This window comes from Azolla caroliniana, unplaced genomic scaffold (assembly GCF_043228905.1).
Source record: "Azolla caroliniana isolate FFs.n. ecotype wild unplaced genomic scaffold, voAzoCaro1.0.p SCAF_2, whole genome shotgun sequence".
Lineage (NCBI taxonomy): Eukaryota > Viridiplantae > Streptophyta > Polypodiopsida > Salviniales > Salviniaceae > Azolla > Azolla caroliniana.
The window spans coordinates 7938021-8010109 of NW_028230437.1; the positions used below are offsets into that span (position 1 = coordinate 7938021).

General features: G+C 40.9%; 3 protein-coding genes across 3 annotated transcripts; 1 reads left to right on the forward strand and 2 right to left on the reverse strand.

Moving 5' to 3' along the window:
- Positions 1 to 1736: 1736 nt before the first annotated feature.
- Positions 1737 to 4085, reverse strand: LOC147867286 (uncharacterized). The gene is made up of 2 exons (XM_087315079.1): positions 3697 to 4085; positions 1737 to 2223 (listed from the first exon to the last, which is right to left on the reverse strand). The coding sequence occupies exons 1-2, from the start codon at positions 4054 to 4056 to the stop codon at positions 1786 to 1788; spliced, it is 798 nt and encodes a 265-aa protein (XP_087171205.1). The 5' UTR covers positions 4057 to 4085; the 3' UTR covers positions 1737 to 1785.
- A 26094-nt stretch (positions 4086 to 30179) lies between these two features.
- On the forward strand, positions 30180 to 33871 carry LOC147867287 (acetyl transferase 1-like). Its single transcript, XM_087315080.1, has 3 exons — positions 30180 to 30312; positions 31595 to 32023; positions 32708 to 33871. The coding sequence occupies exons 2-3, from the start codon at positions 31595 to 31597 to the stop codon at positions 33659 to 33661; spliced, it is 1383 nt and encodes a 460-aa protein (XP_087171206.1). The 5' UTR covers positions 30180 to 30312; the 3' UTR covers positions 33662 to 33871.
- A 5233-nt stretch (positions 33872 to 39104) lies between these two features.
- LOC147867288 (receptor-like cytoplasmic kinase 176) lies at positions 39105 to 43378 on the reverse strand. Its single transcript, XM_087315081.1, has 6 exons — positions 43114 to 43378; positions 41807 to 42105; positions 41035 to 41170; positions 40654 to 40790; positions 40321 to 40444; positions 39105 to 39902 (listed from the first exon to the last, which is right to left on the reverse strand). The coding sequence occupies exons 1-6, from the start codon at positions 43286 to 43288 to the stop codon at positions 39484 to 39486; spliced, it is 1290 nt and encodes a 429-aa protein (XP_087171207.1). The 5' UTR covers positions 43289 to 43378; the 3' UTR covers positions 39105 to 39483.
- Positions 43379 to 72089: the final 28711 nt, after the last annotated feature.

Below are 72089 nucleotides of genomic sequence, written 5' to 3' on the forward strand. Positions count from 1 at the left end.
GCAAGTCCATAATAAGTGTGGAACCATTCCAATCTTCCACCACATCTTGCACAATGTGGCGAGGCTATCGATCTCTTTTGAAGATTCGACCCAATCGAGACCACACCCAATAGGCATCTCCATAGAAATACTCGTTGTTTAAGTGGAAGACCAGAGCTCCATAAGCTTGTAATTCTGTTTTTCTACTAGGACTACGTTTTGTGTGGGTTTCATAATGCTTCGTATGTTCGTGAAACCACGGGATAGGTTGCAACAACATATACATTGAATGTGTTGTAATTTTATTCATTTGATTAACAATGTTCCCTTTTTGTAACATCTAGTCATGAATCTTGCGATCTCCATCTAGAGGTGGCACAAATACCAAGGAAAGTACCAACTATGTGACTTGATTCTCGATAACGCGGTGATGTGGCCCAAGATTATAATGACATTTCATGTCATTGAAATGCAATAAGTGACCTTGGTCATTTACCACATCTGCAATTGATTTTAGCCCCTTCTTTGCTAAAAAATAAGCTTTCCTAGGCTCTTCTTCAGCTAGTGATTGTGGGAATATAACACTCCGATGTGAGCTTTCAAGGCATAAAGAGTTCCCTAATTCTAAATTCCTACCTTTCCATTTTACATGGTGCAATACTTCCAACGCTTTAGAAGCTTTGAGCTAAACGGACAGCCTTTGATGTGCCCTTGAAGCTAGGTTGCATATGCTGCTTTCCCACTCGCCATCTTCTTTATTCCCTTATTGACATCATCACTATTGATACATGTAATGCTTGGTGTTTCAATTTTCTAAACCATAGGAGCCACACCTTCATGCATATATAGCCTTTGTACATAGTTTAACATCTCTTCATTTGTAAAGTGACCGTTCACATCTTCTTTCTTACCCTTGAGTTGTCCCCATGCTAATCTTGGATTGAATTTTATGGATTGTAAGGAACAATATAATCATGCCTAATCCCATACATTTGGTAAAATTTTGTCCATTCTTATTGTACTTATTTTGCTTTGAAATTGATTCTCCACATAGGATTTATAAATTATTAAGGCATTAAAGGCTCTAGATTTTGGCTTCAAAAAAGTATAGAATTGTAAATCTTGTCCAATCACACTCATCTCTATTTTATAGTATGTTACAAAATGTCAAATATATGTTGTTTTTCAATATCCCACACTTATCTCTATTCTATACAACGAATGTAAATGCCTACTTAGTTGTTGAACTACATCTATAAGTGACAAGAAATCTATAAAAGCAAGCAAGGAATCTTAGAACTCCCATTTGATCCTAAGGGGGTTTGATTCTATTGCTTTCCTACCATCCACTCAAAAGCCAACTTATTCACCAAGTTTTGGATGTATAGATTATTCTAGGCATTGACAACCTTCAACATCTTTTGAATCTTCGTTAACACCAAGTTCAACGCCCCTACAACGATCCCAAAAAGGGCATCCACATTTTGGCTTCTCTATGTTTGCATAGCTATTGTGATAAAAATTATCACAACTACCAACCATTTAAGACCATCGTTCCCACCAGCTAAACATACCTCTATATTTGTATTTCTTCAATGTTTTTTCCATGAATTAGTGGATGGTATGAAATCTAGCTTAATATTGTTTTTGTTGCAATATTACAAGTTCTATTCTAGTTATATGTCCTCATTCACAGTTTCCTATTCTAGTTATGTCCTCATTCACGTTGAAACTGTTACTATGTACAAAGATTACAAATAAGTTACCTTAACCTTAAAATTTTAATAATATCTTAATTATTATACATCATTTCCTCATATCTTTATTAGAGGAAATTATCATTTCAAATATGAATTGTATAGACAAAAACACAAGTACAATACATATCACAGTAACTCGTGACCATGAGAAATCAGGCAACGTAAACCCTTCCAAAAGGAATATGGTCAATACAAAAATCAAGAAGATATATAGACTCTTCCTAGATCTACTTTCCAACGAGGACTTGGTGATCCAAGCAATATTTTTTACCTCATTTAATATGGCCTTCTGCTCCTCTGGACTTCGATCTTTCCATCGTTTTGATGGTTTATACAATGCTTTGAAAAATAAGCCTTCACTTCGAGCAACTTCTAATCTCTTCTCAAATTCGTCAAGCTCATGTTCTCTTGCTTCAATATCTACACGAGAGGAGGCTAGTTGCTCCTCAAGTACTTGAATATTTTCATCGACATCCTTTATGGTCTGGAAAGAAAGGGTACATAAAATGAATATCCAAAATATCTTCTATACCCTCTTAAACCTAACATATATACAATGAATCGGATAAAAACTGATATCCTTTCCAAAAACAGGTCATAATATCATAATTTTGAAAAACAAATTATGCAAGAAAATCATATTAGGTTGGTGTTTCTATTTGGGATATAAATTTAAAATTTAAAATTCATGTGTTTCACAATCATATACATTTATGTCATTTATGGGAAAACTAGAAAAGAGAGTTTCCCATGCACTAATTGCATATCTAGATGAAAACTAGAAAAAATGAATCATGAAGAATGGCAAAGTATCCATCACTAGGGCTTTTTTCTAGGGTATTGATCCCATGTCACCATTTCCAGAATTAGAATTGGTACATAACATCTCCCCCTCATGGTGAGATATTAACACAAAGTTGATGATTTGAAAGCTAATTATTCAGCCATCTTACACCTTAACATGTGCTTACACGGAGGGACATGTCTTTCACAAAAACATAAACAAAGAATGTTTGGTTACAATTATTTTGCAAAGCCCCCTACCGTCTTTAATTATTTCTAATTAATCTTTTTCCTATGCAATTATGGCTTTCTTAACCTTGACTAATCATTGTTTGTAACCCATACATAGTCCTTAATGCACAAATTGCATTTCTCGATGCTTGGGGAGAGTTTGAAATGTACCAAAACATTGTAGTACATGTCGCCAAAGACTTGGTGGGAAAATTTGTTCTCACCACGAGTCTAAATTATAGCATTGTGCAAAACCTAAAGCAAAATGTTCTATTGTATTGTGTAACAAAATTATCACTGTTCTCTCTTCAGTTCAAATGTCTCATAAGGAGTTTCTAGCATAAATTTCACAAATAAGATCGCGATGCATTTGAGCTCTCTCCAAAGTAACGCTCATACATACAGATTAATTCTCTTATTTTTAGGCTTCAAAAGAAAAATCTTAATCAGCTTATTTGTTCTCTACACAAATTCGAACAAAAAAACAATTTGATATGTTCTAAAATTGTATATAAATAAACCCCAACCTAAAATTGTTCTTATTAAATATTTGGATAAGAAATTCAGTGGGAATGACCATAGGTTTTTGCTATTTCCAAAATGCCCCCAGTCAAGCATCCCAGAGAAAATTGGTATGAATTGATCATATTAATTGCTCAAATAACACATGTGCTCGAATTCCTGCCAAATAAAAACTGGGGCTGATGATGGAGTATTCCCATCAGATAACAGAAACATGGGGGCATTCGGGAAATAAAGAAAAGCTCAGGAGGTATTCTCAGCTTTTTCCAACACAGAAAATGCATTAGCTTAAAGAAAGAAGCTTTAAAACATTTCAAACAAACAAAGAAGCAAAGAATCACTGAGCAGAGAACCTTAGCAAGAAATTTAAAAAAAAAATTATTGAATTTGAAGGATCCATGGCTTTTTTGCTTGAGCATACCTTAGCACTAGCTTCGTCCAGACATCGGAGAGCATCAGAAGTAATACGATCGGATTCTTCCATAGCTTCATCAGCGATTCCTTGAAGAAACCTCGATCTTTCCTCCACGAAATCAGAGACCCTAATTTTCCCTGTCTCTAAGCGTATTATCTCGACAAGTTTCTTCTGCACATCGGGATCTCCCGAGGAGGAGGAGGAAGAAGAAGAAGACAGAGATCTTGCCAGAACAGAGGAATAGCTATGGCGCCTGGTAGACGAGAAATGATGAAGACGAGGTGTGAATGGTGGGCGAATTAGAGCGAGAGGATCCATCTCTCTGTTCTGATTATTATTATTATTATGAATTATATATAATAACATACTGTTCTTCTCCTTATCTCCTTCTTCATCTTCTTAGATTCATGACTCATGACTCATGAGACATTATTAAGAATCTAAGAAGAAGGAAGGATACACACACAATCACATATCTCAATAGGTGCCGGTATTTCTACGAATACTTTTCCATTCATCACTTTCCGGCGATCATTAATCTATCCCGTTCTACTATCACACAAATGTGGATACAACTTAGAAAGAGTAACCCTAAACCCTAAACCGGTTTGAAGTGTGAGCCCGACCCAAGATGTCAATGACAAGGTGAGCCTATCAGAGATTGGATGCCCATAATAGGAAACGTACACGGAAATTGTTTCGCTTACAAAGCTCGAACATGGCTTTGTGGTTGCAAAGTCTCCAATGTCTGCTTGAAAATCTTTGAAGCTAGAAAGAGCGAGAAATAATAATAAAAAATGGATATGATGATGTTAACATGTAATTCATTGTGATCAAGCCAGACAATATTATCCTTTGTAACCATTGCAATCTCACCCCCCATCCTAGCTTCCAGTTTTGGTTCTTGAACTTTTTCTAGTGCTCCTTACACAAAATGTTTTGAAGTGTGGATAGCATTGTATATGTTTTGTCATGCTTGACCTTCAATACCCTAAAACATCAACACATGCTAGAAGACTAGTTCAAACCAAATGTTTTGTGAAGATTGAACATATCTCATGTTGATTTTAGGATATAGGTCATGAAATTGGGGGATATTTTGGTAAATATCAAAATTGAGGCGTATTTAGATGTTTTCCTTAGATTTTAAATTGGTGTTCAATTCTAAAAAGGGATGGATTCCAATATTGTGGATAAAAGGATCCATTACATTTTTAATAATGTTCATATCTTATATTATTATTACAATTTATTTATTTATTTTATTCCCTCACATAGTATGACAAGTTTCTTTACATCTTCGCCTCAATTGGATTACGATGAGCTTCTTTCTTGCTTCAATGATTGAGTGTGTCTTGTTGTTAATGGTATTTGAGTAAACATTGTCAACCTCAAGTAGGCTAATACTAAACTGTTATATTGATTAGTATGTGGGCGTTAGAGAAGATTGAGCATCACTTTACTCGAGAGACATATGTAATTCAAGGATCAGTGGTAGTGTCTTTCGTCTACAATCAAATGTTTATATTCAAAGACGAGGAGATTTGTTGAGTAAATCCAAATGTATTGACATAATGATAATATTTACCATCCCTCACATTCCTTGGATCTTTAAACTAAATTATTCAGTACCTAGACCTCGGTTACCTCAATTCTTAGAGTTGCTCAAGGATAAGATCAAGATGAAAATCTTCGTGCTCTTCTAATGCACAATACTCCAACTGATGGTTCACCTTTCCAAGAAAGTTAGTTCTATATGATTCATTCAAGATACGAATTGATGGTCATAATATCACAGTAAAGAAAAATTTGATTCGGTTGGTTCAAATATGTTCTCTATCTAAAGGAATGAAAATTTCAATTCCCCATGTAATGAATGCAATGTTTTATGAGCAAAATGCTACATGAGTACATTCCAAATGTAACTATGCCATTTTTAGATAATATTCCTATTGAAGGATGCTTAGAAAGAGGGAAATATGAGATTATGGATTGAAATGGATGTCAAAGTTTTGTGATATATAACACTAATGATTGTGAATGCATTTTGAAGATGGGTACAATTGAAACTCTCAAGAAAAAATATCGATCTTTTAGCAAAATGAAGTTTTGATAATTAATCATATGTGTGGCTGGTAAAGGAGAAAGCCTTCACTGATCAAAATTAATCTAATTCAAAATATGGAAGAATTTTGTGAATTTGTGATAGAGATGAGCAAGTTTTGGGTGCATGTGTTTTTTATCATATTTGGTTGTCACAATTTACATGTCTGAGATCCACTCTACCAACTTTTAAGAAAAGGGACGAAGTATTGTTCGACAATTGAAAGGAGCATTAGTAAAAACGAAGGTTCTTCGCCAACCATTTACTGACGCAAAAGGCCCATTATAGTGATGACAAATGCTAGCCTAATTGGGATCAACTAGGCTATTAACCAAGAAGAAGACCAACATCAATAGGTTATCAAGTTTGGAGCAAAGATATTAAATTATAAGCAAAGAACTTATGCACAATTTAAGTGAGAAATGTGACATTTCCTTACTACATTTAAAATACATAGGGATTGCTTAATTGAACTGATATCTTGGTTGAACCAAATTGTTGTCATTCATTAGAATGATATCAAATTGCATGACACCAAATATTGAAATGCGTTGGTGGATTGTATACATCAAAACCATGATTCCATAATTGTAGGATATAAAAGGCCCAGAGAAACTAGTTGTATACATGTTATCAAGAGCAAGGTTTATGAATGAAGAGAGATGATGCAAATTGAAGATGAGAATTTGGAAATGTAAAGAATCAGGTATGATTCTGTGTAGTGGAAGAGGTGTGTGTGTGTTGGGGAGAGAGAGGGAGAGAAGACAAAGAGTACGCAGAAAAATAATAAATTGTATTAACAAGAGAATAAAACAACCAACAAATACAAAGAAGAGGAGAAGGTGCTTATGTAGTCACCTTCTCTCCATGTTCTCTTACTACAACCACCTCTTGGGAAAGAGGTGGAGACTTAACTACCTAGTAACTATGTGTCATAGGACTTAACTTCTATGACACCTTAGTTATGATACAAAGTAGTGGGGTGTTCACACAATTAGATATTCCTAAGATGAGTTCCCACACTAGGGAAGTTGAGTTTGATTCTCAACATGCCCCTTCAAACGCAACTTCCGGTCACCCGATAGCCAACTTGGGTCTGGACTGGTCTTTGGGTCGGCTTTGGTAGTCAGCTTCGGCTTCAATTTTGGATCTCCGACTCACTCTACTCCGTCCAGCTTCATGTCAGGCGACGACTTCTTACTCCCACTCAAGCTTGGCTAGTTGGCAGTCGAAAGTCCGAGGTCCGTCGTGAATTGTCGCAACTTGTTGGCTCCTTGGGCCTTCCTGAAGATGTTAGTCGTCTGCAGGTTGGTGTTGATGTGTTGTAGGTCAACGTCTCCAGCCAGGATACGTTCTCTGATGAAATGGCAGTGCACCTCGATGTGCTTACTCCTAGCATGGAAAATTGGGTTTCGAGCTAGGTGAATATTGCTCATGTTATCGCGGTAGAGGAGGATGAAATCTTTGATGGAGACGTCCAGATCCTTGAGAATCCTCTTATATGGCTTCTCAGGTTGTCACGATTGTGCCCTCGTATTCTACCTTTGTGCTCAACAGTGCGACTATCAGCTGCTTTTTGCTACTCCACGATACGGCTCCGTTGCCAGGGGAGAAGATGAATCCGGTGTCGTGCCTTTCGGCTCCGGATCGTTTGCGTGAGTCGGGTGGGAACCACCGAGGTTTTGGACTAGGAGGAGGAAGAATTTGAGGCTAATCTTGTGAATCCCACAAGTATTACATTAATCAATATTTATGTAAGAATATGAATTTAGATTGAAAGAGATAGATTATCTTAAACTTCGTGAATCCCACGAGTATATTTTATTAATTGGTGTTTTAGGAAATATATCCAATTTCCCAAATATTTCACACACCTATTACATTGTGCTCCCCATCCTTATATAGTGATGGGAGAGACTAAGCATAGCTACATGCTTTTTTCTAATATGTTCATGCACACTAAATGTGCATGTGATGCTTTTCTAATCCTTGCCTTTATTTGCTAAATATAGTGCTCATGCACGCTAGATGTGCATGAGTCACTTTTTAGTTGCTTGCGTTTTTCTATAAAATATTCACGCACTCTAAAAATGCATGATTTACCTTTTAATAAAGGTAGGCGCAAATAAAGCACTTATAGTTATTAAATCTATTTATAGAACACTAAAGATAAGGTAGCATAATGGTAAAGTTGAGGTTTGGCTACGTGGAGGTACAGGGTTCGAATCCTGCCCTATGCACGTGATAAATATCTTGATATATTATTTTATTTATTTATATGTAATTAAATCGGTTATATTATTTTTACTTTTTCACGTAGTGTACGAAATACACTACGACACTCGCCCCCTCCGAACCCGCACATCCTCCGGTATGTGCCGAAGTTGCCGATGCTCGTTGTCTCCCCTTCATCCTCCGTTTGTCCCGCTATGTCAACTTTGTCTCTCCATTTTGAGTAGACCCATTCTTTCCACCCGAACCATTGTCGCCATCCGATCCACCATATTCTTTGTTCTCTCTCGTCATATTCTTGGCCCTTGTCATTCGTGGTAGTGTCTTTTACTAGCCTCTTTCTTGTCTTCATCAACCTTGACTTTTTTCCGGATCGCTCTCGTCCGATCAACTTTCGGTTTGATCGGCTTCCGATCGGATTCGTATTCGGCCGAATCGGAATCGGTTGTTCGGTTTTGATTGAGTCGGTCTCCTTCCGGCCCGGTTTCGATCTATCGGTTTCGGTTTCGGTTGGCTTTCTTTTCCTCGTTTTCACCAGCCTCGACCGGTCCAACCTCCGGTTGAGTCGGATTAGCTTCTTTCCGGATCGGTCTCGTCCGATCGGCTTTCGGCTAGGTCGGCTTCCATCCATATTCGCGTTCGCCCAAGTCAGACTCAGTCGACCGGTTTTGACCGAGTCGACCCCTTTTCGGGTCGGCTTTCTTTTGGGTCGTCTTTCGGCCGAATCCTCATTCGCCCGGTTCGGCTTTCGTTTGTGTCGACTTTCGGTTGAATCCTCATTCGCCCGGTTCGGCTTTCTTTCGGGTCGTCTTTCAGTCGAATCCTCTTTCACCCGGTTCGGCTTTCTTTCGGTTCGTCTTTTGGCCGAATCGTCTTTTACCCGGTTCGGCTTTCTTTCGGATCGGAATCCCGTCCGGATCACCTTCCATCCGAACCGGCTTCCGACTTTACCTTTCTTGCCGCCACCTCCTGTCTCTCCGATCTCACGTTGGTTCTCGAATACAACCGCCGAAGTCTCTAGAATTAGTGGACAGGAATCCACGGTATTATCGTCCTCCGTTGTTTCACCCATAGCCATGTTCTCCTTGGCTATCTCTCCTTCGTATGCATCGGCTTCGACCTTCGTTTCGTTGCCGCCACTTTCCTTATCTTCGGTGTTATGTCGACACCCGGGCTCCAGTACCGAAGTCTCCGAAACAATGGTGAAGGAATCCCTTCGTTCGTGCTCATTTACTTTGTCTTCCTCGTTGCCCTTCCGGTCCTCCACTTTTCCACCGACACATTCCGTCTCTCCGGTCTCACGTTGGTGCACGGGCACAGCCGCCGAAGTCTCTGGAACCGGTGTGGGGATACCCTTTCGTCCTCGATCTTCCTCCTCCTCGTCCTTTGTTGGCCTCGACTTTGGTTCGGTTTTAAGCTCCCCTTCAATGTCGACTTGCGACTTTTCATGCATCTCCGAACCCTTCTGCATCAAGCTCTCCTTCGGTGGTAGTCGGTGGCCGCTTTTCACCCACTGTTGACCGCCGTTCGTGGACCATGTCCTCGTCCGCTTCGGTCTTAGATAGTCATATGCGTCTCGTATAGCTTCTTCAAAGGACTCCCACGTCGGGCTTTGTTGTTGTATCTCGTGGATTCTCTCTTGAAGCTCATCCGTAGCCACCCGGTTGAAAGATAACACTTGCAATCTTTCTGAGATACCATATCGCAACATCTCCGTTTTGTAGTCACGTAGATAGCGTGACACGTCCTTTCCATTGAATTGCCTGTTCTGTTGCACGAGCCGTTGTACTACTGTCGTGATCTCCGACATCTCGCGTTGTTCTTGTAGCATTCTCTCGAACATCATCATCATCATGTTCATCGCCTCTTGTTGATTCTCCATCTCCTTGCCACCCGCCTTCACGTCGGGTTCACCAACTGTGTCGAGCCCTTCGGCTCCGGATCGTTGCGTGAGTCGGGTGGGAACCGCCGAGGTTTTGGACTAGGAGGAAGAGGAATACAACTTAAGGCTAGTTATGAATAATAGGAAGAGAAGTAAGATAGTAATCTCGTGAATCCCACGAGTTTAGTGTATTTTAAAACAATATTTAGATTATAAGAGTAATTTTGATGGCAAAATTCGTGAATCCCACGAATATATTAGATTGATCAATTCTTCTATATTAATCAACAACCTTATACATATTTCTCTCATCCTTATATAAAGATGGAAGAGGCTAAGCATGGCTTCATGCTTTTTCACCTAAAGTGTCCATGCACACTAAATGTGCATGTGATGCTTTGTCATTTCCTAAATATAGGGCTCATGCACGCTAGATGTGCACGAGTCACTTTTAATGTCACGTGTAAATAAAATATTCACTCTAAAGAATACATGATTTTTACCTTTTAATAAAGGTATGTGTAAATAAAGGTCTTATATGTATTAAATCTATATTTATAACACTAAAGATAAGGTATTATAATGGTAAAGTTGGGGTTTATTTATGTGGAGGTGCATGGTTTGAATCTTGCCCTATGCACGTGATAAATTCTTTTGATATATTATTTATTTATTTATATGTATCTAAAATCGGATATATTATTTTATGGTTTTCACGTAGTGTGTGAAATACACTACGACACCGGAAGTCAATCGTTTTTCAGCTTTATAGTCAACCCAGTTGGCATCGGTGTACCCTTTGAGTCGAATTGGTGCCAGAATCTACATCTAGCTTTAGGTTTAAATCGAGAGGGGTAGCGATGGGCTTCCACTCTATCATCCCAAATTTGAAGAGTAGATGGAAGTCATTGGGAGATCATGATGTTGTCTAGATTCCGAATTACTTCTATACCTAGGAAGTAATGGAGCTCCTCCATGTCCTTCATTTTGAATTGGCCGGAGAGGAGCTTCTTGATATGGTCAATATTTGCTATGTGCTCTCCTCCAATGACCAAACTCTACGCCCATCGACTACTGCGATATGTGACTGGCACTAAGGATCGGGGACTATTGTACCGACACGGTATAATTGAACAGTTAGTCAGCTATATAGATGTCGACTAGGCAGGTGATGTGTTGGATCGTCGGTCAACATTCAGCTTTATGGTCTCTCTTGGTAGCGTGGTTGTTGCATGGAGTAGCAAGAAGCAGCCGACAATGGCTCTGTTGAGCATTGAAGCTAAGTATCAAGGAGCTATTGTCGCGAACTGTGAAGCCATATGGCTTCGGCAGCTACTGCAAGACCTCCGGATTGAAGTATCGAGTCTGATCCGATCTACTGTGACAACGTCAACGGCATGCAGTTGGCCAAGAACCCCGTGTTCCATGCTCACACAAAGCACATCGAGTTGCTTTATCAGTTTGTGCGCAAGCGGGTCCTGAGCGGTGATGTTGAACTACGGTATGTTCGAATGGATTGGCAAGATGCCAACATCTTCACCAAGCCACTCGGGATCGGACAAGTTGCAACACTTCTCGGAGATTCTTCGGCTATGGCATCTCGATGTGCCGCACTTGAGGGGAGAACCGGAACAAGAACCGAGAAAACAGGTAAAGGCACCGGAGAAGCAGTCGGAGACAAGGAGAAAAAGATTGAAATAGGGGGAGACAAGAAGAAAAAGGGAGCCGAGTCGACGTCAGCACATCTGATAAAGTCAGAACGAGCGGCTACGACGGCAGAGTCAAGAAGGGAAGAGCCAACCGGAAGATGAAGGCCAAGACCGGGACATGGTTTGATGTGGTGAAGGGCCTGAAGATTGAAGACAAATTGGAGACGACCAATTAAGACAAGTGTTGGAATGAATCAAAGGCAGCCGATTCAGATGAGGTGTTCGATTCGGAGGAGCCGAATTAACTGTAGGACAAATAGACAAAAAGGCAGCGGAAGTCGACACCGACATGGAGGAATCGACAGGTTGAGAAGCGCTGAAGTCACATTAGTGAAGGAATTGAGATGAGCCTTATGAGCAGACATGCCGATCGAGAAGGTCGAGGTGCGCGGAACCGAACAGGTCAAGGAGCACGAGCGAGGCGTGAAGACGCCAGGAGAAACCGGAAGCAAGGACCGACAACAACAGACACCACGATTCGACCTCAAGTTGATCTTGAGGGGGAGTGTTGAGCTCGCTTGCTCAACATGATCCGAATCAGCTGAATAAGCCAAGAGCCGGATCAGTGTCCGGAACAAAGAGCCAGATCGGTGTCCGGATTAGTGACCGGAACAGAGAGCCGGATCAGTGTCTGAATCGGAGGGAACCGGATCTGAGTGTAATCAATAGGCCATTAGAGGCCTACGGTCCTAGCCTAGTACATGGGCATATTTTTGGGAGTTGGTGTTTTTCGCTCAGTACGAGCATTGAAGTAGTTCTCAGTACTTCTGTTAGTCCTTTAAGGACTTGTATAAAAAGTGCTATGGTGCACATTTGTATGTACAGAGTTCATAGAGTATTTTTTAATAGAGATTTATTGTCTTCCTCTCTCTCTCTCTCTCTCTCTCTCTCTCTCTCTCTCTCTCTCTCTCTCTCTCTCTCTCTCTCTCTCTCTCTCTCTCTCTCTCTCTCTCTCTCTCTCTCACCTACTCTGTGTATTCCATTCTCTATGGTTTCTATTACTATCCGGCTAAGCCGGTTGTGATCAGTTTAGCTTCCATACATTTATCTTTACAGTTCTCTTGCAGATACATGCCAGAGTAGAACGGTGTGGCCAAGCAGAAGAATCGGACGACATAGGAAGTGGCATGGGGAGTGCTTGAGGAGAAGCATATGCTGAAGTTCTACTGGGCCAAAGTGGTCAAAACAACCGTATACCTTCATAACTAGACATCTACAGTTGGAGGAAAAGTGTCGCCACACAAGGTGTACCTCAGAAAGAAACCAAACGTAGCACACTTGAGGGTGTTTGGCAGCATAACATATGTGCATGTGCCAAAGGAGAAGTAGAGGGAGTTAGACGCCAAAGGCGAAAAGTGTATCTTGGTTGACTACTCGGATCAGCAAAAGGGTTATAAGTGTCATAACCCCTGAACCAAACAAGTTTGAGTCAGTTGCGATGTCGTGTTCGACAAATCGGCTTCATGGTACTTGCCTCCATCTCCAGCCCCCATCAACTCTATTCCACATTCTGGGGATGAGGCTAGTGAGGCAAACTCTCTAAACAAGGAAGACATCGGAACTCTAGAAGAGACTCTGATCTCATTCCGGCTAAGTGGGCCGAATGAGGGACTGAGTCGGAACGGCCAGCCGGATGATGAGTTGGTGAGTAGTGAAGACTCAATTGTACAGTCCCCATGCCAGAAGTCGAGGAGACGGTTTACGCACAAAGAGAAGGGGAAGATGAAGATGCTGGAGTACGGCACAAAGCCAGGTGCATCGGATCGGAGTGAATTCGACACGGCCAGGAGCGAAGATGGACCTCCGGAGAAGAGGTCGGAGTCCGCCAAGAGGGCCATAAAATTGGCAAACTAGAAGTTGCGTTGATCCACCTGCCAAAAAAACCCCGTAATCCGGTATGGATACAATGACTATATGGCGCATCATTGTGCGTACATGGCGAAGGTGGCGGATGTGTGTGAGCTGGAGAGCTACGCAGAAGCGGTGAAGGATGCGAATTGGCATGTCGCAATGGAGGAAGAGATGTGTGCCCTGAAAGGAAACAAGACATGGGACCTGGTTGACGCCCCTAGTTGTGTGAACCCGATCGGGTGCATTAAGTACAATGTTGACGGCTCCATCAACTGATACAAGGCCCGATTGGTGGCCAAGGGTTACACGCAGCAACACGACATCAATTACGATGAGATGTTTACGTCGGTCGCAAAGATGACGACCGTTTGTGTCTTGTTAGTGGTCGTTGCGGCAAAGGGGTGGCATCTACATCAGATGGATATAAAGAATGTGTTCCTGGAAGGAAAACTTCAGGAATAGGTGTACATGGTACAACCCCACGGATTTCTATCTAAATTGCACACATCGGTAGTTTTCCGACTAAACAAGTCCCTCTACAGACTTAAGCAAGCCCTGCATGCCTGGAACACGAAGATCACGCAAAGGTTACATAGGATGGGATTTGCTCCGTCGAAATCAAACTGTTCATTGTTCATTCAACAGAGTTGGACCAAACCGATAAGCATTTTGCTATATGTTGATGATTTAGTCATCGTCAGTGCCGACCTAGAAGAAATCGGTCATGTCAAGTCTCAACTAACAGCATCATTTGAGATGAAGGACCTAGGGGACCTTCATTACTTCCTCGGGATCGAAGTGATCTATACCCCTAAAGGCATACTAATCAGCCAATGCCATTATGTGTTGAGTATGCTCTTCAAGTTCAGAATGACAGACTGCAAATTCGTCTTAACTCCTCTCAATAGAAACGTGAAGCTTTGCCAAGGTTCGGGAATAGTGTGTGACCTGACACGATTCCGACAGATTGTCAAAAGCCTTATCTACTTAACCATCAGTCGTCCGGACCTCAACTATCTGGTCGGTTTGATCAGTCAGTTTATGTCACAACCAAAGACAGAACACCATCAGTGCGCGTAAAGGATCTTATGGTATGTGAGAGGCACGAAGGACAGGGTGTTGTTGTATGGGACTGGTGTAGCCGAACAGCTTGTCGGCTACACAGATGCCGATTGGGTCGAAAATGCAAGCGATCACAGGTCAACATCTAGTTTTGCATTCTCGTTGGGAAGCGTCATGATTGCATGAAGCAGCAAGAAACAATCGATAGTAGCAATGTCGAGTACTGAAGCCGAGTACCAAGGAGCGGTTTTCGCTATATGCGAAGCCATATGGCTCAAGAGGCTCTTGAAGGATCTGCATGTGGAGGTGTCTGAGCCGACAATCATATACTGTGATAACCTCAGCAACATCCAACTAGCAAAGAACCCTATTTTCCACGACCAGATGAAGCACATTGAGGTGCTTGGTGCACTATCATTTTTTCTGCGAGTTAGTCCTCTCCCGTGAAGTGGAACTTGTCTACATTCCAACGAATCGGCAGGTTGTTGATATCTTCACCAAACCTCTCGGCTTGGACAAATTACAACATTTTTCGAGTAAAGCTTGGCTTGCAGCATCTCGACATGCTGAACTTCAGGGGGAGAAGCGAGAGCGAGAAGGAGAGAGATGAAGTCCAGAAAATTGAATCGGATGTGGAATTCGATTTTGGGACAGTTAAAGAAGCTGAGGACAAATGTTGGGGGAGCAACCGAAAGAGTGAGTCTAAGTCGGAGCCAACCGAACAAGGGGGAGGTAGTGTTGAGAAAGGCAAGGTAGGCGGAAAATCCAACAAAGGCAAAGCCAACCTGAAGATAAAGGATAGGACCAAGACATGGTAGGATGTGGTCCAGGTCCTGAAGGAGAACGAATTGGAGATAGTCATTTCGGTTGAGGAGGGTGATTCAGACGAACCAAATCGCATGAAGGCCAAGCAGACAAGGAGGCGGGTGAAGCTAACTCCAACACGGAGGAACCGATGGATCGAGGGGCGCCAATGTCACAGTAGCGAGGATGTTGAGAAGGGCTTGAAGCGCAAACATACTGACTGTGAGGGTTGAGGAGCGTAGAACCGGAGGGGTCGAGGAGCGTAGAACCGGAGGGGTCAAGGAGCATAGAACCGGAGGGGTCAAGGAGCATTGGACCAGAGGGGTTGTAGAATGCAAGACCAGACCAACTGAGGAACGCGAGCTAGGTGCAAGGACGCCAGGAGGAGTTGGAGGCAAGAACCGGCGAATGCTGACATGACGGACCGACCTCAAATTGAGCTTGAGGGGGAGTGTTGAGCAAGCAAGCTCAACATGGGCCGGACCGCTGAACAACCTGGTAGGTCAAATCGGAACCGATCCGGTTGACTAGGCCGAGATTCCGAACCAGATGCCGGATCGGACGAAGAAGTCGGATACCAGATCAAGATGACGGAACGAATATTGAATCCAGATGACGGATCCAGACCGGATGATGGAGCGGCTGGGGAAGCCAATCTGGAACATCACACATGCTAATTAGATCTATTCTAGTAAATGGGTCTAATATTGGTAGTTAGTGTTAGAGGCTCTTCCTAAGCATTGAAGTATTGGTCGGTACTTCTGTCAATCCTGTTTAGGACTTGTATAAATAGTGCTCACTAAGCACATTGTATGTACTGAGAATTGAGTCTTTTGATAATAGAATTTTTGTTTGTCTGCTCACTTAGTCTCTCTCTCATTGTGTATCCATTCTCTATGTTTACCTAGCTGTCGTGTTTCCGGATAACCGACTGCACTCTGTGTCTTACGCATATGCTTTCGCACGTATCTTTTTACACATCTAGTGAAATCAGAGACATCTATGGAGTAATAGAGAGGTGAGAAAGAGAAAATTGGGTTTCAAACCCAATATGTAGTATTAGTAGTGTAAACAACTTACCATTAGTGTAAGCTAATTATGATAGTAATAATAAAAAGAAAGAAAGAGAGTGACAGAAACTGAAAAGTTATATTATATTAAAATGCCCTATTACAACATTAGGCCTAGATGCCTATTTATAAACTACTTGAAGGTAGTTAGAGCCTTTCTTGGTGAATGTCACTAAGAAAGGTGGTTATAATATTTAATATTAGTATTATTATTTAACTTATATTCTAACACACATCCCTAAGTAAGATAATATTAACTAAGTAGCTTTTAATCCTAGTTTATTACAACTTTCATAGTGTTTGGACTTTTGAGTAGACTTCATTAAGAAGTCTGCCCATTGTTGCTCAGTGCAACAAGGAGTTATCTTAATATTGCCTTCATGTAGTAGTTCCCTAGTAAATTGTAGCTTCATGGCAATGTGCTTTGTTAGCTATGAATGTTTGAGGTTCTTTGCAAGCATAATGGCTGCCATGTTATCACATCAAAGGAGAAGAGGATGATCCGGGAAGAGAGTTGTTTCCTTCAAGAATTCCTTTAGCTAAATTCTTTCTTTTAGTGCCAAAGTCATCGCTACATATTCTGCTTCAATTGATGAGAGTGTAACTCTTTGTTGCCTTTTGCTTTTCCATGAAATGGCACCATTCGATAGGAGGTCGTCGTATCCTGATGTCGATTGTAATGTGTCTTCATCACCCCCTGAATCGGCATCGAAGGAGCAAGCTAAGTATGTTGCGGTTAATGGTTGACATGCTGAATAGGTGATGATGAAGTCCTTAGTTTCTTGAAGGTAACTTAATAGGCACTTCAAGTGTTGGGTGTGGACTGGACTTGGTGCCTGCATGTTGTGAGATAAGAAATTAGTTGCAAAGCATATGTCAGGTCTTGTGCATGTAATGAGGTATCTAATTCCACCAAGGATGTTGGCATATGGAAGTGCCACCATATTCGATCTTTAAGTCATTGTTGAGAATGAGGTTGGTTTTTTAAGTGAGTTCAGTAGGGGAGTTTACACACCTTTACATGTGGACATGTTGTACTTTTTAAGGAGTGACTCAATGTAGGATTTTGGTTTATCTGATTAAGGCCTTGGGAGGGATCTTGTATAACTTGGATACGTAGACAATCGTGGAATGCTCCAATATCTTGCATCAAGAATGATGCATGGAGTTCACTCTTGGATTTGGATAGTATGTTTTCAGAGTTTGTTAGAATTAGGATGTCATAGACATAAATGGCTAGGAGGAGTATTATATTGGGGCCATTTCGGCTATATACATCGAATTGAAAGCAGATATATCCTAGGTTTGACATACACGTGTTAAACCATTCGTACCATTGACGTGGGGATTATTTTAGACCATATAGGGATTTGATTAATTTATAGACATAGTTGGGGTAATCTTTAGAAATGTAACCGGGTAGTTGCTCCATATATATCTCTTCATGTAAGTTTCTATGTAGAAAGGCAGTCCAAACATCCACTTGATGGACGAGGAGGTGAAGTTGCGTGGCAATGGCAAGTAATGCTCGGAACGAGGTCATCCAAAGGACGGGAGAGAAGGTCTCGTTGTAGTCCATGCCGGGTACTTGTGAAAATCCTTGTGCCACAAGTGGAGCTTTGTAACGCGAGATCATGCCATCATCATGAAACTTCTTCCGGAGTAGCCAATTGCAAGATACCAATTTTCGGTCTGTCAGTTGTGGTACTAGTTGCCATGTACCATTCTCCATGAGAGATTGGTACTCCGGGTTCATGGCTTCACACCATGAAGTGGATTCGATTCTCGAGAGTGGTTCTTATATATTAAAATCATCAAAAGATTCAAGGTTTAACAATTGAAGGTCATGATCGGAGGACGTATTTTGAATCATTTGTTGGTAGAATATATCTAAGGGATCAAATGTAGTGGAGTCTCATGATAGATGGATAGGGTTTTCTAGTATACTAGAGGCGATGTTCGTTTTTTCATAGATCTCCTTCAAAGATCAGACTTTGGAAGCTTTGGGAGGATGAGATTTAGGGATTGGTACTAGTAGAGATGGTTGATGGATAGATTCTACCGGTATAATGGCAGGTAGTGGTCTACTAGAGGTACGTTGTTTGGTTGTAGTGGTATTTTTAGATGAGTTACAGTATCTTTAAACTGTGGTGGGGTGGGATTCATTAGGAGATGGTGAATTTGTAGAATTAGGGAATAGGAGCGATTTGGTTTTCTATCCAAGGGACCATGGAGGGGCTTTAGGTGGTGTAGAGGTGGGGTTATGTGACGGTGGTGGTGTTGTGGTTATTGTCGGGACAATTGGAGTGGAAGTATGTGGTAAGGGTGGGGTGAATTGTGAGGATTCTTCCCATTCAACTTGATGGTGTATTTTTGGAGTAGAGAATGGAATAGTTGGTGTGGTGGATGATGGGGTTAATAATGTTATGGGGTTGCGTCTTTCTTCTTTGGAACTAATGAGAGAGATTTCATCGAAGTAGACCGAGTGTGCGAGGTGAAATCTTCGTTGCACCAGATCGAACAATCTATACGCTTTGGTGCCAAACCGATCATCATAGCCAACAAAGATCATCCACATGCTTGTTGGGTCCAACTTCTTTCTCAGATCCAACGCTTTTACCGGGTACACTACACATCGAAAGATTCGAAGATGTTGAACATTAGGTGGCTTACCAACCCAATGAAAATATGGTATGGTTTTGGGGTCGGCGGCATGCGGAACTCGATTTTGAATATAACATGTTGTCGCGACCACCTGCCAAGATTCGAACTCTTGACATAACCATGTTATAATCGAGTGTTATGTGTTAACCACACATCTAGCATATAATCATGTATATGCTTCCTCATTGTAGGTTTTAGCTAGCATCATGTGCATAATTTCTCCCTTGTATTATTAATACTTGGCACATGCATGCGTACCTACTGCCTACATACTCTATTGTATCACATGTGTGCAACAAGTATGCATGCCACTTAGTATAAATAGTTGAGTTCACCTTGAAGGAATTCAAGGTGAACAACGCCAGTCATGGACTTCCTATTCCACATTCATAGCCTTATTGATCATAGCCTCATCATCCATGCTTTGTCTTAGTCCGCGCTTGGTGTGTTCATGACACCACCTCTTCCCAATAGCTTTTTGGTAGTCCCGTCGTAAGAAGCATGGCTCTAGTGGCACCAATGACAGTATGGTTCTTCCATTCAGACACCCCGTTTTGTTGAGGTGTGTATGGAACTGTGAATCGTTGTCGGATGCCTTCGTTTTTACAAAAGACCTCAAATGCACGTGAGCCATAATTCTCTACCATTGTCGGACCGAAGTGCTAGAATTGGGAGCTCATGTTGTCGGATCACGAAGTTGCAATACTCTTTGAAGTATGTGAGTACTTTAGACTTTTTCTTGAGGAAGTACACAGTTGTATACCTGCTAAAATCATCAATGAAGGTGAGAAAGTAATAGGAGTGCGTGAGTGAGATCATTTTCATGGGTCCACAAAGGTCACTATGTACTAGTTGGTTCAATTGTGTGGATTTGTTGAGTAATGTTTGGTGACTTTTGTGGCTAGCTTTTCCTAGAATGCAACCTTCATACAATTCTATTGGGTTTAGATAGGATGGTTGGGTTTAGATAGGATGGTCAACCGGCACAAAGCTTATCTTTTACCATGCGATGTAGTGTGACACTATTTATATGACCGAACTTGTAGTGCCAAATAAGGATGGACATGGCCTTCGCCATGTGAGGAGAATGGATGGAGGTGTGACCAATTACAAAGTGAGGATTAGACATAAATATAGCCATCGGATACAAACGGTCATTTTGAGGTAGTTTTATAATTTCAAATTCTCCATTAGGGGGTTTGAAGTGAATAATACACGAGTCATGGAAGAACTCAATGGAAGATGCAATCGAGGTAGCTAATGTAACCAAAAGTATATTCCGGCTAAGACTCGGGATGTGATGCACATTGTAGATGTTGACATTTTCTCCACTTGGTAGGGTGACCTGGAGATTCCCGACACCGATGGCTGTGAGGAATTGGTTGTTCCCGGTAGACACGCATGGTACTTGAGAGGTGTTTGTAGTCGCGGAGCCAATGCTTTTGTGGAATCATGTGGTGAGTTGCACCAGTCTCAAGTAGCCATTCGAATATATCTGTGGTGTGGGAAAGGCAGTTGGAACTATTTAGTAATATTGTAAATAGTTGTAATGTTTCCATACCATATTGGCCAACTTTGGGCACAGTTAGTTGTTGGAGGTGTGCTCTAAGAAGTTGTCCATGTAGTTGTTGACGTTGTTGTTGTGGCTAGTTCAGTTGCTCGCGGCGCTTGGTGTGGCACTCACATTCAAGACGTTCATGGTGTCCGCAATATGTACAAACTTTTGTCAAAGTGATGACATATCGCATGTTGTTGTTGTTCCTCCAGTAGGGTGGTCCCCTTTTAAAGTTAGGTTTTCATTGCATATATTGTGTCGACAATGTTGAAAATGTTGCACTTGAGTGATGAGTGTCATTTCGCATGTTCTCTTATTGGCGGATGAATGCCATAAGAGATTCAACCATGAGGCCTATCGTTGATGCTTGAGTGGTTATAAATGGTCGCCAGGAGAAGGGCAATGCCGCTAAGAGTAACATTGCTTGGAGATTTGAATCCAATTGCAGTTCCAAGAGGAGGGCATTGTAAAATAGGGTACACCATTCATCAAGAAATTTGGTGATTTCATGGTTTCCTGTGACAGAAGTAATGAAAAGCTTTTTTAGCGATGCGACTTGAGTGATCAAATCTTCATGATGATAAGTGCTTCAGAGTAAGTTCCAAATTTCTGCCGAGGTATTGCAACGTCGAACCATTTGCAGTTGTGGGTCTCCAAGGTGGAACATGAGTTTTGCTTGGGCTTGGAGATCTTTTGCCATCCACTCAATGTTATTGGTTGTGGTAGGTTGGATTGTGCCACTTACCACGTTCCACAAGTCTGCTCATTTGAGCATCAGGTCATCCGTGTGGCTCATGTAAGGTAGTTGGGGCCTATGAGTTTGTCAAGATTGTAACTTCTCGTAGTGGTTGGGGAGAGCGGAGTAGTGCCTTGCACGGAGATTGAAGAAACGAGTACCGGGATTGATGGATTGAGTGTCGATGTGAACGAACTGAGTGTCAGGGTAGATGGACCGGGTGTAGAAGTAGGTGTGTCGTGTGTGTGTTGTGCCATAGTTGTCCAAATCTAACTAGTGGCAAGAGCACCAACTATGAAGGAGGAGGAAAGGAAACATGAAGGTGGTGGGAGAGAGCCTAACGCTCTAATACCGTGTGAAGAAGAGAAGAGAGTGAGAGTGAGAGTGAGGGAAACTGAAAAGTTATATTATATTAAAACGCCCTGTTACAACATTAGGCCTAGAGGTCTATTTATAACTTTACTTGAAGGTAGTTAGAACTTAGAGTCCTTCTTGGTGAATGTCACCAAGAAAGGTGGTTATAATATTTAATATTAGTATTATTATTTAACTTATATTCTAACAAAAAAGATGTTTGGTGAGGACATAAAATCAAATGGTGGAAATCAAACAAATGGCACAAAATGAGAGAGAACATTGTTGTATTCAATGGAAGTGAAAAGATAAACAATAATTACTAACTAATGACCCTAATCCTTCCCCACCAGGAACACCCCTTGAGAGTCACAACTACTTCTTTAAATAGAGTTTCATTGGGAGCTCAAACGTTCGTTAGATGAAACGTTTGTGCTTCCGAGATTTATTTTAATATTCTATTATTTTATTTTATGTAATTGTAACAGTTGTAACACTCTCCCGTTAGTCAAGAAAGTTTCAACCTTGAAACTATTGCATAAAAGTTCCTAAGTCTAGGGCTCTGGTTGTTGTAGAGGCTCAAGTAGCCATTCAAACCTTGGTTGTAGCAACGCTTCTTCAATTACCCACGACGGTTCGGATAAGGGTTTCCCTCGCCACTTGATGAAGTAGCGTCTTCTCCATCTACAAACTTGTGTCTTCAAAAGTGCTTCAAGTTCACATCTAATAGTTGCCTCGCGACCCCATGTTTCATATGGGCGAAAACGTTTGAGCAGGCTAACATGAAAAACATTGCGTATCTTGGAAGCCTTCGGGAGTTGTAATTTGTAGGATACATTGTTGAGTTGTTTGACCATCTTGTACGGTCCGTAGAACCAATGATTAAACTTGGGCGTGAGGCCCTAAGGTAATGGCCAACTAGCCAAATTGACTAGTACTAAATCCCTTGGGTAAAACTCCATATGTTCTCGTTTCTTATTGACACGATTGATCATCCGCGACTTTGTTTTTATGAGATGCTCTTGTGTTGCTTGCATCCGGTCCTTCCATTCCACCAAAAAACGAGATACATCCAATTTTTCAACTTGTGTCTTCTTAATCGTATGCAATAAAGCAATTGGCGTGAGGACTTCTTTACTTGTGGCAAGCTCGAATGGAGAGAATCTCGTTGCTGAATGGATTGCAGCATTGTAACAAAATTCGAGCATGTCGATGTGTTCCACCCAGTCCACTGATCCACTTTGACATAACATCAAATGTGGTCTTCGATGCCTTGATTGAGTCGCTCGGTTTGTCCGTCTGTTTGCGGGTGTGCGAATGATGACATACGGAACTGCGTGCCTAGAATCCGAAACAATTCTTGCCAAAATCCACGGGTGAACCTTGGATCCCTATCAGACACTATGATTTCTGGTAGCCCGTGATACTTGAAAACATGTTTAAAAAACAAGTGTGCTACATGTTGCGCTGTTAGAGGTGGTTTTGCTGGCACGAAGTGGGGCTTGTTTAGAAAAGAAATCCACAATTACCATAAGGATGCAAACCCCTTGGATGAGGGTAGATCAATTATAAAATCCATGGTTATTGCATCCCATGGACGGGATGGCACCGGCATCTGTTGTAGTAGCCTGAGCACTTTTCCTCGCGCATTCAGGTGTTATGAAGTTGTGTGTTGCTCCATTGTCTACCATTTGCCTCACAAGCTATGCCCAATGCATTAATTTTTTATGTTAAGAGAAAAAGATTGCTTGGGTTGTTGAATTATTGTGGCAGTTCTCGGCATTACCTACTTCCAGCCTCTAAACGTGTCGGTCCTCCTTCCGCGTGCCTTCTCCCTTGCGGGCCTCCTGTTGGCACGCCCAATTCCTCTTCTTCTCTCTCCCATCTTTGATCTTCCATATTGAACCCTTCCACTCTCTAATTCCGTGGCCTCTTGGTCTCCTCGGTCTAGTGCGATCTCCCCTAGTGTCGTCTGCCACTTCTTCAATCTCTTCTTGTTAGAATGGCTCGCCAATCCTAACCTGGCTCCGATACCAAGTATTACACCAATGGCACAAAATGAGAGGGAACACTGTTGTATTCAATGGAAGTGAAAAGATCAACAGTAATTACTAACTAATGACCCTAATCCTTCCCCACCTAGAACACCCCTTGAGAATCACAACTACTTCTTTAAATAGAGTTTCATTGGGAGCTCAAACGTTCATTAGATGAAACGTTTGTGCTTCCAAGATTTATTTTAATATTCTATTCTTTTATTTTATGTAATTGTAACGGTTGTAACAATTTAACTTATATTCTAACAAAAAAGTTGTTTGGTGAAGACATAAAAGGCAAATGGTGGAAAACTAACAAAGAGCAAGATGCAATTTGTATGAGAGTGATACACATGTTATTAATTTCCTGAAGACATCCCTAATTGGTGTGGCCTCCTATGGTTTCTAATCTTGATTGCTTAAATAATTTGTTTGTTGAAGATTTTATTTGCTGAGCAATTTGTATGGCTGCTTGTAGAGATGTAGTGCCCTTGTCAGATATACATCATGTCTAAAGAAGAGCCCCATAAGAAAAACAAATTGATTTCTTCAGACATAATTGGGTCTACTTGAAGGATTAATTGATTAAATTTTTCAATAACGAATTGGGGCGATCGGTTTCAAACCCTTTATGCTTTAGCAAGAGAAATAATATTAGGGAGCTAATTTAACATTAAACTAACAAGTTCTGCCTTCCTTTCATCCTAATATTTCATGTGTTTTGTCATGTCTAAATCTACCCGAAGCTCCAAATCTAAACCCTAAATCCAAAAACATAACTCTGACATGAAGTTTCACATGACGACTTCCAACCAAATTGGTCTTCCTTATGACATCATATCGATGAAATTGTGACTTGATGGTACTTTATTCGTCAAGTTCTTCTATATATCTCCATTCTTAAATTATGTTCACTTAAAATTTCATGTAACAAGAAAAACAAACAACCAATCTACCACATGATCGTAATATATGTTTGATGCTTCTAATTATTACATGTATTTTTATATTGTTGTTAAGTTTACAATGTTTATTAATTCCTCTCTTTTTTTGCATTCATAGTTGTGCCTTTTCTAGTTAAAATTTTGTTATTCACTCTAAGATTGTACTTAAATGTTTTATAATTAACCTTTTTTTTTGTCTAATACACTTGTAGTATCTTTTCTTAATGTAATGAGAACTATTTAGGTGTAAATTTAGTACTAGTGATTTTAAGTAAACAAACACAATAATGTTCCCTTATCTTTTTCGCTCTTACATAATACGGCGAAGGTGTTTTTAAATGCATGGATGAATATAAAACATAGTAGAATCAACAATATCCAATCAATCTGCTGATTCGATCAAGCCCTTTGCATGTACATATATATATATATTGGTATGATGCTTCATTTTTGTATAGACTTTATATTTGTTACCTTTCCTAAGTGAAGGATTTTTCTAACATAAGAAGTTGAAAATGTATGCACAAAGTGGGACTTGACTTCGAAATATCATCATAAAAAAAAAGTGAATGGCAATGTGGCCATTAATGTAGTAGAGCCTTCTCCTCAATTGAGCGTGTAAGTAATAAATCACATGCGCACCATTAATACGAGTAGATGGCTCAACAACTAGCCATTAATACTTCAACAATTATAGAGTTCCCCAACGAACATATTCTCATTATTTATTAATGCTAACAAGGTGAATCTAGTTTACCGTTTAGACCCACCGAATAGCATGCATGAAATAGAGTATGAAATGGCATTGACAAAGTAGAAAAAAACCAAAGAAACGGTTTCCATGTAAATCCAATTTATATCCCATTGTCCAAGGGTAGGTTTTCTTGGCCATTCACTTGTGACCCATCCAAGGCATTTGAAAACATGTCAATATGTTTTGAAAGAGTCATCATAGCCTACAGGATTGAAAGAGAAAAGTGTAAACGAGTAACTTCGTAAATTGCTCATTCAAAACATAAAATAACATATGCCATAATTGATAAGGTATAGTTGTATGTGTATAATTAATTATATGGTGATTAGGTTGTACAATGTATGTTATAAGCTAGTAATTATTCATAATTATGATCGATTCCTAACAATTTAAGTAAATAAGTGCATGCACCAACCAAACTTTTTTATGCTTTCATGAGGCATGACTCCTACGCCCTCATCAATTATTTGTGGGTGCATAATCAAATTTTTAATTAATATTTGAAACTTATTATTTATGTCATAAGTAATAAAAATCTTTTGCATTAATATTGACTCATTAGCGGGTGCAACTCATTACAGACCTTAACGTGTTAAATAGTAAATTGAGATGCATCCAAATATTGCTAGACCCTAGCATCAAGAATTTTCTCAAATCAATTAGCGAACCATTTGTTACTTTTGTTGCACATGCATTTCCTTCTAAATCTTTCGTGAGAATTGTACTTAATGAAAATGGAGCCACAACTTATCATTTTGGGAAAGGATTCATGCGCATCGATTAATATAAAAGGGTTTAAAGGAGAAAATTGTTATGTTACTATGACCATAGAATTGTTTTAAAGATAAAAACGTGCACGAGACTTGAAAAGACTGTTGTGATCACAATGAGTGAAAGCAATCTTTTTCGTGGATAAGGAAACTTTAGAGCACAATCATAAACAAATCTCAAACTCAACGCTCTTAAATTTTAAATTAATTGGTGTTTGCAACCATCAATATACCAAACAAGACCAATTTTGAAGGCTTTATGTGGAGAGAATGATTTCGAGATAGGGTGGTATAAAGAATATTAAATTTGAATTGTTCATAACAACATAATGTTGATCAATGATAGCTCATGACATATGTGTAAAACATCATTATTCTATAGTTATTTGGGGTTATGTCGTTGAATATTGTTTTTACAAACTATATTAGGGTTTAAACCTAGTAACTTAGTTTCATGGGCATCACTTTTGCAAAATCAACTATTATCTACGTTGTTTTCCTGTTGACTTTTGGTAGTAGCACTTGAATTCTACATGTACAAACCCATTGCCCATATTTGGGGTTTACTCTAGATTGATCAAGCCTTTTGCTTCTTCTTTTTTATTTTGGTGTAACTCTTGGAGGCCATAATCGATCTCTTCTCCATAATCCATAACACCAATGTCAAGGGAAGAGCACATTAATCAATGGGCCTCATAACTAGTGAGCCATCCTCTATGTAGTGTCATATGAAATCTTGTGCCTAGGTGTTGCAACCATGTGTACAAAGTCTCATCCACAAAGAGAGCATCTCACACTCTAAGAATCTCTAATTTCTTTACCTTACTCTTGTCCCATTCTAAGAATACGTTGATTATTAATCCCAATTTGTAATGAAGTAGACAATTGTCTTACATGCCCATAATTAGGGTTCTTCTAAATTCCACTGTGATAGTCCCTCTAATAATGCCCTTCCTAGAGGTAGTTGCAGCACGTTGCCTCTCTCAAACAATATTTAACTTCTTCCTTACTCATCATTAGCTTTTGCTCTGTTTCCACCTTACGAACTTTACCCATGAGTGTCATATGTTTTATTCTTCCCCACTTAGTCCATTAGCCATCAACCTTTAGTGGATCTCTTCTTCGAGAAGCACTTTGCATACCTCCATGTATGAGAGTGTGACATAATGCTAAAGTTATCATATGAACCAAGAAATGTGCACGCGAGCATCAAATGTTGCAACTCGGGGTTCATTTTCATCTTGAACCATTTCAACTACTAAATTATGTAATTGAGCCCATTAATGTGGGTGGTGATTGGATTAGAGTCCTTCATCTGACTCTCATATAACCTCTCAACACTTTCATAATCCAATATTGAGAAATATGTATTGTATGCAAGACGGTATCAGATGGTTCATATTGCTATGAAGTGGAGTTCCTTCCAATATTTCATTCTCCATGTTAGGACATCTCTTCTTATAAAGTAATCTCCACTACCACCTCTAAATCATAACATCATACATTGGATCCTTCCACAAAGACATTTAGGTTCCATTGAACTTCTACTTCATTGAGGTGAGAAGTCCCCTTAGGAGCTTGTCTTGTGTGAGAGGCCACTCACGGACTCTAGTGAAGCAGATAATGTTCTTTGTTCTATTAGCCTCCTTTCTTAGTTAAACACTTGTCTTCTCTTAATGGCTAAATATTCTTCAAATTCTCTCATTCTTCTCTTGCCCATGTGTGTGCTCCACCTCATCAAGAGCATCACCAAACCTTCCAAGACTATTCCTCTAAGTTGAACACTTGTCTCCTCTCACCGGCTAAATATTCTTTGAATTCTCTCATTTTCTTTGTGCATGTATGCGCCACCTCATTGAGAGCATCACTAAACCTTCCATTTAACTATTCCTCTAGCCATTGTACATGAGCCTCCCACTTTAGTAACGTTTGATGGGATTAGATGACCCAAACACTTGTTGTAAGTCCTACAAAGATGATCCTACAAGATGACTAAAGGAAAGAATGATGGAAATATCATGACAACACTTAAAGAAAATAGTAGAAAACAAATGGTTACTAAAGAACTATTGGAGAATGTGGCTTCACTATTCACATATATATGTACCCCAGTATCCAAGTGTGTGTGTGTGTGTGTGTCTTTCACACACACACACACACACACACACACACACACAAACTCTCTCTACACGTAGACCAAGTCACAAGTCTAACCTAGACCAACCACCTCAAATCCCTAAGTCTCTCCTTTTTATATTGGAGGATTCACGTTAGTTCGAGCTACCTGGTATTTCCATCTAGTATCCTATTTACAACACTCATGGTCTCTACACATTTTACGTAGTAAGTGCAATATGGGTTTTACATAGTAACTTTGATCAAACTAACTCAACTATAATCATACTAGCTACCATAGATTTGATTGATTATTCAAACTAATGATTTAAGGGCCTCATAGAATATGAATGAAGTGAACAAGAGATTAATTGGACACAATTAACCCAAATGTGGTATAACCAAGATTGTATAGATGTAACAAACAATAGTTTCGGTTGTGTTCATGAGCTCGATTCAATTATCTCAATAATGGTTAAAATAAACCAATATATTGTAGCAAAGCAAAACATCTTGTTCATCATGATCTTGACACTACCAACTCAACTACAATTTGATCACGATCTTGAATATTTGTGGTAAACTCATAACTTCTGCATTCAATCACGGTTCGATTACATTCTTTGGATCTCATGATCACCATCGCCAAGACACCAATATAATGTAGCAAAGTAAAACATCTTGTTCATCATGATATTGACATTATGAGCTCGACTATAGTTTGATCACATTCTTGAATATTTGTGGCAAACTCATAACCTTTGGATTCACTTGTGCTTCGATTACATTCTTTGGATCTCATGCTCACCATGACCCCAACACAACAAACTAAATTCTGGTTTGAAAGTTTAACACAATGATGGTATGGGAACATTATGTGGATTAAAATACAACAATACAGGTTCTTAATGAGCGCAACTATGTTTTAGCAACACTTTGTAGAGCATCAAATGTGAACTTGTAATAATGCTTGGACATGAGAGCTCCATGCATGGTGTATACACAACAAACAAATGCCATCCCTATATTACATAAAGTGAGCAAGGAATAGAAGAGTCCTACCAAACTCCTACGCGAATTGAATCAAATAGCCTCCTTGGACGCTATGAGGTGGGCACAGGTAGCTCAAGCTCAAACATGGGTGCAATTGTCACGGACACACTAACCGTGGATTCGGACGAAGCATGGATGACGGGGCTAAGAGTGTGGAACTTAAGAAGCTGGGAACGACACAAGAGCACGAAGACAGGGATAAAGATCAAGGAGACAAGATGGAATGAAACGAGAATACTAGATTGACGTGTCAATGACTGGCGTTGAATCCCTTGAAAGGGACCAAGGAGGGTTGAGCATAACATCTTGTTGACGTGAGGTTGTAGGTTCAATCCTCACCAACTATGTATTTTTATGTCACTGTGTCGTCGCAACGATCACACGCACTCACTCACGACGTAATGATGTCACATGCAGCTCAAACATGGGGCGCATTCGACAAGCTAAAAGTCAACTCAAAAGGAACAAAGGGCGAGGGAACATCAAGTGAAGTCAGTCAACGTGTGGTGGATTGATGACGGAGATATGTGTCATGAACCACGCGAAGAAACCCTCGGGTTCTCATCAGGAGACTCGAAGGGATCTATCCATGGATGGTGTATAAAAGGAAGGAAGAAAAAGTGTATGTTTCACGTACTATGTACATACTTACTACTTATGTACTACCTACCACCTTCCGCCCCCCCCCCCCCCCTTCATTAACGCAGCTCTTAACTCCTCTCTGAACTGTCTGCCCCAAAGTGGGCCTATTTTCATAAATATCAAGAACTTGCCCCCCCTCTCTCTCTCTCTCTCTCTCTGAACCTCCCCTGTCTCTCCCGTCTCTCTCTGTCTCTCTCTGCACCTGTCTCTGCACCCGCTCTAACGCACCCACACAGAGAACAGACGATCTTCAATACTCATACTCCTCCTCCTACTCCTCCAAAGGTAAGCTTTCTCTTTCGTTTCCTTACATTTCCATGTCCTGTTCAGCTTCACGTCTGGACCAAAGGTACTCTCCTTATTGAAGAGTTTTCTTTCTCTCTCCCTCTCTCTCCACTCTTAGCTTGATTTTTTTTTTTCAAGTGATAATCGTATTTTTGTTTTCTCCTTCTTAAGCTTCTGAAGGAAAAGTATTCGTCTTGGCTTAGATTCCACCTATTTTATATGTACCAGCATTTTTCATCCTGTATTTCTATTGTTATCAGGCTTTTGCTAGCATTCCTCTCTCTCTCTCTCCTGTATTTTTTTAGGCTCTATTAAAAGTACTCTCCAAAATTTGCATCTTTTTAAGCGAATATAGATAGTGGGATCAAACCTAGTATTTTAATGTCAGTATGAGATGAGGCTCAGATTAAGTATCTGCTCCATATATATCTAGATCTGTACAGAGTTGTCTAAATATATGTGTGTTTGCATATATTTGTGTGTATTTATGGTTGCAATTTGTGTATGTGTATATGGATGTTTTTAAGTATTTGTGTGGATGTATGCTTGTATGGCTAATATATAATGGATGCTTGTATATGTGTGTGTGTGTGTGTGTGTGTGTGTGTGTGTATCCACCCAGTGAAATTGAGTTCTATACATGTATGTGTGCGCACGTATCTTTATGTATGTATGTATGAATGTTCATATATACACAGTATACTCAGATGGTGTATACAAACAAGAAATTGAGTTGTATATCTACACAATATGGCGAACAAAATGGCATACACGAAACTTTGTCCACATTTCTGGGATCTGTTATCCTGTATATTTGAAATCTTTCATTTTATAAACAAGACAAATACACATAAATATACATCTACATATATTTATATATGCATATGATTGTAATGGGTAAAAGTTTGACATACCCCTGAACTTTTCTTGTTTCCCAAAAATGCCCCTAGTTAACCTCCAATATATAGAAAAAAGCGGATGAATTGACGGTATTATTGCTCAAGAAGAAACTATAATTGTTCAAGTGGCGCATATAATTTCTCATGTTAGAATGACCAAAAATCTAGGGGCATTTGCTGAAATAAAGAGAACGTTCATGGGTGTTTGTGAGTTATGTTATTCCCCTATTTATATGTATAAAACCACACAATGTGATAAAAATGGCATATATACACACATTTATCTCACACACTGAGAATCTATGGCTATAAGTTGGAAGAAAATTTGTTTCTAAAAACACACACATCAGAGATCTTATGGTGATTCTTTTAATGTGTTGCAGATGGGACTTACACAAGAAATAAATATCCATTCAAGGTTAACTGTGGTGCCAAATAAGCCAACTGCAGCGAAAAAGATACACCCATTATCATATTTAGACCACATCATGAAACTTCATACAGTAAAGGCGATATATTACTATGACACATCGAGTGTTAAAGATCGATCAAGTCTCTTGGATGGATTGAAAAACTCTCTTTGTAAGTCTCTTTCGACTTACCCTTTGTTTGCAGGGAGACTTCAAAAGAAGGAAGATGAGACATGGGAAGTGAAGTGTAATGATGCTGGAGTCAGAATCTATGAGGCTAAGTGTGACCTCACATTGGCAGAATTCTTCAGCAAGTGTAAGAAAGATCACCAACTTGAGTTTGAACTCAATAGAATGGAAATCAATGCCGATCATACTATCACACCAGTTTCCGTCATTCAGGTACTTGTGATCGATCAATTTCTTCATAGATCAATTGTTTATTGAATCTATACTCATAGAATCTTGGATACAAACTAAAGATAAGACTTTTATATTGGTTGTGATTCAAATATGCATGTTTTAATCATTTTTTTGGATACAACCCCTAAGTATATATTGGTTGTCATTCATATGTTCAAATTGTTCACGGCCATTTTTGTTACATTGCATGAAGTTCATGTGAATACTTTGTTATTTGCACACACATAACCTTAATTAGGAGTCAGTATGAAGGCTAGAGATAAGCCATTCAGATGCAAATCGACCAATGTATAGCCTTCATATTGACGCCTAATCAAGGTTATGTGTGCACAATTATCATATTAGATTGACAAACTATGCTTTTGGGTGGAGTTTGGAGAATCAGTATAAAGTCTAGAGAGAAACTATCCTCATGCAAATGAAGTTATTCCTTGCCTTAATATTAAGACTCCTAATAAAGTTTGAACCTGTGCAATTACGATATTGTTGTATTGCTGAATTAGGATTTATAATTAAGTCTTATGATAACCCACCTGCATGCAAATGGACCTATCGTACCCTGAATCACGGTTAAGTGTATGCATGATACGATATTATATTGGCAATATATGGTATTATTTGTAATGTATTTTAAGGTGTAGCAGTTTTTTTTCCCTTTTCCAGTTCACAGAGTTTGGGTGTGGCAACATTGCAATTGGAACTAGTTGGATGCATACCATAGGTGATCCAATGTGTGGGACACTCTTTATGAAGGCGTGGTCGGAAACATTCCGAGTGGCACAAATCTTGCACCCTCCTTTCTTCCATCCCCCGAGCTTAAAGCCCCGTGACAAGGTTAACCTTGAAGTGAAATCAAGAGATTATTATACTACCAGTTTCTTCAATGCTCGAGATGAAGATCAAAATGACGAAAAGCCTCAACGTGAAGGTCATAATGGTCTTGCCAAGGAGTTTGGAACCATCACGTTGAGTTTCAGTGAAGAGACTGTAGAAAAGATGATAAGTGAGGTGCAAGAAGGGAGCATAAAGTACGGTCCCCCGACTCCTTCTGATGTTGTATCAGCTCTACTATGGAAGGCCATATTGAGAGCTCAAGGTAAGTCAAAAACCGATGAAGCAAAAGTTTCTTTATGTCTGGAGTTTCGGAAAATCCATTTGCCCCCATTACCATACGGTTATGTGGGCACTGCTATCCATTTCACTGGCATATCAACGAATGCTGGTGAAGTTCTAAACCAGGACTTGTCTTATGCGTCGAGCCTTATCAATGAGAGTAGTGGATTGGTCGATACCGAGGAAGTCCGATCTGTTGTGGATTTGGTTAATGAGATGGAAGCACAAGGAAAAGAAGTTTTGAAGAAACCTCCTTTCTTATATTCGGATGGTCTCACTATTGCAATTTTCGATTACTTTTTGTGTTATGATGTGGTTTTTGATTTTGGTAAGCCGATAAGAGTTGGGTATAGGATCGAGCCATTTAAAGGAGAGGGTCAGCTTGTTGTTTTACCGGGTCCGGAGGGAAAATCATCCAGAGTTGTTGTGGTTTCCTTGCCAGAGGAAGTGATCAACAACTTGCTTAAAGATGATGAATTATTGAGGGTTTTGCCAGAGTTGTAATGATACAAGAAAAGCAAAATCTGGTGGAAATTGACTTAACGTATGAAAGCTTGAAGTGAAAACTTTTAAGATAATTCTTTTATTAATGATGGATGGATGCATAATGATGGAAATGCTCATTAACAAGGTTAGCTTGGCTTGGCTTTTGTCATGAAGAATTATTTGTACTTTGGTAAACAGAATTATTAATAAATTTATTATTATGGTACATTACATTATATTTCTACACATTAAGTTAATTTTTTTATTTTATTCTTCACCAAAAAATAGCTGAGCTCACAATTTGTTTCCAAATGCTTGCTCTTGACTAACATTTGTTCATGAATACCATTACTTCAGAATTTTCTTATATATGCTGGTTCATTGCTGAGAAAGTCCATTTAGTGTGATTACCCAGAGATGTGTTTTTTTATCTTGCCCAGTTTTTGTGGTGAGATGTTTTGCCTTTGTGCTGATTTCAAGGTAAATGAAGTTTAAAACGTGTACAATTATTAGTCTTGCCAAATGGTTCTATGTTGTGGATGTTATGCCTTACTGAAGCAAACCCAAAATATTATCTTTTTCCATTTATCTGCATGTTGTCATTACACTTTTTTTCTAGCTTATCAAAGAAATGTAATTTGGACAGATTACTTCAGAGCTACCTATGCTCGTGACAGGCAATGGAATCCATTTGCAACTAAATGAAGCCAGTATTCTAGGAACAGAAAATTGCAATACAAAAGTTGAGTGGTAATGACTGTTACTCTCCCCATTCCTGCAAAAGGTGAGAGGTGTGACGATCGAACATGAGTTCTTTCAATTTTATGGTTTGGATGTTATGGTATATTAGTCGAGCCAACATTGAAAAAGATAGAAGAAAGAGAGAAAAAGAGATAGATGACATCTTGAGAAGTCTAATCCATTCTGTCTTCAAAGGAAAGAATAAGGCCTCTTTGATTTCCCATCCATTGCATATGTTTTGCAAGGCATAGTAAGCCCTATTTCATGCCTCCAAGTAATGACACCCTTTCTCCGATCTAAACATATATGAACATACACATGAGATCTTGGTGTATCTCTCCAAGCTTAAGTGGATACATGTACACACTGATGGTCAAGCAATGCGAGATTTGGTTCTGAACACTTGTGCGATTTCTTAACATTTTCTTTGTAAATTAAGGTATATGTTACCAAACCTCTAGGCTAAGTCTATGAGAGTATTATCTTATCAAGTGTCAATGTTAAGGTTAAGTTTAAGAGTTATTAATAGAGTTCGTTAATGGACGTTAAGTAATTAGGTAATACACTCAAAGGTGGATTGAAACCCACTCTTCCCCTATAACCATCTAATGTGGAAGGAAACCATTAGTTTGTCACAAAAGAATGTGACATAGACTTAGGTTCAAGGTTGGTTTGGTGAAACTAGCTAGACTGACATGAGGTAAGAGCTAGAGTAGCTCCCCAAAGTGGATTGGGAATTGCGGGACGGACTAATTGGGATTGTTGGCATACCAGGTAGATTCTTGCCCAAACTCTTTTTAGATTTAGATATGTTTGCATTAGCAATGTTAAGGTGTTGAGTAGAATGTGGGGAAATGTTTCTAGTGTCACTCGATTTGGTGCTAGAGCATGTCGATGGTTCGTGGTAGGAGCACCACCAGAAGAGAGTCCACACTCGCCTTGATTTCCGGATCACTCTGACGGGCTATCGCATACACATCCTCCTACCTCTTAGACCCCACTAGGTGGACAATATCTTGATCATGACTTTTCTTTTGGCCAAGTGTTGGTCACCTAGTGACCACTAGTCAACACAAGACTCAATAACCCTATAGCCAACCTTATAGAAGACATGGATTCCAACTCCTCTCATTTACATCTATTGGAGATTCTGTATAAATATTTTAGTGAAGGAGGGAGCTCTCGAGCTAGTAACCTCCTCTTATGTAAAATCCCCCTACAATGATAACAATGAGACCCAAGGGTGTTCATATCTAGTGATACATGCTAAGCTATGTGAAGTTTTTAATCATTATATTCTTTAGAATCAAAAGCATCTAAATTGTGGACCATTAGCTAACAAATATATGATCTCAAGTTTCAACAATAAAACTCAACAATAAAAACAAGATTCAACATTGTGTTTGACCGTTATGGAAGGAGTTGATCCCTCCATCTAGAACAATAGCTCAAACCATGGGGGTGAACCCACAACATTGACCATTTTGACTAATTTGTTCATATGCGCCCATTCCATAATGGGGTCAATTGCATGTCTTCCCAAATTCAGGCCCATGCATCGTAATTCTCGAACTAGCAGTCAAAAAGATTCTTTACTAAAACCAATGGATACTATTAGTGATAGAACCAACAAGGACAATAATAGTGTTTGGAGACATGCAATTTTGTGATTCACCACTTAATTTCTCATTGGGTAAGTTAGCACTTGAAATTGTATCTCCTCGCATCATAGCACTTGATCATTTGTTATACTAAAACAACTTAAGAGTGAAAATTCGTTGAAATATAACACAATTAAGTTCCTATTTGATAAATACAAATTTGCATATTCAATCTTCGGGCTCAATTTTATGGAACACTTCAAAGTGTTTGGCTATCCTTTTTTATTACATCGTGAAAAGATCACTTACATGACAAGTTATGTTGTCGTGTAAAAGATCACCTCTACAATGTGATCTATATGATATAAATGTATTGATAGTTAAATAGGTGGGCACTTGAGGTCGCCCATGCTATTTTCATGAGACCTTATCCATCAATGTACTTTATTTCATTATCAAACACGAGAGTATCCATGGTCTACATATCTTCAATCAGTAGAGCAAGTGTCACATTTTATGCGTGGCACGAGAAAAGTACATAATGTTAGAACTATTAATAAAACATGTATAATTATATCCTGAGAATTAGTGCCATCCATTGCCAAGGATGTTATTATAAATATTTGTAAATACTATATTATGTGTTTCACAACTTTTCATTCTTGAACATCAAGAGTCACTACTCATTTTCAGATGTGTTCCTTGAAAATAAAGGAGCTAAATGAATAGAGTTTTTCACGTTTTCTTTTCATAAAAAGAGATTTTCACGTTTGGTTCTAAATTAGAGATTTCATAATAATACATTGGCATTGACTACTAATAAGAAGGCACCGAGACCCACTAGTATTAGATGGATGCCTAGAATCGTGGTCATCTTGTTTTTGTCTTTCATATTTTTGGTCTCATAGGCCATATTTGACCTCCGAAGACGATAATAAAATCTCCCTCTCTCCCTCTCTCCAATGAAGACACGAGTATATTAATAAATGTGTGAAAAACTCTACAATGATACCATAACTAATTGGTGCCACCACTACATGGGTTGTGGGACATATTGAATCGCCAATAGGCAAGACGAACATTCCATGGAGGAAAACTTTTTGACTTAACTCCAATAAACAAAATTGCCACATCAATACTCCTGTCAACTTTCATAAACATGCTCTAACTCTATGCCTACCATGAAATACAAAAACATTGTGCATATCCCAATAATGATGCAATATGCGACCTTCGCAAATATGCTCTAAGTCTATGCCTATCATCAAATACAAAAGCATTGTGCATATCCCAATTATGATGCAATGTGTAACTCTCTCTCTCTCTCTCTCTCTCAACAAGCAACAAAGAAGAGTTTTACCCCTATTTGTTTTATACTTTAGAGACAAGCCACGAGTCATGATCCCTCACGAGCTAGCATCAATTCTTGGATCCAACTTTAACATAACTTAATAATTGTAGGGGACTCTCGTTGCTTGTAAACTATGTGAGACAAAATGGATAACACATCCATTATTACTCTCATCCTTTTTACCAATAAAGTATGACACTTTCATTATTAAATCTGTAAAAGAACACATTCGTCCTTCGAAACCTACGACAATGGAAGAAAGATCACAATATCTCGAGCCCACATGCTCCGACAAACACAAAGAAAGAATATTTAAATGGCTAGATTTTATGCCTACAGTAGATTGTAACGAATACTCAGTGGCTTACAATGAACACTTCAATTGGTGATGAGAAAAAAACGTGTAAGTAAATATAATATATGATTATACTAGATGTGATAATTGTAGTGCAAAGGCACGTGAATGGGTTCCATCTCGAAGAACAATATATATTAAAGACCACATATTCAAGGTGTAGCATTATCAACCCGTGAATTAGAAGAATTATCACAATTTGTGGATTATTTCTTCACACTTGAAAGGATCACAATCATTAAGATCATGTGGATGATTACGAAAAATGTGTCATAATTATGTTTTGGGTTTATTGGTTTGGAATAGCTAGATAATAATGGGGAAAAGTGTTGGGCACGTGCATTTACTATGCTTGTGAGCTTTAAAGCTTGAGAACTTCTCATAAAACTTTATATTAACATGTTACATGAATCTTGTTTTGTTTGTGCACATTCTCTTCACCAATACATGCATACATCAATTATGTTATCATTACAATTACTTCTGCAATGATGTACCCTATGATTGTTGAAAATAGATGCCATAGCACAACATGCCCAAATAATATTATGAAATAATCTTAACTATACTTTGTGGATAATTCTTTTATAATGAGTATGTATGTCCCACACTTGAATTGAGAGTTGGTTTCAATAAACATCTATGGATAACAAATAAGGAATGTGGAAGAGCCCAATGGATTGTTAACAAGTTTTAATTGGCATACAAATTTTCTTTTATATCCCAATCTTCATTAGTGTAGGATTCTGACTCAATAGGCCTTTCAACTTTGTATAACATTACCTAGCATACTGATTGGAAAGATATCCTTTAGAATATAATGGATCTTTTATGTCTAATTAGTATGGTAAGATTTGCAATTATGGGCATTTACTAACTTGTAATTTACCTTGCAACTTAGTCATGGTGAATTACTTCCTCTATTGGGACTCCCATGACATATACTTGGGGCTTATTTTACAAGGAAAAACACAATAATCCCCCAATAGTTCAAGACTAAAGTCATGGAATTGTGGTGAAGGTTAGAATACATGAATTTTCCTTTCAACACAATGAGATGGATTGCGATGTGAATAAAAATTTCCATTTCCTCTAAAACTTGACATAGCATACAGATGTATGTCATAAGCAAGTTGTGGGTGACATTTTTGTCAACAAAGCAGGAGTTTGCAAAATGGAACATTCAACATCGACACATTTCATATTAAGAAGAGACTTCCCCACCTATGCATTGAGCAAATACTCCAATATTTTTCTTTCACCCCATAAAGAAAAGCTTAGTAATTGTGCAAACACTTTTAGAACACTTCAGATGATACAAAGTGTTTTTCAAGCCTTCGGATAGGGCTTTATTAGATTGACAATTTAGAACTCCCTTGATGCAGGGGCCATTCAAGTATGAATACATAACAGTAAGAAAGATAACAAATGTTTTTAATATTTACAACAATTCTCGAAGGGTACAAGCGCCATGCAAATGCATGTATATGTGTATATTTATAATCGCATACATTCGAGAGAAATCTTTCCTCAAAATCATTTGCAACAACAAACCACCTACACCATGCCAAATTCAGTTTCTTCTTCGTATCAAGCCGTAACAATCAACCTTTGATTTCCACGCTGTTACACTGTTATATGGGGGGCAATGTGTTTCCAACGATGACTAAATCACCCATCATATTACTCTTTTGAGGATAAAATAATCTACCACTACCTTTTTCAGTGATAGACATATGAACATCCCCAGCTTTTCTGTTTGTTGATGACAATAACTATTATTTGTCATATGCTAGTTTCGTATCCGTCCACGAGCACACATTTGAGCATTTGTCAGTGGTGACCCTCGGCTTTTTGCATCTCTGGGCGGGGCTGAAAACATAAATCCTGAGCTAGGTCCATCTTTATGGTTTTGCAGAGGACCTAGAACCTCCACTACTTCTTGCATCATTGGCCTTGCTTTCGGATCTCTAGAAAGACACCGTGCCGCCAGACTCGCGGCTTTCTGAACACCTTTCAACGAGTATACATCATTTAGACGAGGATCGACTAACCAAATCACCTTCTTCTTATCGCCCAAAAAGGGCCGTGCCCATTCTACTAAGTTGTGTTGTCCGCTTGGCCTCGTTTTATCCATTGATTTACGACCCGTTATTATCTCTAGTAGTACTACACCAAAGCTATATACATCACTTCGCGCTGTTAGATGTCCTGTTTCACATGAATCACCACACCAGTCATTTATGTTGCTCAAAGAAGTGTTATATATATATATATATATATATATATATATATATATATATATATATATATATATAATTTAACAAAATGTCTAAATTAACAAATATATATGAGTCGATCATGATATACAGATTAATTTCTGGATGATTCTCCAAGTTTAAATGTTTGGCACAAATTTATCTCTTATGATCCATGAAACCTCAGGCCTCCTAACTTTCAGAAACATTGTTTAACTTAGTTTTAGTAAATCTTGCAAAAATGCTTAAATATCTTTTGTAATTATTTGGCAAATCTTTCAAAAAACCCTTGATAAAAAAATAATAGCCAAAATAATCATCCTCAGTGTAGAGAGAAGAGAAAAAAGGTCAATACAAGGTAAGATGCATACCAGTCATAACATACTCAGGGGCTGCATACCCATAAGTACCCATTACTCGGGTTGATACATGGCTTTTATCGCCTTGCGGCCCATCTCTAGCAAGCCCAAAATCTGAGAGTTTGGCATTATATTCCTGATAAAAATTAGCTAACATCAGAAGCATTTTTTTCTTTTGTTTTTCAAAGGGTGGCAAATCTTTTTCATATCTAGGAAACTTTGCAGCATTGGCAATCTAGAGAAAAATCCCTTTGGGTTATGTGTACAAAGTTCCAAACTGACAACATAAGAATGATTGTGTAACATTCAATCAGGAAACTTCACAAGAATGAGAAAACAACATACCGAGTCCAGAAGGATATTGGAAGTTTTGAAGTCACGAAAGATAATGGGTCGCTTCCGCCCATGGAGATATGCTAGCCCCATAGCAGCTCCCCAAGCAATCTTCATCCGAAACAACCATGGTAATGGTGTCGCTCCCCCTATCGTCAAAAAAACCGTAGAGGAAACATTATATAGTAATACTTTTTAAAACATCTATAATGGAAAGTTCAAGCCCATTTTAATTTCAGATATGGGTATCTTATATGAAGCTGAAACACACACATATATACTTCATTTAATAGATGAAACTACATTCGATTGAAAGAATGTCTTTAATATGATAAAAATCTACACTTTTCAATTGACAGAATGAAAAGTTTATGCATATGATGAAAAGCTTACTACGAAACAAATGGTTCTCCAAGCTTCCTTTTTGCATGAACTCGTATACAAGCAACCTTTGTTCACCTTCGATGCAATATCCAACCAACTTCACTAAGTGCTGATGATAAACCTCACCAAGATAGTCAACTTCGGCCTGAATATAACAATAGAAAAAAGGCTGCTTTAGGCAAATGACATTTTCATTAAGACACATACGTGTTCATGCCTAAGATGAGAGCATTGCCTTTTATATGGATGTCTCCACAAAATTATTGTTTCTATATTCATAAGCTCACGTATTCAAAATTCTAACACTTACATATAAATGCAAGAGGGTGTGGTAGCTAGTGGCAATAAAACTTCCGCTTTGCAGCACTGAGGTTATGGGTTCAAGTCTTTCTGACCAAATCAATGGTTTTTCAAGTGGTGATTCAACAACGAGATTTTAGGCTAAATTTGCAACTTAACAAAGAGATTTAATGTAAATTAGCAAATTTTACCAAAGACATTTGGCTATATTTACAATATAACCAAGATATTTTCGCTGTATTTAGGCTAAGTTTGAGATAGAGAAAAGAATTTTTAGGCTAAATTTGTATATTACACAATGAGAATTTTGTGATTTTTCAATAAAAAGAATTTGAGCTAAATACAGCTAAATTTGCGACTTAACAAAGAATATTAAAGTTAAATTACAAATTTCATCAAAATGGATTTAGACTAAGAAATGTATTGGTGACTCTAACAAAGAAGGTTGAAGGTGAATAATAAAAATTAAAATTAAAATTACCAGCCATTCCTTGTGACCTTGGAGGCCATTTGGATTCAGAATCTTCACTGCTACTACAAGGCCTGTGCCTGGTTTAGCAGGCGCCGTACCATTCTCTTCTATCCATCCTTTGAATACGTGTCCAAAACCACCCTCCCCCAGAAGACTATCGGGACGGAAATTTCGGGTTGCACTTCGCAAATCATGAAAAGAAAATTTCCTTAGTGGAGAAGACGATAATACCTCTTCTTCAGTTCTTGGATTAGATGGAACCTCAAATTTGGATATTATATCACCCTTGCAATCATCAGAAGATGAACCTGCCACAATTCACATGAAAACTGTTAAAGAAACAAAATAAAAGAGTTTGAGGTATGTGTCTATGTATGATTCATTAAAGGGAACAACAAAAAACTAATGTTAGGTATGTCTACAGCTTTGTATGCATCGATTATTAGTAAACAAAAAGGAACTAGTTTTAGGATATGTATACAAAGTTTAGGACTGTGTATAGTTCATGGAATGTTAGGCTTGTGTAAAACAATGTATGGTTCAATTATAAGAAAACAAAGAAAAACTAAATTTAGATTGATATACAACTATCTATGCATCAGTTATATGCAAATTAGAAAAGACTATGCATACATCAATGAAGGAAACAGAAAAAATAATAACAATAATAATTTTACATATATATATAATCAACAGTGTAGTGTATGCATTAATTTAGGGAAACAAAGGTAATGTATTCATACAAGTGCATATGATTCAATTATAGTAGAGGGGGGAGACTAATTTTTCAGGATTTATACTACTTTGTTTCCTTGATATATAAGACGAATATCGAAAGCTCCCTTTCAAGGGGTTAATAATTACTACACATACAACTTCGAATGCAAGAAGTGGAATTTACAATCCATATACATACATCCACACATATACAAACAGAAATAAATACACAAGCACACGTGCATATATACATGTAGAAGCACCAAAACTCTAGATTTAACATACATAGCGAAAGGGAGTTCTCAATATTCTTCATAAATAGAGAAACAACTAGAATTAAGAATTCACACAAATATGTATACAAACACAAACAGACAGACACAATGAAACCCGAGATTTAACATACATATAGACAGACAAACATGCATGTCCCACTTACACAACCAAACCAGAAAATTCAAATATATGAATACTTCATACATGTATAAATACATACATGTAAACATAAACGCACATCTGAACCTAGAATCCACAGGCATACATATGCATCAAACGAAGCAATGATAACACAAAGAAAAAGCGTGAATTGATTACAAAACCTGGTGAGAAGAGATTTCCCACTTTGGCAGAGGAATTGGAATACCGGACACCAAAGAAGACACAAGAGAAAGTAGGAAAACATGAATTAGGTCCTGCTTTCTCGTCGCCTTCTTCTTTTTCTTTTACGGATTCGTCTTTTTTATCATGCCGAACTCGTGGTTGCTGAGCTCCCATTGCTATTGCGATTGCTATTGCTGCTGCTGCTTTCTTCTTCTTGAAGCTCAAACGGTTATCATATAATCAGAAGAACTACAGAGGAATTTGTATGGAGCACTCTGCAAATGGTGTGTGTGTGAGGAAGCCACGAATTTTAGGGTGTGGGAGGGGAGGAGATCTGATCGCCCTTCGTCTTTTAGCTATGGCGGTGAGACAGAGGAAGAGCTCTGTTTCTTTTTTAGCTCTCTGAAAGAGAGAGAGAGAGAGAGAGAGAGAGAGAGAATTGTTGTGACTCTGTCAACGAAATGTTTGGGCTATTAAATAAAACTTAAAATTTAATAAAAATTTATTTTCCTTCTTTATTTTGTTCTGTGTATTTTATATTCCCATCCAAAGCCTCAGATCACAGACACACACACATATGAGAGTAGAGTGGGCGAGTCAGGTGAGGGCCACGAGCCCCAGACCCATACATGATGGGCCACACACCAGCCTTCCACCAGGGCGAAGAATCATCGGCATCTGGGTTTTTACGCTGATACACCCCCTCCTCTCCTTGCTTTCCGCCTTTTGTCGCTTCTCTCCTTTCTCCTTATGCTCCTTCGATCGTTAATCCTATACATCGTGTGTTGTCGATCATATTCTTAACCGCACGCATCATTGCATGCTTTTGTGCGCCCTTTGCCATCGGTTTGTGTTGTCCCTCCCTCGGAATACCACCTAGGCCTACCTACTCTTCATCGACTTCTCGCATATTCTTCTAGTGTAGTATTGTACCTTTCATCCCGTCTCCAACTGTCCATGCGTCTTTCGTGACGTTTTGTCCTTTCTTGGAGACGTGCGCATCTCGCATTCTAAAGATACTTGTAATTCGTATAGATCATGCAAGATGGAGAACTCGATCTTACAGAATCGAAATATCTCGATCATCGGTGTCGAGGGATTTCTTCGCATTGCCTTTTACGATGTTGAGAAGCAGTCGTCTCCTTTTACTTAGGCTTCTTGCATAGTTGTATCATCAACTTAAAAAGTGCAACTATATAGTCTTATTCATACGAAACAAGTGGTCAGCTTGTTCATGTGTCTTTTGGTGGTGTTTGTCGTCATTGCAATTTGCAACCAACAAATGCTAAGTATGTTATGGTTTTTGTTATCAACAATGAAGATGTTGTTATCACTATACATAGTCTGATTGCGATAACTTACAGTACCTATCCTCACAAAAAAGGGTTGCTTTACGAATTCATTTACATTTGTGACCTCAAGGTATGGGTCAAAATCTCTAGTGGTTGTTCTAATGTTACATTCATTTTTAAAACACATTTGTATTTCTAGTTTTGAGATCCCATGTACATTAACACTTTTCTCCTCAAAAATGGCTTTACAATTTACAATTTCACTTTTCACAACCAACATTTGATAATGATAACATCACTTTATAAAAGACAATGCTAATTATGATCGTCTCGAAACAATGCATAAAAATCTCACATTATTTCATTTATCTTCTGAATCCCCTCAATGCAATTAGAAAACATTGTGTTCCATCGACCACACCAACCACCTACACACATGTGTCAATAACCAACGATTGTCTTTGACTCTATCGCCACTTCATAAATTGTAGTTCTTAACAATATATTGCTGATTTAGGGATGTGTATATGAAAAACTAGAATAAATTCCTATTTCCTACCAAACATCATTAAACAGACTTGCAAACATCGAGATATGGATCTACTGTTGGGATAAACGAAGGTACAACCATCGTAATCAAGAAACAAATGTTGGGCTTTGTTATCAGAATGTTTCATGGTGGTTGTATAATTCAAATTCATATATATATATATATATATCGACACACACACACACACACACATTTATCTTCATGCTTTCGGATTAATAAAGTAGCATGGGTGGATTTCTATGCGTAGAACCTTTTGATTAGCCACTCATACATCTACCTCCCCCTATGTCCATAATGTTACTCTTTTTAATTTTAACATTTGCATGGCTATCTTTTGAATTCAATAAATGATAAAAAAAAAACCAAAGAGAACTCAAAAGATAGTGTATTCTTCATTTGCTTCTTTCTTGTGTTTTTCCTTTGTTTGTTTACTCCCCTCCAGGCACACCACATATTTTTGTTGATTATAGAAAATTTGATAGAAACTCTTTGGACTCTATGGAAACAACGATGTAGGTGGGTCTTCTCTAACCAAACAGCGCATCCAATAATGTTAATGCAAGAGATATGGAGTGAAGTTGTAGCCACTCTAAAGATCCAATACGATGGCCTCAAGGGCAGCTCCGATGGAGTTGAAAGACGACGACTAGCATTCATCCAACAATGGTCGTCCTCTCCCTTTCGTGAGTCAGTGGGCATCCACATAAGATGGAACTATTGCATCCCTACAGGGATTTGTATATAACACTCTCATTTGTAAAAAATTATAATTAATGGAAGGAGTTTCTTTTTTGGAAAAGAAGAAGAAGAAAATATTAATCATACTTTGGATAACCTTAATGTAAAAAGCTTATTCAACCCTAATACAACAATGTGAGGGTACACATAAGTATAGTCTTAGTCTCGAACGAGATTCCTAGACTTCAATATCCTATAGATTTCATGTAAGCCATGTTCTTATATGTAACATGTAAGTGATGAATTTGTTAGCGACTATGGTGGTTCTTGATTAATAGGATCAACAATTGCTCTTTTTTCACAATGTTACTCCAATTTATGTTGAAATTTCAACATGTCTTATATTTGATCAAATTTCCTTTAAAAAAAGCATTTTAACAAGACACCTTAGGATTTATGGATCCCCAAATATGAATTGAACATGTGAAAATGGAGTGACATAGTCATCACGTTTGGGGGATTTCTATTTTAGGTGATATGAAATGCATTATCCTAAATTAATATACAATGGATTTCATACAAAAATAATAAAAACGTGTTCTTGTTTTGGTAGACTTTTTCCAAGTGATATGGTACTAAATTAGTAGTGGTGAATCATGATTCACGGATCATTACCAACCAAATGAAATTTGTACTTGTAAGAAGTGTTTGTCTCTCCCCTACGACAAGAAGGTATGAAAGATGATCTTACAACAACACTATCTAGATTCAAGCCAACCATATCAAGCTCGATGTTGCTATTCAAATCAAGAGTCAAACCCATTGAATTCAATGGTTTAATGAGAATCCACAATTATTGGCTAAAGGACATGAAGGCATGTCCCCTACCAATTTTAGCTTAGGACGCTAAGAGGAAAATATATAAGAGAAAAATAAGTAAATCGCTCTTCTAATTGGGCACATGACACATTCAAGTAGTTACTGAGATGGAATATGGCAACAATACTTGAGCTGCCCATTGATGATGTCCTCATGACTAACAACAAATCATGGCTTCTAGATGCACCCACAACCAAAATGAATCGCACATGCCAAGAATAGAAAATGGAATTATTTTTACATTCGCATAAACCAAAATTGTGAAGAAACTTAAAAAGAAATTATGGAATGCACCAACCCCCATACCATTTATGTGCAAAAGGTAATCACTTCCTCTATACTTGTAGCCTTGATCAAGACTACCGTTATACTAGTATACAAGAGGGTAATCACCATTTAATGTGCAAAGAACTAGTTAGAGCAAACTAAAATTGTGTACAACCATGATTAGGAGATTGAGGATGACGATAATCTCAGATTATAATGTGAAGCATTCACAACCATCCTGTAAGGTTTTCCACCATTATTTATGACATGTACCTGCCTCGCACAATTTCTCCAATTCAGACACACTAACCCTACCTCATTGACACATGTGGATGATCTAAACCTATGTTTTAGACGTGGAAGTTTGTCCTCCATCACCACCCTTCACCTTCTAACCCCTCGATCCCTCTTATTTACCTATGAGGCATGAGGTGTGACCATCACGTGTAGCTTTCTTAAATTTCACACACATGGCGATCCTTCTCATGTGTGAGCCTTATTCCCCCTTATTCATGGTCAATTGTTGATACATCCCTACGTATGATCCGTAAACTCCATATCCATTGAGAGCCGATCATCAATGGTTGTTGCCCACATATATGGAAATATTCTTTCATTACTTTTCCTAAAACTAGAACACTTTTCCTTAATATGCGATTTTTGATTGAACATGCCTTCTTCTTTATTGTCAAGTGGATAGAGTGAATAAACATAAATATTTCACATAATCCAAATATACATTTAGCATGAACATATGCCAAAACAACATTTACTTATGCATACATGTACTCATATTTACATGAACACATGTAGATTTGCATCCTTGTGTTTTTAGCATTAGCTTTCAAAGGGCAATGTTACAATTTTTACTCTTTACATTGTGTACACATGACAATGTTAATGAAGCAATTGTTTAGTCCACAAACTCAAACTAGAAGTAAAAAAAGATTTTTTCTAGTGAATGCAACATTGAACCAACCAGCGAGAGACACAAAACCACAATCTTAATGTTCCAAATCACAAACTTATTACTAGATCATCATGCTTATATATATAGCATGGTAAATCTAAATATATGATGTATAAATTAATAATTTCACATTGTGCTTTGGTACGTAACCTCTTGTTTATTGACCAATATCATCGATAAAACCATTAAGTAATCCTAAACTAGCTAACAAACATGATGAAAGTGTGTAATAAGAGAGATGCAATGAGTGAAAGTTATAATTACTCGTAAATATGGAGCAACTCCATGTGGAAATCGACTTTTTATTCCATTTACAAGTGGCAATTTAGAGTTTAGGAATTGGGCCCCTACATAACAATAGGCACATCCCCCTTGAAAAGCATTAGTAAGAAAGAAGAGGAGAAAAATATATAAAAATGATAAGAGATTGCATAGATGATGAGAAAGGAGGAGTAAAAGGAATTTATGAAGGAACGTAGGTCCAAATAAAGCAAATGCTAATATATAGGAGTCTAATGGATGGTAAGAAAAACAAGTAAAATATAAATCTTCAATAAGGATTAATAAGGCAAAGAGGACATGAAGATGTTGAGAGGTTTATAAATGATGGGAGTCATTGTGTAAGACTCCATAACTAACTAAATCATTACATGAAAGAAAAAGAAACAAGATGGAAAAGAAACACAATCTTAATGCATTGCCCTTTGGGCGTGACAACGAAAAGGGCAAGGGAGATGATAGCTATAACAAAAAAGGGAATGTATATGCATTGATATAAAAAGGTTACGAATCAATAGATATATAAATTTGCTGAACTACCAACACAATAACCAAACATTTACACTAGAATGATTATTTGGCAATGGTGATGCCAAGACATTAGAGACAAGATGACAAAGAAGTGTTAGTGAATGTTATGATGGAAGAGACGAATATGGAGGACCTTTGATCTTTGAGGGTTATAAATAATACCTCTATGGAAAATATTTCCTTGATAATGAAACAAAAGACTGTGTCAAATAAGTTTTTGTCATCCCTTAAACATCAAGTTATTTAATTTTATATAAGTGCTTTGGAAAGTTAAGGAAATCTCATTATTCCCAGCATCTGCATGTTGCTTGCATCGGAGGATTTGATGCGAAATGCTATTTATATTAGTTTTTAACCGAGAAACTTTATCCTTAATCCACAACTAAATATTTACTTTGCTTTCTTGTTTAACCTTCTAATATATTTTATCAGTTTGCATTCATTAATCTAGAGACAAGGTCTATGCCATGCTTTCTGGGGTTTGGCTTATAATCAATTTTGTTTGTGCAATGTCGTTTATTTTAAGTGTCTTGAAATAATGAGATAATATAATGTAACATTGACACAATGAACCACTTTTCAAATCATATTAATTTTGAAGTTGCCCTTCCTAATGCATTGTAACCTCGATATTGTCATTAGCAAATGATTATATACCTTTCTTGCAAAAACAAAACGGTATAACAATCACATGCTAGAATTTGTTATTTTAAAACACTATTTTTACAAGTGCAACTGTTCGCATAAGAATAATAATCTTTATGGCAATTTCAATTTAGGCAATATGCCAACTGTTGTAAAAGGCTATTTCTTTCATGTGGCAACTTCAATCACCCACTTAAATTAGAATTCCTTTTTGGAGGATTGTTACTTGGAATACAAACAATATTGTGAAGTTAACTGCACATGGGGCTCACACTCACGCATTGTGCATGTGTCCAAATTGACACATACCCAATTTTCACGACCAAGTCATGGTTGCCTCAGTCATGCATTTATAATGAAATATGTTCTTTTCTTGGTCATATTCATGCTAGACACGAAAAACAGGACCCCAAACTTCTTTTGATTGTTGAGTAGGCTATGCTTGTACGCGCCAATTAGTTTTTAATTCGCATACGTAAACATCTAAAGATTCACACACAAGTAGTCCTACATATTCACATGTACATTGCTTTCAGTTATATGTGTGTAAATGGAGACATTATGCATATTGAGTTAGAATAACAAGAATGAAAAGTGATGACACAACATCAAATGCAGTTGGGATTTTGATCGAAATATGGCAAACCTCTAAGCAAAACTCATAACATGGGAAGAGTAGTAATGAAAAGAACTTGCATCACTTTCTATAGATATTGCCTTTACCCAACATCTCATTCATGATCTCATATGTCCTAGATTCTATGTTGGAAAACATGTAAAATGCTTTGAAAATTATAAACTATATCTTAAAACAAGGCAAAGATAAGTGATTTCCTCTCAAACTTTATTTATCGTTTTCAATGATTCAATATGTAGATATTCCTTCGTACAATGCTAGAGACTAATATTTTGCGTTTCCTATAAAATTATTGTTATGATCATGGGTTGTGATATGAAATACTCCCCCTTCTTGTCAGCTTAACATATTCGCTCAAGAGAGATATAAGCATCTCTTTGATCAAGCATGATCATGATATCAATTGAGGGAAAAACTAGTTTCATACTCAAACAACAAAAAATCCTCCCAAGTATTTTTTAAGAAAAAATGTAAATATAACTTTATGTTACGATAACCTTGCACAATAGATACCTTTTCTCGAAAATGACGTTGACAACTCAAGCTTAATGTTCTAATTTTGACCTCACTTGACAACCACTCATCATATCCTTGTGCCATCAAAGCATTAACCTTTATGTTGTAGTTTCTTGGTGATTATGCATTGCTTTAATCTAAAGTTTGAGTTTTCTTCATTGTAATTATTGTACCCCAAATGGAAAAACATTTATTGTGTTTTTGTCGATATTATGGACGGTTTTTCATCTTTCAGTTTCCATCAAAAGTTTCTTTCTAGTTTGGCATCTCAACATTTTAAAAGATGAATAAATTGCCTCACCTTCTATTGTTATTGAATGAAGAAAAAATATAGAATAACTATATATTAGTATCTATAAAAGGCCAAAATGATCCATGAGGTTTCGTTGAAAAGATGATGCGAAGATTGTTTTCCTACTTCTATCTTTTTTTATGTTAAAGATTTTCTTCAATAGTATTAAGAAAAAACGCCCGAAGGCTACAACTTGAACTTGTCTGCCAGAAGCTTACAACTTTTTATGTACAATGATGTACGGTAATCCTAAGACCAAATATAGGACTTTGTAGAAGGTGTTGGAATTTGTTGATGTACATTGGCATGATGTACTGATACTCAAGAAAGGGTTCATGGAAGACGATAGTGCCATTGAGGCTCTTGAGTTGACACAGTAAAGAGGGGCAATTTTTTCCATAAGTGACGAAGCTTCTTCCTTCTCTTATTCAAAGTCTCTAGGGAACCATGCATATTGTCATATTGGCTGCAGACTACTGCCAGCAAGTTCTCCCATATCTCGGGCAATACATTTGACAGACGAAAATCTGGCGCATCATAAAGTCGGTTACATCGACATTTCCATAATGCCCACAATGTTACCATAGTCACTGTTTTCCAAACTTGGACAGATTCGCACATGCTTTCGAGGTTGTTGAAAGGGACTAACTAATATCAATATTCTATTATTCACCATCATTGCCTCATGAACACCGTCTGCCTCATACAACATCAAGCTGGAATGTAACACTCCTCACATCGTTGATCCCATGAAAATAGGCAGCTGAAATTGATTGTTAGGAATAAAGAAAGGACTTTATTCCATACTTGCTGAGCCAAGGGACAAGACTAGAGGACATACTTGGTAATCTCCTGAGTTGCATGGAAAAAAGCTACATTGCCTAAGATTTGGCACTACATTCCCTTTCAATGAATGACCAACTGGTAATGCCATATGCACTAATAGCTTTCTGAAGAGAATAAATTTAGTTGGCCCCTTAAATGACCAGGTCCATCTCCAATAGGTTTTCAAATGCAACGTTGAGAAACCCCAGTTAGTCCAATGTTTCTAAGTTGTCGGTACCGTTACATTTCGAGAGAGCAATAATGATCTTCCAAGTTTGACTAAGTATTGAAAGAAGGGAACCTTTATGGTCTATTCCCCCAAGGAGTGTGACCAAAACCAACCCCTGGGATCCCATATTAATCTTGCAATAGGGGCTTTTGCATACACCCACAACATATCACACATGTGAGCAATGGAAGGATAAGGATCAAGCATCCATTTCTTTTCAGTTTTAGCCGTAGATACCTACAATCAAAGGTATAAGGTTGTAAGCTGTTGTTGTCCAGAACCTCAAAATAAGAAGCGCACCCATTAGGTGAAACACCATTGAAAGCCAACAATGTGTCATTTATGAAGCATCTTGTGAATGTTAATGTGCGGAAGCGTAAGACAGAACCGGCTCAGCCGGATAACAATAGAAAATGAGACGAAGGTTTAATTGAAAAGCTTCAAACACAGAGGAGACAAAGAGAGCAAAACATAAAACTATGTCCCTGTTGAGAATCAAGCTAAACTTGGTCTAGTGTGTGAACTCACCTTGAGAGTGAATAGACACTCCAACAGTCAAGAGTCACCATTATGTCACCACTTTATATTCTAGCATTTAGTATGAGTCATAGAATCATATTCTATGACACATAACTTATGAGCTTTCACATTCCCCATGCTCCATGAGTCTTGTAGTTAATGAAGAGAGAGGGTGACTATATAAAGCATCCTCCTCCCACCTTGTACATGTTGAGTCTTTCTCCTTTGTTAATATACTTTTACCTTGCGTATTCTCTGTGTCTTATTCCTTGTCTCTCTCACTCACTCTCACTCACTCTCTCTCTCTCATACACACACATAACTCATATCTCTTCCGCTTCACAAGAATCCATCTCTTGATTCTTTATATGGTATCAGAGCGATTTGGTAGTTTGATCTAGCCCATTCGCCTCATCGTGATCGTGTGTTGTGCTCCACGCCGACGACCAAGAACCGGCTCATCGCTATCGTAGCTTCGCTACATAGCTCGCATTCGAAGAGAGAAGAAGAAGAAGAAGAATCGACATAATGAATACTCAAATGGGGAGCGCTCTCCCTACCGAGAAGTTGGATCAAAACAACTTCGCATCTTGGGAATACAAGATGCACCAATAACTTGTTGGACAAGGCTATTGGAGCTACATCAAAGGAGCGCACAAAGACTGACCCGTCGACATGGCTCCCGGATACGCGACATGGGAGAAAGCCGCAAGCCGCGTGATGTATTGTTTGGCGACATGTGTTCACGACCACATGCTCGGTTACATTCGAGAAGCCAAGACGCCGAAGGAACCGTGGGAAAATCTATGAAAGATTTTCGCCGCCAACACGACCGCGAGGAAGATTCAACTCCGCCAAGAGTTGAACAACATTCAACAAAGGGACATGTCCATCACGACATACACCTTGAAGATCAAGGAGCTTTGTGACTCGCTCGGCTCAATAAGCGTAAGTATCGATGATGATGAGATGGTGCAAATATGCCTCGGCGGCCTCGCACCACAGTTCAGCGCGATGCGAACCGTCGTTCTAGCAAGGGAGAAATCTCCCTCCTTCTTCGAGCTCCAATCAATGCTATTGATTGAAGAAAACCACGTGCGTACAAGGAGCAATGAGTCGGAAGGTCACATGCTCTACACACACTCGAATGGAGGAAGAGGACGCAGACGAGTGAGAGGCCGATTCGGCCAAGGACAAGGCGGACGAGGTCCGACCTACGACAACTCCCAATTTCGGCCGCAAAATGGAAGCCAACGAGGAACCTTCGCAAGAAGGGGGAGCTTCCACTCCGGCCCGAGCCGTCAAAACGCAACCGAATGCAGATATTGCGGAAAGTTTGGCCACCATGAAGAAGAGTGCCGAAAGAAGATGCACGAAACGACTTTCACAAGCCGACAACTCACGAATTACGCGCACAATTCCGACTACGAAGAGTATAGCGGAATGTACGGGCACAACTCCGACTACGAAGATCGTGGCGGAATGTATGCACACAACTTTGACCGTGGCGAAATGTATGGGCACAACTCCGACTACGAAGATCATGGCGGAATGTATGCACACAACTCCGACCGTGGCAGAATGTTCATGATGAAACATAGAGCAAACTCTATGTCGGCCTCTACCTCAACGAGTTTCTGTGGTCAGGAAGACGTATGGTTCATCGACTCCGGTGCCTCGAACCATATGACATCGCATCAAGAATGGTTCCGAGAACTTCGAGAGCCGGACTGACCCAGCTATGTCGAAACTGGAGACGACACTACGCACCCGATTCGGCACATCGGCAATGTTCTGTTCGGAAAAGAAGGTAAGCAAAATTACATTAAAAATGTCTTGCATGTACTGACCATTACGAAGAATTTGGTCTTCATCGGCCAAATTGTAGAGCAAGGGATGCAAGTTCGATTTAATCAAGGTGGTTGCTTCATCGAAAAAGAGGGCCGACTCATCGCACGCGGACGAAGAGAGGGCCGAATGTTCATTCTCGACTCACACAAGATGAAATCGGCCATGTTCGCAAAGGGCATGAAAGCCGACTCCAACATAGAGTTATGGCACAAGCGGATTGGCCATATAAATCTCCAAAAGCTCAAAGCAATGAAATCGAAAGGAGTCGTCATCGGACTCCCGACATTCAAAGAGAAGGAGATTGAAGGTGTATGCGAATCGTGCCAATTCGGCAAGCAACACCGACACCCATTCCCGAAAGAGCGGAACGAGAGCAAAGGTCTACTCGACGTAGTCCATTCCGACGTATGGGGACTGGCGCAGACGACTATATTTGGCGGATGCCGATATCACGTGCTCTTCATCGACGACTTCTCTAGGCACACTTGGATCTACCCGATGCAACAAAAGAGCGAAGTGTTCAGACACTTCCAAACATTCAAGAATGAAGTCGAGAAAGCCACGAGCTGATATGTACGTTGTCTTCGATCGGATGGGCGCAAGGAGTACTTCTCGGATGATTTCACGACGTATCTCCGAAAGGAAGGAATTTAGCGAGAATTTGCTTGCCGACGCACTCCGCAACAAAATGGAGTAGACGAGCGCAAAAATCGGCACATCCTCGAAGTAGCGCGGACCATGATGAACGAGAAGCATATGCCCAAGTCATATTGGGCCGAAGTTGCAAATACGGCCGTCTACCTAATGAACCGATGCACAACATCCGGTGTGCACGAGGTCACTCTGCACGAAAAATACTTCAGAAAGAAGCCGGACTTATCGCACATCCGGATATTCGGCGCGATAGCGTACGTGCACATCCCCAACGAGAAGCGTCACAGGCTTGACCCAAAGTCGGAGAAATGTATCCTCGTAGGATACTCATTGGAGAAAAAGGGGTACAAGTGCTACAACCCCTCAACTCGAAAATCTCGAGTAAGTCGAGACGTTGTTTTTGACGAGTCCACATCCTACTACGCACCAGAGACAACTTTGACTCCGACTCCGCTCGACCCGGAATCCGCCGAACAAGAGTTAGAGGATGAAGATCGCCTTATGCGCATGTTCGAAGAAAGTCCGATCACGACCCGACTGAGCGGACCACAAGAGCCTTTGAGTGATCAAAGCACATCATGGCCTAGCCCGAAGATGGACAAAGGCAAGGCGAAAATGGCGGAATACGCAGACGATCGCTTCGACGACGATGAGTCGACTCACTCACTCGACAGTGAGTTCGGCGGCTTCGATGTAACAATCGGAGCTAAGAAAGCCCTCATCTCTGCAAATGAAAAGCTCCGTCGCTCCACCCGTGAAAAGAATCCGGTCAGCTGATTCGGCTACAATGACTACATGGCATATCATTACGCCTTTATGATGAAGGTAGCAACAGTACGGGAGCCGGAAACCTTTTCCGAAGCCGTGAAGGACCCACGATGGATCAAAGCAATGAACGAGGAGATGCGTGCATTACACAAGAACGAGACATGGGATCTCGTTCCCCACTCACCGCACAGGAAGGCAATCGGGTGCAGATGGATCTACAAGGTGAAGTATAACACCGATGGCTCTGTAAACCGCTACAAAGCTCAACTCGTAGCGAAAGGATACGCTCACACGCATGGCGTCTACTATGAAGAGACCTTTGCCCCGGTGGCAAAGATGATGACGGTGCGGACCGTGATCGCACTTGCAGCGGCGAAAGGGTGGCACCTCCATCAAATGGACGTCAAGAACGCCTTTCTACAAGGCGAATTAGAAGAGGAGGTGTACATGATACAACCACCCGGCTTCAACTCGAGCACCCTTCCGAAAGCTGTATGCCGACTCAAGAAGCCACTCTACGGCCTCAAGCAAGGACCGCGTGCTTGGCATTCGAAGATAACGCAATATCTTCATCAAATTGGCTTCCGTATGTCAAAATCGGACAACTCCCTCTACATACGAAGCGATTCCACAAGTCCGATTGTCATCATCTTATATGTGGGTGACCTAGTAATTGGCGGTGAGCATCTCGTCGACATCAATAAGGTCAAATCCCTCCTTTCCGACAAGTTCGAGATGACGGACATGAAGGAGCTCCACTACTTACTCGGCGTCGAGGTAATTCGGACTCCGGCCGGAATCATGATCTCTCAACGGCACTACATCCTCAACTTGTTATACAAGTTTGGTATGGCTGAGTGCAAACTAGATGCGAACTTCGGCACCAATGTGTGTGAGCCGACTCAGTATCGGCGACTCATCGGGAGTCTCATATACCTCACGATCACTCAACCCGATCTCAGTTATCCGGTCGGTCTCCTTAGCCAGTTCATGCAAACACCGCGTGATGCTCACTTGGATTGCGCTAAGCGAGTTCTACGATACGTGAGCGGCACAATGGATTGTGGCATCCTCTACAAGATCGTGATGCCAATATGACTCGAGGGGTACACAGACGCTGATTGGGCTGGCTACAAAGCTGATAGAAGATCAACCTCTGGATTTGTTTTCTCCCTCGGCAGCGGAGCAATATCCTAGAGCAGCAAAAAGCAACCAACCGTCGCTCTTTCGAGCACAGAGGCGGAATACAGGGGCGCGACAGTGGCTGCATGTGAAGCCGTATGGCTCAAAAGGATACTCAAGGATTTGGGCGTACCCATCAAGGATCCGACTTCCCTTTACTGTGACAACATGAGCAATATCTATTAGGCTCGGAACCCGGTGTTTCACGTGCAGACAAAGCACATCGAAGTGCACTATCACTTCATCCGAGAGCGCGTTCTAGTTGGTGATGTCGACCTACAACACATTAGCACCAATATTCAAATGGCCGACATCTTCACTAAAGCCTTAAGAGCCGACAAGCTATGGCAATTCATGACCGATCTCGGATTGACGATCCCTGACCTGCCAAGCTTGAGGGGGAGTGCTGAAGACACTACGCAATAACGGGTAGATTCCGCAACTGCGCACTACGCAATAACGCGTGGATTTCGCAATCGCGCAGCAAAGCCGTGAAGAAAGACGCAAGCCGAAGCACAGACTTCACAACTATGCACAATGCAAGCTGGAGCACGTATTCCGCAACTCCGCATAAATTCGAGTCGACGCGGACTTCGGAACGCAAGTCGAAGCGGATTTCGGATACCGTCTGAAACCAACTTGACTTGAGCTTGAGGGGGCGGGGCGTGTTGAGAATCAAGCTCAACTTGGTCTAGTGTGTGAACTCACCTTGAGAGTGAATAGACAATCAACTGGTCAAGAGTCACCATTATGTCACCACTTTGTATTCTAGCATTTAGTATGAGTCATAGAATCATATTCTATGACACATAACTTATGAGCTTTCACATTCCCCATGCTCCATGAGTCTTGTAGTTAATGAAGAGAGAGGGTGACTATATAAAGCATCCTCCTCCCACCTTGTACATGTTGAGTCTTTCTCCTTTGTTAATATACTTTTACCTTGCGTATTCTCTGTGTCTTATTCCTTGTCTCTCTCACTCACTCTCACTCACTCTCTCTCTCATACACACACATAACTCATATCTCTTCCGCTTCACAAGAATCCATCTCTTGATTCTTTACAATCCCAAAAAATTAACTCTAAAACTCTGTACATATAACGTGCTAAACAACACTATTTATACAAGTTCATAAAGGGCTGACAGAAATACTGACAGATACTTCAATGCTCACACGTGCGACTAACACTAACTACAAGACAATGATTACCTAGTATTCTAGGCTACTACTAGGCTTCCGGTTCCCGCTCGAATCCGGCTCTCCGATCCGGCCGGTTGTTTCCAGATACCATTCAGATGTCGATCCGGCTTAGGCTTATTCAGCCGATCCGGATCCGGTTGAGCTTGCTCGCTCAACACTCCCCCTCAAGCTCAACTTGAGGTCGGATCGTGGTGTTAGTGTCCACAACAGCCGGTTCTTCTACCCAGCTCCTTCTGGCGTTGCTCCGCCTCGCTCGTGCTCCGCGTCCGGTTTGGTCTTGTTTGCCGCGACCCTTCTGGTTTTGCGCACCTCGACCTCCTTGGTCGTCTTGTCTGCTCAACAAGCCTATTTCAGCTCCCTCGCTACTGCGACTCCGACCCTTGTCGACCCGTAGGTTCCTTCGTGTTGGTGTCGACTTCCGCTGCGTCCGTGTCTGTTTAGCCTTTAGTTGATCCGGCTTCTCCGAATCTTGAACTGAATCGGTTTCCTTCGATTCGTTCCAGCTCTTGTCCGAGTCGGCGTTCTTCAACTCGTCTTCTGGTTTCAGGCCTTTCACCACACCGGACCACATCCGACGGGTTTTGGCCGTTTTCTTCCGGTCGGCTCTGTCCTTCTTGACTTTGCCGCCGCATGATCACTCCGTCTGGATAACTGAGGTCGGGTCGAGTGATTGTCAAGTATATCAGGCTTCCAACGATTTGTCGAAACCGTTTCTCATCGCAGGCCGGTGCGGAGTTGGGACAAAGCTTCTGGTTCCGGTCCAGGGGTGTGGAGACAGGTCGACACTCTATCATACCGAATTTGTACAACATATTCAACACATAGTGTCGTTGTGAGAGCAATATGCCGTCGGGGGTTCGGATCACCTCGATCCCAAGAAAATAATGAAGGTCCCCCAGGTCCGTCATTTCAAATGCGTCTGACAGCTGGGACTTTACTTGGCCGATTTCATTGAGTCTGGGTCCGGTGATGACTAAATCATCAACTTAGTAGGATGCAAACCGAACCGTCTGGACCTTGCCGGATGAACAACGACGAGTCGGATTTAGAGGTCACAAACCCCATCTTATGCAACCGGTGCGTGATCTTCACATTCCAAGCTCGGGGGGCTTGCTTAAGACCGTAAAGCGACTTCTTGAGCCGGCACACCGCCGATTTGTTCATCTCCGACTGAAAACCAGGAGGTTGGATCATATAGACCCGTTCTTCAAGGTCACCTTGAAGAAACACATTCTTCATGTTCATCAGGTGAAGATGCCACCCCCTTGCCGCAACAAACTGCCAGTACCACACAAACCGTCGTCATCTTCGTTACCGGGGCGAAGGTCTCGTTGTAATCGATTCCCTGGGTCTGTGTGTATCCCTTCGCTACTAACCAGGCCTTGTATCGGTTAACCAAACCGTCAACATTGTGCTTTACCTTGTACACCCATTTGCAACTGATCGGTTTATAGTGTCGGGGAGGGTCAACGAGGTCCCATGTGTCGTTGGCATTTAGTGCCCGCATTTCTTCCTCAATAACGGCACGCTAATTTGCGTCCTTTGCCGCTTCTGCATGGCTCTCCGGCTCACGCACTTCCGCCACCTTAGTCATGAACGCATAATGATGCGCCATGTACTCATTGTACTCGTACCGCGTAACGGGAAGACCGGCGTAACTTGGTATTACCCGGTTTGGGGCCCTTCTTGGCCAGGTCGGACTTCGTTCCCGAAGATTCGCCTTCATCCTTTCCGGAGTTGGATTCGTTCCGATCTGACTCAACGTTGCCGGTTTTGTATTCCGGCCTCTTCTTCTTCCCCTTCTCTTTGCTCGTGAACCGTCTCCTCGGTTCCTTGTGCGGGGAGAGCACGGAGGAGCCTCCACTACTCGCCGGTTCCTCATCTGACTGGTCATCCCGAGTCAGCCGCTCATTCAGTCCACTTGGCCGGAATGAGATCGGACTCTCTTCTAGAGTGCCGAAGTCTTCATTTTCTACCTGGACCTCCTCGGGCTCACTAGCCTCATTTTCCGGAATCGGGTTGTCGTCGGGAGTTGGAGTCGGTAAGGAGTACCATGATACCGTCTCATCAAACTCGACATCTCGGCTTACGCGGACCTGCTTAGTTCGGGGGTTGTAGCACTTATACCCCTTTTGCTCATGCAAGTAACTAACTAGAATGCACTTCTCCGACTTCGGATCCAACTTCCTCCGCTTCTCATCCGGTACACGCACATATGCTATGCTACCGAATATTCGAAGGTGTCTCAAATTCGGCTTTTGCCCGAAATATAGCTCATTTGCTGACACCTTGTTACCGATCCGGTTTTGGATGTAGACGGCCATCCGAACCGCCTCGGCCCAGTAGAAATGGGGCATGCTCTTCTACTCCAGCATTGCCCTTGCCGCGTCGACAATCGACCGGTTCTTCGTTTTGGCCACATTATAATTTAGAATACTAGTACAAAGTGTTCCATGTATTGATTATATTGATAAAAGAAGTGCCAAAATTGGATATATTTGCCTTAGAAGCTCCAAGTGTTGTTGAAGCCAACTTATCCATATAGGTTAAACCTTTTCAAACCTCTCAATTAATTTCTCTTATGAATAATCTGTGTCAATATTTCCACATGATAGAGGAACATTGGAATAATAATGTTACATGCATAACCATAACTAATCATGAGATATGTTTCTCCTATCATGCTCGGTCGACGAGTCTCACTTGACGGTGATTGTCGATACTAGTGCCTTGTTGAGCCTCCTTTCTTTCGAGACATGGGAGAGACTGGGTTTTCTTGTACTAGAAGCATGCAAAGATGTGCCCCACAGGTTCAATGGGTCCACAACATGTTGTCTCAGACTACTCATGTGCAATATCAAAACGAAGCACAATGCACATGCAATCAATGCCGACATCCTCCCACCCGATGTGTTGTACACACCTTGTCTTTTAGGTCAAGATTGGTATCGCGCTAGCCAATGCTTAATACCTCCGAACACAAACACCATCCACTTGCGTACCTCCATAGGCCTGAATGCTGAATGGATGACTGTTGCTGGGCCATCAAGAGTCAGTACGCCCAAAATCATGACAACCTCGACATGTCACAATCACCTCATGTGGAACGCCCCCTTCGGCACCCTCGACATAGTAAGCACTCAACCTCGACATCCTTGACTGGCGCCAATAAGCAACCCTAGTCGACCAAATCACACAAATGGGTGAACATACATGGGACCTTCACCGATGACCCTCAAAATTTGCAAGTAGTGGTATGGCAAGTACACAAGGTATTTACCAAAGCACAAGGATGGCATGAAGGCGCCACCCAGTTCTGGGTACTGAAACATAGTCGCCTATTGAAGAGAAAAGCACGAAATATTGCTCGGCCACAACCGAGTCTTGAATCACTTCAATGATAATGAAACATAGAGATGGGAAGTAGAGAGTACACAAAGGAAATACACAGGATGTTTACGTGGAAAAACCTAAGTGGGAAAACCATGGGAACCCACAGACTCCAACTATCACTATAGGAGAAAGATACAATCAGAGCCTCGGAGGCAATGACCTCGAGCTCTATATCTTCGCCAATCGGCGGTTACAACAGAGTATCGCTCTGTATCTCACACACTCTCTCTCTGTTGCTCTCTGTACAACAGTTACAACAATATGACAGCAACACTTAGTGATTGCCCTAAGTCATATTTATACTTATATGAACTTAGGGCTATTTACAAATATAGCTTCAATAGGCTTACTCAAAACATATTTACAAATATGTCTTCTCTTCCGGTTCTCACCGGGTCCACCCAATTTGGCTTCCGAATCTCTTCCGGTTCTCACCAGGTCTTTTTCATTCATAACTAGATCCCATCCGGAGGGACCGATTTCCCAACAATCACCCCCTTCACTCCGGCATGGGATGTCTCGCTAGCCCGATCCGCTTTCGGCACGCGTCCAGCTTGTCGGTTGTCAACACCTTGGTCAACATGTTTGACCCGTTCTCCTCCGTGTAGATCTTCATCATCACGCCCTCTTGATCTTCTACTCTCTCCCGGGTCCAGTGGTACCTTCGTTGGATATGTTTCGTCCGGGAATGGTAGGACACATTCTTTGCAAGGTGGATGACACTTTGACTGTCGTAGTAGAGCCGGTATTCCTCATGTTGGATTCCTAGCTCTTCGATGGAGTCCTTCATCTAGATTATCTCTTTGCCGGCTTCTACAACTGCCATGTACTCTGCCTCCATGGTTGACAACGCAACCGTGTTCTACAGCCTCGACTGCCATGAAACAGCTCCCCATGTATAAGTCATGACATATCCGGATGTAGACTGGCTGGTATCCGCATCAGCCGACATATCCGAATTCGTGAATCCTTCAAGTTGGAGGTTACTGGAGCCGAACCGGAGGCATATACTCGAGGTGCCTTTTAGATACCGGAGTATCCACTTGACCGTGTTCCAATGCTCTCTTCCGGGATTGGTCATGAACTCACTCACCACTTTGACTGCATATCCGATATCCGACCGGGTACATACCATCGCGTAGATCAAGCTTCTAACGACAGAGGCATATGGCATATGGTATCTTCATCATATCCGTCTTCTCCGCCTTTGTCCTCGGGCTTTGTTTTCTGGATAGCTTGCAGTTTGCCGGAAGTGTCGATCCGATCGGCTTCGCCTCCGACATGTTGAATCTTTGAAGCACCTTTGTCACGTACTTCTCTTGTGACAACCACACCAGCTTCTTCGACCGGTCCCGGATGATGTGCATTCCCAATATCTGTCTTGCCAGACCCAAGTCTTTCATTGAGAAGGTCCGGTTCAAAGCCTTCTTAGCACCCGAATCTTGCATTGGTCTCCTCCAACGATCAACATATTATCCACATATAGGAGTATTAGGAAATCTCCTCCATCCAATTTCTTCACAAACACGCAATGATCAGCATGCGTCTTGTGGTACCATTGGTCGGTCATGAAGGAGTCAAACTTCCGGTACCATTGCCAGGGAGCTTGCTTCAGTCCGTATAAGCTCTTCTTCAGCCGGTACACCAAGTGCTCTTTCCCTTTCTTCTCAAATCCTTCCGATTGATGCATGTAGATCTCTTCTTCGAGGTCTCCATGTAGGAATACCGCTTGACGTCCAGTTGCTCTACCTCGAGGTCCATGCTTGCTGCTATGCTCAGCTCCGTCCGGATGGAAGTCATCTTAACTACCGGGGCAAAAATCTCGTCGAAATCCACTCCTTTCTTCTGCTGTTACCCCTTCACCACAATCTGGGATTTGTATCTTGGTGGGTTTCCAGCATCTCCTGGTTTTGGCTTGTACACCCACTTGTTCCGGAGTGCCCTCTTTCCTTTCGGCAACTCTGTTAGTTCATATGTGCGGTTCTCATGTAGGGAATCCATCTCATCTTGCATGGCACTCAACCACTTGCGGCTGTGGGTGTCTCTCTTTGCTTCTTCAAATCTTTCCGGCTCCCCCTCATCGGTTAGCAACACATGCTCTGCATTCGGAAATCTCCGGGGGGCTCTTCTCTCTCGAAGAGGATATCTCCATCCTTGGTTTTTGACTACTGGTTCCTCCGTTTGTTCCTCATCCTCATCCGATTCAGGATCTTGTTCATTTTCGGTGTCTTCTTCTTCTTCTTCTTCTTCGATTGGTTCAGTTTCTTGTTCGTATCGGGCCGGTTCGTCGAGTGTCATTTTGTTACCGGCCAACGTCTGGTTTTCAACCAGGTAGGTCCTTGTGTCCTCAAACCGGTTTTCATTGGATGATCCGGGGTTGATCATCTTCTTCTCTGACTCCCAGTCGGCAATGGTCCTGTCTTCCATAAAGACTATGTTCGGATTGTAGAAAATTATGGAATATTGCTCACCCACAACCGAGTCTTGAACACAGAAAATGACACAGGCTGTTTACACGGAAAACCCTAATAGGGAAAAACGACGGGAGCCCACAGACTCCGAACTATCATTATGAAGAGAAAGGGTACAATCAGAGACTCGGAGGCAACAACCTCGAGCTTTGTTTCTTCCCACAATGGCAGTTACAACAGAGTATCACTCTGTATCTCTCTCTCTACCTCTCTTTGTCTCTCTTTGTACAACAGTTACAACAATATGACAACACTCTATAAAGTGATTGCCCTAAGTAATATTTATACTTATATGAACTTAAGGGCTATTTACAAATATAGCCTCAATGGGCTTACTCAGGAATTATTTACAAATCTGTCTTCTCTTCCAGTTCTCACCGGGTTCCATCCGGAGGGACAGATTTCCCAACAATCTCCCCCTTCACTCCGGCATGGGATGTCTCGCTAGCCCAATCCGCCTTCAGCATATGTTTAGCTTGTCGGTTGTCAACACCTTGGTTAGCATATTCGACTTGTTCTCCTCCTTGTGGATCTTTGTCAACACGAACTCTTGATCTTCTACTCTCTCCCAGATCCATCGGTACCTTTGCTAGATATGTTTCGTCCGGGAATGGTAGGCCGCGTTCTTTGCAAGGTGGATGGCACTTTGACTGTCAAAATAGAGCCAGTATTCCTCCACTTGGATCCCTAGCTCTCTGATGAAGTCCTTCATCCAGATTATCTCCTTGCTGGCTGTTGGGAGACAGGTCCCTCCGGATGGGAAGGGAGAAGAACAGTGCCGATGAACGAACTCGGCCGAGGCCGAAACCGTATGAGGAGGACCCGGCTACGGAGAGCCGGATGGTGCAGGCCCGGTATGAACCGGATGAGGAGTACTCGGCTACGGAGAGCCGGATGGTGCAGGCCCGGTATGAACCGGATGAGGAGTACTCGGCTACGGAGAGCCGGATGGTGCAGGCCCGGTATGAACCGGATGAGGAGTACCCAGCTACGGAGATCCGGATGATATAGACCCGGTGAAGACCGGATGAGGAATACCCGGCTACGGAGAGCCGGATGGCACAGACCCGGTGAGAACCGGATGAAGAGACATATTCGTAAATATGTTTCTGAGAGCCCATCGAGGCTACATTTGTAAATAGCCGAAAAGTCATATTAGTATAAATATGACTTAGGGCAAACTTTTAGTAATTGTTGTTGTCATTTTTCTTTGTTGGTGCAAGAAGAAGAGAGAGCACGTTATAGTGTACAGAGAGAGAGAGAGAGAGAAAGAGGTCGTTGCCTCTGTTGTAACCGCCGCCTGTGGCGAAGATCTGTGAGCACGAGGTCGTTGCCTCAGTGAACTCACTGTTGTACATTCTCACATAGTGACAGTTTGTAGCTTGTGGGCTGCCGTGGTTTTTCCCTCTTTGGGTTTTCCACGTAAACCTCCTCTGTATCTTCCTCTCCTTTGAGTCGTGTTTTTCATTTCCTATTTTCTGTGTATGAAAATAATCTTGGTTGTGGCCGAGCTTTGTGCATAAGGAGCGTTGAGTTCCCGTCACTGGCTTCTACCGCTGCCATGTACTCCGCCTCCGTGGTTGACAACGCAACTGTCTTCTACAACCTCGACTGCCACGAAACAGCTCCCCCTGCATAAGTCATGACATATCCGGATGTAGATCGGTTGGTATCCGCATCAGCCAACATATCTGAATCCGTGAATCCGTCAAGTTGGGGATTACCGGAGCCGAACTGGAGGCACATACTCGAAGTGCCTTTCAGATACCGGGGTATCCACTTGAACGCATTCCAATGCTCTCTTCCGGGATTGCTCATGAACCGGCTCACCACTCCGACTGCATATCCGATATCCGGCCGGGTACATACCATCGCGTACATCAAGCTCCCGACGGTAGAGGCATATGGTATCTTCATCATATCTATCTTCTCCGCCTTTGTCCTCGGGCTTTGTTTTCCGGATAGCTTGCAGTTTTCCAGAAGTGTCGATCCGACCGGTATTGGCTCCAACATGTTGAACCGTTGAAGCACCTTTGTCACGTACTTCTCCTGTGAAAACCACACTAGCTTCTTCGACCGATCCCGGATGATGTGCATTCCCAATATCTGTCTTGCCAGACCCAAGTCTTTCGTTGAGAAGGTCCGGTTTAGAGCCTTCTTCAACATCCGAATCTTGCCTTGGTCTCGTCCGACGATCAACATATCATCCACATATAGGAGGAGTATTAGGAAATCTCCTCCCAATTTCTTCACAAACACGCAGTGATCGGCCTGCGTCTTGTGGTACCCTTGGTCGGTCATGAAGGAGTCAAACTTCCGGTACCATTGCCAGGGAGCTTGCTTCAGTCCGTATAAGCTCTTCTTCAGCCGGTACACCAGGTGCTCCTTCCCTTCTCAAATCCTTCTGGTTGATGCATGTAGATCTCTTCTTCGAGGTCGCCATGTAGGAATGCCGTCTTGATGTCCAGTTGCTCTACCTCGAGGTCCATGCTTGCCGCTATGCTCAGTTCCGTCCGGATGGAAGCCATCTTAACTACTGGGGCAAAATCTCGTCGAAATCTAGTCCTTTCTTCTGCTGTTACCCCTTCACCACAATCCGGGCTTTGTATCTTAGTGGGTTTCCAACATCTCCTGGTTTTGGCTTGTACACCCACTTGTTCTGGAGTGCCCTCTTTCCTTTCAGCAACTCCGTTATTCATATGTGTGGTTCTCATGTAGGGAATCCATCTCGTCTTGCATGGCACTCAACCACTTGCGGCTGTGGGTGTCTCTCTTTGCTTCTTCAAAGCTTTTCGGCTCCCTGTCATTGGCTAGCAACACATGCTCTGCATCCGGAAATTTCCGGGGGGCTCTTCTCTCTCGGAGAGGATATCTCCGTCCTTGGTTTTTGACTACTGGTTCCTCTGTTTGTTCCTCATCCGAATCCGATTTGGGATCTTGTTCGGTTCCGATGTCTCCTTCTTCTTCGGTCGGTTCGGTTTAACCGGACGGTTCGTCGAGTGTCATCCGGTTTCCGGCTAACATCCGGTTTTCATCCGAGTATATCCTTTTGTCCTCAAACTGGTTCTCATTGGATGATCCGGAGTTCATCACCTTCTTCTCCGACTCCAAGTCGGCAATGGTCCTGTCTTCCATGAAGACTATGTCCTGACTTCGGAACACCTTCTTGTCGACCAAATCCCACACCCAGTAACCAAACTCATGATCGCCATATCCAAGAAATATGCATGGCCTGGACTTCGGATCCAGTTTTGCTCTCTTGTCGTTTGCAACATGCACGTATGCGATACACCCGAACACCTTCAGATGCCGGTAAGATACATTTTTAGCGGTGCATACTTTCTGAGGTGAGTCTCGTTCCAAGGGTGCTGAAGGTGATCTATTTATCACATAGGTCGCCATTGTCAGTGCCTCAACCCAAAATGTCTTGGGTAACTTTGCATGTGCTAGCATGCTCCGGACTCTCTCCATTATGGTTCGGTTCATCTCTTCAGCCAGTCCGTTTAGTTTCGACGTCTTTGGCACAGTAACTCGAGCCGGATTCCCTTCGACCGACAGTACTCCTCGAACTGCCCCCGGTATTCTCCTCCGTTATCTTCTCGAACCGCCTTCAGCTTCCTGCCAGTTTCTCTTTCCACTCTCGTGTGGAGCTCCTTGAAGACGTATAACACTTGATCCTTCGTCTTGAACGGTGAGACCCACAACTTCTGGCTGTGGTCGTCTATGAACGTCACAAAGTACTACGATCCGGCATTTGACTTTATGTCGACTTGACACACATTGGTATGCACCAGCTCCAGTGGTGCATTCCATCTCACCGGTTGTCTTGACCGGAAGCAGGTTTGGTTTTGCTTGCCGGCCAAGCAGCCGGTGCACTTCTCAAGTTGCAAGTCTTTCACCGGAATGGTTGTCTTTGGCAAGCCTCTTCATCCCCTTCTCACTCATGTGACACAGCTCACCGGCAGTGTCGGATGCCACGTTCACTTCTTCCCGGCATATTCGGGCATGCATAAGATATAGCGTGTTCACCTTCCGGGCTCGAGCCACTATTAAGCTCCCTGTGCTGAACTTCATGACTCCGTTTCGGATGCTACCCGTGTAGCCCTCATCATCTAGCCGACCGGCTGATATAAGGTTTAGTCGAACCTTTGGAACGTGTCAGACATTCTTCAGCAACAACTTGCATCTGGTTGATGTTGTCAACGACACATCTCCTATGCTGACAATTCGGCATGCACCTTCATTTCCCATCCGGACACAACCATGATCACCGGATGTGTAGGATGAGAAGCATCTCCAATTCGGTGTCAGGTGGAACGACGCTCCGCAATCGATAACCCACGTTGTCTCGACGCTAACAAGGTTTAACTCATTCTCTTCGGTGATGAGCATCAGTTCCTCTTCACTTGTCGCAATCGCCGACATTCCTTTTCGATCCAGGCCTCTCCGGTCCGAACCGTTTCAGTCCGAACTCTTCTTTGAATTGGTAGTGCTGGTTTCTTTCTCCTTCTGAAAATGCTGTCAATTCTTCTGGAAGTGTCCTGGCTTCCCGCAATAGAAGCACGTGGGCCTCCCCCTTGACTTCGACCTCGTCCCTAACTTGTCCCGGTTTTGGGGACTCCGATACCGGCCTCTTTCTCGGTTGTGGTCATCTTCCGTGAGCAAGGCCTTCGGATCGGTTCCGGACTCCCGGTCCTTCCGACGAGCTTCTTCATTAGGCAAGCTTGATTTTACCCTTTCTAGGGACAACTGTTTTCCTTCTGGCCCGGCGTTGCCCAATGTGACAACTAACGTCTCCCAGCTATCCGGGAGGGAACCGAGAAGGAGCAATGTGAGTACCTCATCAGCGAGAGGTACTTCCAATGAGGTCGCTTGATGTATTAGCCCTTGGAAGGCATTCATGTGCTCCGCCATATTGGAGCCGTCTTGATACCAGAGCCTCACTAGCTTTCGGAATACTGAAACCCGATTAACGACATTCTTGTTCTGGAACATGATGCCGATCTTCTCCTAGAGTTCATGACCCTTGCTCTCTTCATTGAAGTTGTTGTACAGGCTCATGTCAATGAAGCACCGGATGTATGCTGTCGTCTTCATGTGCATCACCTCCCACACTGTGGCATTGATCTTTTCTGGTCTCTTGTCCTCGAACTGAACCGACAACTAAGGATCTTTAACCATCAACATATCCCTCATCTTCGATTTCCACACTGAGTAGTTGGAGCCGGTGAGCTTGAACATGCCACGGAATGATTCTTCCATTTCCTGTGTTGTTCGCTCTAATACCAGTTTGTAGAGAATCACGAAATATTGCTCAGCCACAACCGAGTCTTGAATCACTTCAATGAGAATGAAACATAGAGATGGGACGTAGAGAGTACACAAAGGAAATACACAGGATGTTTATGTGGAAAACCTTAAGTGGGAAAAACTACGAGAGCCCGCGGACTCCAACTATCACTATAGGAGAAAGGTACAATCAGAGGCTCGGAGGCAACGACCTCGAGCTCTGTATCTTCGCCAACCGACGGTTACAACAGAGTATCGCTCTGTGTATCTCACACACTCTCTCTCTGTTGCTCTCTATACAATAGTTACAACAATATGACAACAACACTTAGTGATTGCCCTAAGTCATATTTATACTTATATGAACTTAGGGCTATTTACAAATATATCCTCAATAGGCTTACTCAAAACATATTTACAAATATGTCTTCTTTTTCGGTTCTCACTGGGTCCATCTGATCCGGTTTCCAGATCTCTTCCGGTTCTCACTAGGTCCACCTGATCCGGCGTTTGGATCTCTTGCGGTTCTCACCTGGTCTTCTTCATTCATAACCGGATCCCATCCGGAGGGACCGATTTCCCAACACCTATCAATACCTACATCTTGTACAAACACCGAATGTGTCTACTTGATGGCCTCAATTCGGCTTGCACAAGGCCCCACTACACCAAGCAACACACAACTCCGGACCAAGACAATGCACTTTGCATACTCTACAATAGTGGGTGTGAGATAACTATGAAGTGTGCTATCACTTGACCATCTCACATAAAGTAGTCAATTGTGAACACGTAAAGTCCTAGGGTTTTGGCTTATATAAGAAGGGTAACCACTTTCTTATTAGGGAGAGTTGACTTATATCAAGACCGTATCAATGTGGCCCTAGCTCTTAACTAAGCATGTGCAATTCTTGCAAAACCCAAGGTATGACTTGAATATCAACCATTGATGATATGGATCATTGAGAAAATTTGGGTCCATCTCACATTGTCGCTAGGGGATTGTTGGGTGGTTTGACACCCCTCTTTCCTTTCTTTAGTCAACAATGCCTTGCTTAATTAATTAGTTAGACTCTAACAATTGACATCAAAGTATATTGATTTTTTTTCTTCATATTTTCACAAGTTTTATTCTTGTGATTCTTGGATCGTTAAACACAACACAAACTCTTGACTCGTGATCAACTGAATTGTCGTTGCGTAAAACCACACGTATGTGTGCTACTTGTGTGGAACCATGGGGGACCTAAACTAGGGAGGACGGTCACAAAGTGAACGAATGATGATGATGTGAATGTACGAGTCAAGGTACACTTGAGAAGAATAGAAGAAGAAGAAGAAGAAGAAGAAGAAGAAGAAGAAGAAGAAGAATATGATGACTGTAAAAGATGATGTGAAGAAGCATTGTGCAAAACACAAGGTACTTAATCGGTTATCTAGAACAACAACACATAGGTATACATAGAGAATGGAGATACATAGTATGAGAGAGACAACGAGAGAGAGAGAGAGCAAACAACAAAAACTCGTATTGAAACAATAATGCGTTGTACATAAAATGTGTTTAGTGAGTACTCTTTATACAAGTCCTAGAAGGACTGGTAGAAGTATTGACAAGTACTTGAATGCTCATTAACTGAGCCTGACATTGTTAATAATTAGGTAATTAACTAAGGGTTAATTAGTATCTAATTATGTGAGTAGTTACTCACATATGTGATTAAGCTGCGTAAGATTATGTGATATGTGTGTGTATATGTGCGAGAGGAAGAGAGAGAGGAAGTTACACTAAAACACTTTAAAGAGAATATGGGGGATGATTAACACAAGTGTAGCTCAAGGAACCCTTACTTATATTAAAAGACATCAAGTTACAAAAATACTCATAATGAGGTATATATACATGTCATGTGCAAAGGTGCACATGTGTGAGGAGAATAAAGGTACAAGGGTGTAAGTCCTATATTAAATGAATTTGATAGAGGGGGATCTAGAGGTATCCCACTTAAATAAATGAAACAAAAACCTGTTTAAGACATTATAGTCAACATTCTAACTAGATTCTATTTATGTAACTATTGAGTTACATGGTTGACTAAATAACTAAACTTAGCTGAGCTTATATCTCAACAGACACTAAATACCTATAATATTCCTATTTACTAAAATAGGAATATAGGCCCCTAACGGCCAGTCAGATTCCATCCGACTCGGCCTAACCAATCGGTCTTCATCCGATCCGACTCTCGGTTTCTTCAACCAATCTGGACCTAACTGATCGGTCTCCTTCCGATCTGGCTCTCGACTTCCTCATCCGATCCGGCTCAATGTGAGCTTGCTCGCTCAACACTCCCCCTCAAGCTCAACTTGAGGTTCCTTGTCAACTCTAGTTGGTACACCGCTCCAACATCTCCTAACTTCATGCCTCCTCGCTCGAGCTCCTCGACCTGTCCGATTCGACACTCCTCAACCTACTCGGTCGACTTGTCTGCTGCGAAGGTCTTCATCGGCCTTCTTCTTGCTTTTGCGACTTTGGCGCCTTCCCGTCCGTCTAGCCTTTATGTGATTCGGCTCATCCGAAACACTCTTCTCGACCAAATCGGCTGTTTCTGCTTCGTCTTCTTCCAGGCCCTTGACCACATCTGACCACTTCCTGATCTTGGCCTTCATCTTCAGGTCAGCTTTGCCCTTCTTGGCTCTGCCACCTTCGTTGAATTTCGTAGCTCTACCTCACCTTGTTCAGTTGGCTCCGTCTCCACCTCTTTCTCTTCGCCACTCCCCCTCCATCCATCCTCGACTTCTTCAGATGTTCCGAAATTGAATTCCACATCCGATTTGGTTTTTCGAACTTCATCTCTCTCCTTCATGTTAGATTTATGACCTAAAGTTAGCATATGATAAGGATAAAAGATAGATAGATAGAAAGGAGAGAGAGAAAGAAGGGTGCTAATCCACCCGACCATCCCCGAGCGAAGGGATCGAGATAAACTCGAGCCTCAATCAACGTCCCATACCATCGTCGTGGCGTCGAGTCGTACCTAGTGTTGGCGCGCTT

What these genes read in the sequence shown, in the direction of transcription:
- LOC147867286 (XM_087315079.1), bottom strand. Translation starts at nt 4,056, where the DNA reads ATGTTATTATATATAATTCATAATAATAATAATAATCAGAACAGAGAG. An exon ending in TGGACGAAGCTAGTGCTAAG is followed by an intron (nt 2,224 to 3,696) that starts GTATGCTCAAGC and finishes CTTTCTTTCCAG; the next exon opens with ACCATAAAGGATGTCGATGA.
- LOC147867288 (XM_087315081.1), bottom strand. Translation starts at nt 43,288, where the DNA reads ATGGGAGCTCAGCAACCACGAGTTCGGCATGATAAAAAAGACGAATCC. An exon ending in CCAATATCCTTCTGGACTCG is followed by an intron (nt 40,445 to 40,653) that starts GTATGTTGTTTT and finishes AATTTTTATCAG; the next exon opens with GAATATAATGCCAAACTCTC. An exon ending in CCCTGAGTATGTTATGACTG is followed by an intron (nt 39,903 to 40,320) that starts GTATGCATCTTA and finishes CATGTGAAACAG; the next exon opens with GACATCTAACAGCGCGAAGT.
- LOC147867287 (XM_087315080.1), top strand. Translation starts at nt 31,595, where the DNA reads ATGGGACTTACACAAGAAATAAATATCCATTCAAGGTTAACTGTGGTG. An exon ending in CACCAGTTTCCGTCATTCAG is followed by an intron (nt 32,024 to 32,707) that starts GTACTTGTGATC and finishes TCCCTTTTCCAG; the next exon opens with TTCACAGAGTTTGGGTGTGG.